We start from the raw sequence: 72089 nt of genomic DNA on the forward strand, positions 1-72089 counted from the left end.
TACTGGGAACTGGGAGTCCCACGTCCCAATCATTAGTATGAGACCCAGGCTCTCAGTGAGAGCCTGGTCTCTGTGCTGGGAGTGTGCTATGCGGCATGCTCCCAGACAGGGGCGGACTGACAACTCATGGGGCCCCCAGGCAATAGGGGATCATGGGGCCCCTGTGTCCTTGCCCACACTCCAAAAAGCATATAAAAAAGGTACCAGGGGCATTTCATGGGGCCTCCTACTGACCCGGGCCCTTGGGCAGTACCCGAGTGCTCAAATGGTCAGTCCACCCCTGCTCCCAGCACAAACACAGAAGCACATATATCCTGGGCCCAGGTTTAAATCCCACTTCCTGGACACCACATATATGTATTACTGATTTGTTGTGGGGTTAAAAAAATGAAGTGATTGTGTTGTATATTATAACATAAAGGGTGTTTGTGGGGTTCCCACCCCCCCACTCTCTGCTCATAGGAATTGATTGACAACAGCAGGAGTCAATTGCTCCCACTGCTTCCTCTGCGAGCAGACAGAGAGAGGAGAGAGCCACTGCAGATGGGCACAGTACTGGACCAAACAGGTAAGTATAAGGGGGGTGAAGGGCAATATAAACACTGGGACATTTTTTACCTTAAGGCAGGGAATGTATTAAAGTAAAAAAGGTCCAGGCTTTAGAACCACTTTAATACTTTCAAATATTTTTCACTTTCTAAAATAAATAGAAGTGAGTCATTCAAAATTTGCTTTAATCCTGTCCCAGAATTCAAGCCGAAGTTTAGATTTAGTGATCAAATTTACCTGTAATGAAGTATGTCCCATGATGTGCAGCCAGCCGGATCCTGGAGGAATCTTCTCTGCAGGATGTCCCATCCTCTTCCTGCTGCTGAACTTCTGTCACTGCATGTCTTAATAGCTCTGAGTCTCCTGTAAAACTGCAATAGACAAGCTCCTGATGAGAACATGCTCCTTCTACCCTCCTCCATTGGTAAAAGTTGTTTCATAGTGTGCACTGTTCGGAACCCCATCTCTGAGTTAGGAAGTATGAAATTAGTCACAAGATTCTCTCCTCCATTCACAGATAATATTACAGAGAGTGTACACTATGAAAGAGCTTTTCTCAGTGGAAGAGGAGGGTGCCAGTCCACATCAGGGACTTGTCCACAGAGAACCTGAAACTATTAATGCCCGCAGTGTGAGAAGTTTAGCAGCAGGAAAAGAATGGGCATCCATGCTCAGATGATTTCTCCAGAAACCAGCTGCCTGCACAACATGAGACAAACTTCATTACAGGTAAGTTAGGTCACTAAAGCTATAGAAAAGATTTTTTTTAGCTAAACTTCAGTTTTAATGTGACATCTTAAGGGGTTTTGGTGGTGGCTGCTAAGACTCATATATTTTCTGTACTTGGAAATGTGGCTAGATAAAGTTGGAAAATAAAAATAGAGAAAAAAATCAAGGGGGTGGCTAATGGGGTATGCAACAGGATGAGACAGAAGTGGTGGTTAGGTTATAGAATAACTACAGGTGGTGGATCTATAGACTGGGGGTCTCCAAACTATGGCCCTCCAGCTGTTGAAATACTACAAGTCCCATCATGCATCTGCCTCTGGGAGTCTTGCCTGTGGCTGTCAGAGTTTTGCAAGGCCTCATGGGACTTGCAGTTCCTCAACACCTGGAGGGCCATAGTTTGGAGAACCCTGCTATAGACCATGGAGTTTTTGTTTTTTAACTAGTTAACGACCGCAGATAGCCAAATGATGGCTGCACTGTGGCCATCCAGTTCTGGGAGGACGTCATATGACGTCTTCCCAGAACGTGATCTCTGTGATTGCTGTGTCCCACGGACACAGCTGATCACGTGATGTGGTAAAAGGCCAATCACAGCGGGCCTTTTGATGCGTGATCAGCCAAGTCCCATGACACACTGATCACAGGGAAATGCAATTACCGGTTCTCGGCTGCACTTTTCTCAGAGCATGAGGAAAGTACTGCCAAGAAACGGCAGTTGTCAGAGCAGGGATCGGCATCGATCATCAGGGCACTGATGATCAGTGTCCTGATGATCGGTGCCCAGCAGTGCCACCCACCAGTTCTGCCCACCTGTGCCCAGCAGTGCCACCCACCTGTGCAACCCACCTGCGCCCATCACCCAGCAGTGCCACCCATCAGTGCCCATCAGTGCAGCCAGTCTGTGCCGCCAGTCAGTGCCCAGCAGTGCCACCAGTCAGTGCCCAGCAGTGCTGCCTGTCAGTGCTGCCTATCAGTGCCAACTATCAGTACCCAGCATCAGTGCCGCCTATCAGTGCAACCTATCAGTGCCACCTATCCATGCCACCTCATTAGTGCTGCCTATCAGTGCCGACTATCAGTATCCATCATCAGTGCTGCCTATCAGTGCTGCCTATCAGTGCCACCTATCCATGCCACCTCATTAGTGCTGCCTATCAGTGCCACCTATCAGTGCCCTTCAGTGCTGCCTATCAGTGCCTATCAGTGCAATTTTATAATAGAAACAAAGAAACTTTTTTTTTTCAAATTTTTTGCTCTTTTTTTTGTTTATAGCGCAAAAAGTAAAACACCCAGTGTCAAGTAAATACCACCAAAAGAAAGTTCTATTTGTGAGAAAAAAGGCTAAAAATTTCATATGGGTACAATGTTGCATGACTGCGGAATTGTCAATTAAAGTGCGACAGGGCTGTAAGCTGAAAATTGGTCTGGTAAGGAAGGGGGTATAAGTGCCCGGTAGGCAAGTGGTTTTAAAGCAGCATGGCAACAATGACAGTGATGGTTTTCTATCTTTTCTGTGACATCATAGACATACAGTAGAAAGTCTTAGCTTATACAGGTTTCATACATTTTGATGGTTGTCAACTTCTAAAGTCCATTGGAAAATGTGCTGGAGAGTGGGCAGCTGAACACCTTTATTGAAATCTTGGCTTATTCAGGCCACTGGTTTATCTGCAATATTTCATTTGGTCATCGGTTATGTTTCCAGAGACCATGGAGCAGTCATAATAAGCTGTGATCACCCTTTACAACTATTGTAAAGAACCGACATTCTTTTAGGTAGGTATGCACCGATCCCGAGTATTTTCATGACTACTCGTACTTGTTAGCTGCTGACCAATCAGATGCCATCTAGCCCGGAAAGAAAGCAGCAAGAATTTTAAATCCCCGCCACTTTCACTGCTGTCCTACCACTGACATTCAGCATGGGATGCCTGCAGGATAGTTTCCCACACCACTCCTGTGTGAACTCGGGCTATGACAAACCTGGATTCACACTGGAGCAGTGGGGAAACTGCATGCAATTTGGACAGGAATCATATTCCTGTTCAAATCGCATGCTATTCTTTGTGTGCAATTTGCATCCATTAATGCAAATCGCACTGCAAAGTATCGGTACTCGTTATCAGCAAGTACTTGACCGAAAATATCAGTACTCGTAATCGCCCATAAAAAATCGGTATTGGTAGTGCACCTGCAATCTGTTGATCATGGGTGCAATGCTTTACAGGCTGCAGAGTAAAAAAAAATAATAAGAAAATAATAAATGCACATTTTTTTTGCCTGCAAAAAAAGATGTGCCTTTATTATATTTTTTTTTTACAAAAGGTGAACTTATCCATTCAGATAAAAAGTTAGTTTTTTTATGACAAAAGTTTTCTTTGATTATATTGATTTTGTTTTTTTATGCAATCCATAAATAGAAAAAAAAGTAACAAAACTAAAAAAATGCACTTTTTCTGTTTTGTAGAAACAAATTATTGTTACTGTAGATAAAAATTATAAATTTGATTCTATAGTTGTTCCTATTCAAAAATGATATTAAAATGATGATTCAAGTACAAAGCAATAAAGTTATTTACAAATCACATAATGGCTTTTTTAAAAATAAATTGTGCCCCAAATAAAAGAAAGAACTCTAAATATGAACAGGTAAGAAAAAAAAACAAGAAAATCATCAGGAAAATAATAAATAAGGAGAAACAATATAAATTAGGCCTGATTAGGGTAAACAAAGGGGTAATAAGATGGTTAAATAGGAGCAAGTTTTATTTTAAATAATTTTTTTAAATTTGTCAAGCTGCTATAACTGACATCATAAGCAGATTGAAGCCTACCTTTTTGATCTGCAGATGAATGAAACAAAACAGATACAACTATAACAATGTTACTTTGTATCTCTCTATCTTGCATCTGAACAATGTTATTGGGGTTGATTTACTAAAGATAAATAGACTTTGCACTTTGTAAGCGAGTTGCACTTTGCAAGGGAATGTTTCCCTTTCAACTATAAAAAATATATAGTAAACTCAAAGTTAGTTATAAATTTAGGCCAAAATGTATTCTGCTCCATGTTTTTGGTAAAAAAAATCCCAATAAGTGTATATTGATTGCTTTGTGTGAAAGTTATAGTGTCTACAAACTATGGTATAGATACTGCAATTTACGCCATTTTTTTGTTATACAGCGCTGCGCTAGTTTAATGGACAATTGCGCGGTCATGCAATATGGTACATAAATGAAATTTACATCCATTTTTTTCCCACAAATTGAGCTTTCTTTCGGAGGCATTTGATTGCCTGTGCGGTTTTTATTTTAGCGCTATAAAAAAAGGCTGACAATTTTGAGGAAAAAAAACAATATTTTGGACTTTTTGCTATAAAACATGTCCAGTAAAAAAAATTTAAAAATCAAATTTAGTCATAAATTTCTGCCAAAATGCATTCTGCGACATGTCTTTGCTACAAAAAACCCCAATACGTGTAAATTAATTGGTTTACGTGAAAGTTATAGCGTTTACAAATGGCGGGAAAAATACTGGGATTTTTAATTTTTTTTATACTAATAATGGCGGCGATCAGCGACTTATGGCGGCGATCAGTGACTTATGGCGGCGATCGGCGACTTATTGCGGGACTGCGGCGGACATTCCGACACTGGGGGGGAACTGACTTGGGGTCACTGACATCCCCAGTGACACCAATACAGTGGTCAGTGCAAAAAAAACCACTGACATTGTACTAATGGCACTGGAGAGGAGGGGTTAACTTTATTATTCAGTGAAAGGGTTAACTGTGTGAGGGGAGTGTTTTACTAAGGGGCGGGGGTGTGTACTGCAGGGAACACCGCTGATTGGGAGAGATAAACTCTTCTCTCCTGATCAGCCTGTCAGGAGCTGTCAGGGAACTGACAGAAAGCACAGCTACTGCAGCCCTGCTCTCTGTCAGTGATTGCCGCTAATCGTCGGGACACAGCCGGTAACGATAGGCTGTGAGCCAGCGACTGACATCCAAGGCCGTGATCGGCGGGACAGGTAGGGCGGCGGTGGGCCTCGCGCGCGCCCCCTACCTGTTTTGAAAACACATGTTTTAAAACGTGGTTTTGCCCAGCCGTGCCGCCCTGCCGCCGTATTTCTACAGTGGCTGGGCGGCATGTGGTTAAATCATGTGCAAACAAAATTGCGTCTTTTTTATTCACATGATTGGATACCCTTTGCAAAGTGAAATTTCACAACTTTCACTAAGCTCAGAGGCAAATTCCCATATGAAGTATTATTCCCTATGGAAAGTGAACAGCCTACTTGCCTTTAGTAAATCAACCCCTTTGTATCAGACAGTCTGTTTTTTAACAGAAGCAGCCTCCTCAGTTTCTGTATTTGTAGGGCAAGTCCTAGCTGGCACATTGACAGCCAGGAATCAGCAATTCTTGTGGGAGGGAGTGAAATGGGGAAGCAAGACAAAGTGTACCACACATGCCCTGTGTACTTAAACTATGTTTTTTGGTGGGTAGGCAGGTGCGCAGTGCCCACAACTGGTTAAAATCCATATAAAGCCCTTTTTTAGTTTTGGATAGGGTGGCAAGTGGTTAGAACACCTGTTAGGTGTTTATTGCTGTTTATATCCAAGCTAGGGATATTTATCTTGTTTAGTTGCTCTAGTGGCCATTGCCACCAGAACTGAAGGTGAGTGAAAATCCAAAATTTTTAGTTGTCACCAGAACAGGAGTAGAAGGGAAATCTTTCTAGGGGATCCTTTTCCATTGACATCTGTGATTCTCACTCATTCCCTGCTCTGTTTGTAGAACAAGAAGTGCAAGGGAAAGCTTCCTAATGGTAAAGAGATGGCAAAAGACATTCCCTACTATGTCTAAAATGAAACTTTGAATCTGATTGGTGGCTGTGGAACAAAAGCTTCAGTTCTTGGTAGAAATATGCTGATGGAATTGTAGGCAGTAGTTCAGATAGGAATAAAACTCCTCTAGGTGTACAGTTTGTCATCTCAGCATGATGCTGTAATCAAGCTGGTGAATGTTGCCCAAAGCTTGTTCTGACAGGTGAGTTTCACCACAAAGAAGATACACTTATTTACATTATATAATAGTTTTACATTTCAACAGAGAAAAATGAACATATGGCTAAATAGCTTTTTTTTATGTCTGCCTGGAGACCCCCTGTTGGCTTGGCATCCATAGATAATTATGCCTCAGGCTGGCCACAACAACGATGGTTGTATCTATCTGCTCATAACTATGCAGAGCCTACAGTTTGGTATATGTTGGCAGTGAATTGAATCTTATGCTATAATTATTTTTTTAAGAATAGCTGTATATAATATGGGCTTGATATACTAAAGGAATAGAGATATTTACCTTATAAAGTGTAAGGTGAAACTGTGGCTACTTCAATCATCCATTAATGTGATCGCAAACGCTGTTTTTTGTGTTTTCCTTTCTCATGATTGGCTATTCAAAATGAACACAAATTTACTAAGCTAAGGGAAATAAACATTTTGCAAAATGAGCATTCCGTTTGTTAAGTGAACATTTACTACTCCTTCCAATGTCTAAATGATGACAACATATTTCAAAGTTTGTAGAATTATGTATGTAACCCACAATAACAATAGTACATCATTTATTTTATACAGTACATTTTTGACATACGTTTATTATAATGATATGTGTCAATAATTATCCATTGCAGTTAGTTACATTTTTATCTAGACCATGAGGTTGTGACCCTGGCATTTTGTAAAAGTTAAAATTACATGACACATAAATCAGTGCTGTCCAGCAGCAGCTGGATTTGGGTAAAAAAAAAAAGTTAAAGCATCTGGAAGTTCAGGAAAGATAGAAGAATCTGCATGGAGCTCAACTATTCACTAATTTCTGTCATCAGGGGAACAGAAAGCTGACTCTTGTTACTGGCTCTCTGCTTGCTTTTTCAGTTTTCCAGTTTTTTTATTTGAACAGTATGAGTTTTTTTTTTTTGAACAAATGTCAGAAGGAGAGATGTGGGTTATTTTAATTGGTAAATAGAGTAGTAGAGAAGTACACAACTACAAAAGATGAATGGATATAAAATACCTGAAATAAATAATAAATAAACTGCCTGGCATGGCTATCACTAGCGCCTATGGCAAGTGCCCTGAATCTCCTGTCTTTGCCATGGATCAACACCTCTACTCACCACAGTGACGTAAAAAGACAGTCCATGACAGGCAGCAACATGAGGAGTGGTACCAAGCCTGATGCAGTCTGACACCACTAAGAGGGAGGTAAGTAACCACTGAACATTAAATATTTGATTTACCTTACTCCCACTGACCACCAACAAACATGGAAACTAACAAATACCTTTAGGGGTACCAAGGGCCTTGACCACTAACTACCAGGATCACTCACTGCTGACCACCAGCTAGCAGGGGCACTCATTGCTGACCACCAACTACTAGGGGCACTTGCCACTGACGAACAACTAGCAGCAACTCACCTTTCACTGATCATTAACAAATGCCTTGGTACTAACCACCAGTCAGTGAGAGAACTCATTGCGACTGGCAACAAATAGGGGCACTCACCACTGACCACCAACTACAGGGGTACTCACTAATGACCACCAATGATTGGGGCACTCATCACTGTTCATCAATGAACAGGGACACACTATTAATCCAATGATTGTGGACACTTACCACTGAGCGCCAATAAATGTGGCATTCACCACTGACCAGCAAAAAGCTGGAGAATTTGGAACTAACCACCATTTTTTAAGGTTGCACGTGGTGTTGAAAACTGTCATAAAGGGGCACTTCACCACCTCTGTTTTTTAAGAGTCCACTTAACAGCCAGCAATGATATGGGTACTGCACCACACACCATCAACAGAAATAGGCACTTATCACTGACTACCATTATAAGGGAATGTGACAGACTGATTAGCACCTCAACTGGGTGCCTCCACCAAACAGTGCCTCCTGCCCTCCAAACCCTTCCAGGAGACCGATAGCTAATATATACCCCCTTTACCCCAAGCATCATACACAGCCAAGGTGTTGAAGTAAAAACAAAAGGAATAGCTTTATTGAACATAAATACAGGTTTTTTGACACTTAAAAATAGGGGCAGTCAACATATGAACAATGAAAGCAAATATTACACATAGGGGTAAACATCCCACAATGGTTGGGTAACAAGGTAAAGCTGATACAAGCCTAATCTCATCCTGCAGGAATCTCCAGGAGGATTAGCAAACAGACAGAAACAATAGGTTACTCAAACAACAATGGGAATTCACACCTAGGAGGCATGGAATGGGGAACACACACAAGGGGTTTAAGACACTTCACACCTAGACAGGACAGGCAAACACAGGTACACATTTGTAGCACTACCCTTTTGAGTGCTGCTGAATTTGTTTTAGGTCCCCCTAAGCTCTGCATGGCCAGGAAACATGCATTTATCACACTTGCACATTTAAAGTCAGCAAACAGTCCTTGAGCTGGTTATCATTAAGGGGTTAAAGACTTGGAATGGGTCTAGGGGTATATGGGATGCCCAAAGAACTGCAAACTTGAGGAAAAACTTCTTAGCAATAATACTGTACAAAAATGTGGATCAAAAATAGCAACTGTCTCTGTTAAGGAGCACTTGAGTCTCCTTGGTGTACCAAGACGCAAGATGAATCCTCCTTTTTACCCAGCTGCACTGAGGGTATCCTTGGGTGAGGGATTCTAAAATCTAGCAATTACGTAGTCCCGGATTAAAACTTGTTGGGTCTTGTACCTGACTGCCCTCTCCCCTTATCTGGCCCAGGGGGTGTAGGAATACTCACACTGTCCTGTCCTGTCAGCGTGGTAGGTTGCTAACTGCTTTCAGACCTTTTGCTGGGATGGCTCCTTAACTGCTGCTCGGGATGCCCTCACTAGGAGCTTTTGGGCAGTGGAGATCCTCCTTTCCAGAAGCCTGCCTGTAGGTAGGCTACCCCCCTGGGGTCCCCTCCCAGGCTCTGCACTCTAGCATTTCTCTCAATCCATCTTCCACCCGACTCCCTTGCTGCTCAGGCTCTGCAAAATTTAGGGTTGTTCTTGGGCACTGTAATGCAATGCTGGATGTAATAACTAAATGCAAGTCATATGCACACAATAGTCACTAACAGGTATGTTTAACCAGCATTTACACCATTAATTATTCTAAGCATGTGAAAGACCCTCTACCATATGAACACTTGCCCTGGCACATCATAGCATTTATTCGGCACTCCAAGAAATAACAGAATCCAACTGCAATATTCTTGCACTGTCAAAACCTCCACTTTTATTATCACACGACACACAGTAGGATATATCTTATAGTCATCACAATCTGCATAATAACACACACACCAATAAAAATGTAAGCATTACAGCATGAAATAGACACATCTTTTGACAGCGTCACAGCATAGAATTAATACATTACCAAAGCTATGGGAAGATGGCAAAGAACAGACCCCATCAGAACCATAATGCACAGGGGGTCGAGGAAAAGCTGTAAACGTGACCAATCGATGAGCCCATATAGCCTTGGCAAGAGTCCCAATGTCAGACGGTCCTTGTCTGCATAGGAAGGCTGCTTCTAATTGATCCCACTTAAGCTCCTTGTTTTTAAACGCTTTTTCTGGCAGCTTTCCCAAGGTGGGTGGGCACCACACCCACTCAAGGAGGAGCTAGCAGAAAGATTCCCTGAAGATAACAGAGTCACGCCCAGCCACTACACTGAACAAACAACGTTATCTAAGAATATCACACTTTTGCTTCAAATCAGCTTCTTATCTACCCTAAACTTAAAGATTTCTTCTTATCTACCCTAAACTTAAAGATTTATAACTTCGCAAGCAAGTAGACATCGTTAATTGCAGAAACAAGTAATTATATAATTTATGCAGTTTAATGTAACATTTTCAGATGTCATAAATACGTTTAATCCCACAAACAAGTTCTTATCTACTTTAAGCAGTCTAATATCTTGTGACTCTGTTCCTTAGGTCTAGAGAAATGACATCAATGTCTCATGCTCCTGGCAACTGGGCAACAATGCTTTATTATAAAAATTACCTAAGAAACAAAGAGTCCAAGGCCAACACATTTCATAGGCATTACAGCCACCATGCCTGGCCTCCTGCATTGGGATTGGCCAAGGTCCTCCAAACATGCAGATCTGGGCCTCCTCCACTCCTCCACCCCTCTTCCAGAAAGTTCTCTAATTTTCATGAAGGGTGGAAGGGCTCCAGAAGCCCTGACCTGTAGAGCCTCCCAGCCTGTCCTGAGGTGAACTCACTACCGCACTCCCAGGCTGACTCATCCCAGGCTGCTACACAGCTTCTAACTACAAAAAAATAAACCTAGCTACCATGAGGGCACTACACATTTTAACAGTGAATGCATAACACCTTAATTAACAGATTACACACAACAGCAGGAAACCCCAGCATCAGGTTGTTTTGAGTCGATCATAATCTTCCGCTTTGAGTTTATGAGGGGGTTTAAGTAGTCAACGCTGGTTTGGGCTGTTGATTCTATACCCCAACAAAATACAGAGGCCCCAAATCTGTATTTGGCCCTCTAGTTCTCAAAGTCTGTATGTTTCGGGAGACATGGACTTGAATCCAAACCTCCTCAAATGCCAGGTCCCATAGTCAGTAGACAACAGGCAACCTTCAGTTCCCTCCAAAAGCCCCTGTCCTGGTTGGGCTTGTCACAGGGAGTATTTGCCACTGACCACCAATGTAAGGAGAACGTCACTACTTGCAACCACTGTGCATAGTGCATATCTTGGATATAATCCTGACTGCTACCCTTTGTAAGTTTTGCTGTGCATGACATGGTCCTGACTGCTGCACTATAAGATTTATTTTATGCTACGTATTTTTGATCTAAGTGTTCACTGTCTCAATAGTAGTTAGGTTCCAATATGCACTGCAGAACTCACTACTAGTGTGTCCCACGGGTTATCTCCAAATTCTAACAATGTCCTTGTAGTTTTGCGAAACCAACACATACAGTGTAGTTCTCATTTGGGAGGTCTTGGATAGAAACATGGCTAATGATCTAACCAAGGTCATACTGTAAATGTGATATGTACCATACTATGTATCCTGAGCATGCAGAGGTATCATGGTGGACAATGAGAAGCAAATAGAATTGTTAAACTTTACAGCTATGTATATCTTCATTTAATACAGTAAGTAATATTTTTAATTGTGATGACAAGCTTTCTATATTGCTATGAACAATTATTACAGAAAATACAAGTTGTATTTTAAGCTTTCTATTTTGTTCACCCATTTGGTGCTCTTGTGTGCTTGCATAGAATGTATCTATTTATATGAAGAACAGATAAGGCCAGTCGATTTATTGGGATGTAATTTGACAGAGTGACCTGAATTAAGAAAATTCAATTTTATATACTAACAAATCATCCTTTCCTATTATGTATGCTGTATAAAACAGCTTGATTTTAAAATCTTTAAAGAAAGATGCATTTGAACACAGTCGGGAACACACATTATGGAGATATCAGCTCTGTTATTTTTTTATAAACTGATTTATGATGTGATATCCAAACAACGCTGTGAATTCACTGGGTCAGCAAACCACAGACTGTAAAAATGATGATCTACAATTATCTGCCCACATCACTGTAACTCAGTACACCAAAGTGTGTATCTGAATTAATGACTTGACAAAAACCTTTAGAAAATGAGTTTCCTGGAAAAAGAAGAAAGTTCTAATGAATGACCTATCAAGATTTCATTTCCTTAACTTGCTAGTGATAGCGAGCCACTGCTAAGGTCTTTTAAACTGCTTCAAAAAAGTCACTGAACTGTCACAAAGTTAGTATTGTGGGATCAGAATTATGTAAGTCATAAAAAATATATTAACAATGTTTTTTTTGCAAATTGATATTGTCAGTAAAAGGGATGTTCTTCCTCTACTGGTAATGCTGACTACTCCCTTCCTATTTATTATCATTACTGCTAACATGCTGCAATGTGCTTCCTCTCTTTAGCTGAGCAGATATTTGCTTTTTTTCTGCATAAGTTGTAGGAAATCCTGTGATATATAATTTTTGGTCATTAAAGAACGTTTATAATGACATTTTGAAAAAAGCTGGTTCTTGCTGGAATAGATTAACAATGACAGGTTTGTGTGTGTGTATGTACTGTATGTGCTTTTCTAATATGGTCAGGCACTGAGAGGAATTGGCCAGAGAATTAAAACAGAATTGGTGTTTTATTTATGTCTGGCATATCATTATTTCAGTGGGGCAAAAGTAGAAAAAAAAGTAGGTGCTCAAAAAAAAAGGAATTTAATAAGCAATTTTTGAAGTTGTTAAAGTTTTTATTAGTTTTTTCTTTGTACTTTTCTTTGTATCACAAATAAACAATAGAAAAATAAGGGATTTCAACTGCACCATGGGCTAGCTAAAGTGACAGCATAGCCTTAGTTAAGAAATGTCAGACTGAAGAAGAATAGCTAATATTATTCACATACAATACTTCATGCTTTATTTACATGACCAAAAGAAATATTTTTTTAATATTTATTTTTGTTGTTAATTCTGACCATGACAGAAAAATGGTAACTTAGTTACAGAGTATTACACATTCCAGCCCAAATCCATTCCCTGCCTAACACCTGACTATGCTCAAAATACCAACATACAGAATCCCATGGGTCCGCAGGCTGCATGTCTTAGCACAACAATAACACATAAAAATCAGACACAGCAAACATTTTTGGAAGAAACAATGGCCATTGCACCTTTATTGGTTTTGACTTAAACAAATAACCACTAAAATTTGGATTTAATCAAATATCTGCAATCCATTAAACTGCTCAGTCATAGGACTTAATCATAATTTAAACTGAATAAATAAAGTCTCCCCTTGATCCAAGGATGACAGACCGCACAAGGTGCCGACGACAGGGTGGGAAGGTAGGGAGCTCAAAGTCCAGTGTCCAGCGAACTGAAAAGTGTCCAGCAGAACATCCGCCTTATATACTGGTCCAAATGAGATGCAGAACTTTCCAAAACATCACCTGCTGTCAATCAATCCTTTAGATTTTGCCTGAACAGGTATGCTCAAAATTTAAAGAGACAGTACACCAAAACTATGCATTATACTTGAGGTATATAATGGTCCTAAATGAATTTTCCCTTTTTGGAATTTTTTTTCTAATTGTCTCTGGTTACACGTCTATGTGCTGCCTGTAAACATGTGATATGCATGTTTTTACGTCCGAAGGACTCCTCTTCTACAGAGCTGCTCTTCCCTTCTTGCCCAGCCTAGAAAACGAATTCCTGAAGCTTAATACAAAGCAAAAATGTTGCTAAAATGTCTGTAACATGCCTATAAAAAGTCTTAAAAAATGCTTAAAAATCATCAAGAATATGCTTCACTCAGATGTGAATGCAGGCTAGGAGTAAAAAGAAAAACAATGCAGTATTGTATCAGTATGGTCCACTGTCAATTGTTTTACCATGAAATGACATTTATGCATGCTGTGACCTGACATGGTAGCCTCTGTTGACATAGCATTGTTTTACATGAAGATTAATTATATCTGCAGCTATCCAGCAAGACCTAAATGTTTACATTCCAATTCTGATGCAGTGCAGCTGATAATGTGTGTCATAAAATAACTGTGATTCATGAAGTATCTAGCCTCTGATTAGTATGGGAATTGTGCACAGTTTGTGACTGACCTCAAATGGTGATATGACATGATTACTGCACAGTCCGGGAAATGGGGCTTCATTAATCCTGGTCACTGACATAACGCGTGATATCTGTCTTCACAACATGCAGCTTACTTTCTAGGAAGCAGCAGTTAAAGAAATTGAAGAATGGGTCTATTTGTTGTGTGACTAGTTATAATATTCAAACTGCACACTTGTACTCTATTAAAGCCTACACTGCCAGCCGGATTAGCAAAAATATGGTGTGAGGTGAAGCGAAACAAAACTGGCATAATTTACCTATGTGTAGAAAGCCTGTTTACTACTAATAAACAACACATGCAGTACATTTTGAAAACAGAGCTTCTTCTTCACATGATTGGATCTAGATATGTTATATGTTACAGCTAAAGAGAAGCCAGGGAAATCATCTACTTCCATGGCCAGGCACAAGTAAATAGGGAAAATGTTTTTGTAAGAAGAGGACATGTGTTCTTGGGGGTAACCTGAGTGATTGGGAGGGGGTGGGCGAACAAGGACATGTGTGCTGGAAGTAGTGGGTGTTGGTAAAGATGACATATATGAAGGAGGAGTGGGAACAGGAGTTGGTAAGGAGAACATGTGTGCTGAAAGCAGGAGTTGGTAAGGAGAACATGCGTGCTGGGAGAAGGAGTTGATAAGGAGGATAGGTATGCTGGGAGTAGGAGTTGGTAAGGAGAACATGCATGCTGGGAGAAGGAGTTGATAAGGAGGATAGGTATGCTGGGAGTAGGAGTTGGTAAGGAGAACATGCGTGCTGGGAGGAGTTGATAAGGAGGATAGGTATGCTGGGAGTAGGAGTTGGTAAGGAGAACATGCATGCTGGGAGAAGGAGTTGATAAGGAGGATAGGTATGCTGGGAGTAGGAGTTGGTAAGGAGAACATGCGTGCTGGGAGAAGGAGTTGATAAGGAGGATAGGTATGCTGGGAGTAGGAGTTGGTAAGGAGAACATGCATGCTGGGAGAAGGAGTTGATAAGGAGGATAGGTATGCTGGGAGTAGGAGTTGGTAAGGAGAACATGCGTGCTGGGAGGAGTTGATAAGGAGGATAGGTATGCTGGGAGTAGGAGTTGGTAAGGAGAACATGCATGCTGGGAGAAGGAGTTGATAAGGAGGATAGGTATGCTGGGAGTAGGAGTTGGTAAGGAGAACATGCATGCTGGGAGAAGGAGTTGATAAGGAGGATAGGTATGCTGGGAGTAGGAGTTGGTAAGGGGGGACATGTGTGCTGGGAGTAGGAGCTGGAGAGGGTAAAATCTGTGCTGGGAGCAGGTGTTGGTATGGAGGACATGTATGCTGAAAGTAGGAGTTAGTAAGGATGACATGTGTGCTGGGAGTAGGAGTTGGTAAGGAGGGCATGTGTGCTGAGAGTAGGAGTTGGAAGGAGAACATTTATGCTGGGAGCAGGTGTTGGTAAGTAGGACATGTATGCTGAAAGTAAGAGTTGGTGAGGACAATATGTGTGCTGGGAGTAGGAGTTAGAAAGGAGAACATTTGTGCTGGGAGCAGGTGTTGGTAAGGAGGACATGTATGCTCAAAGTAGGAGTTGGTATGGAGGACATGTGTGTTGGGAGTAGGAGTTGGTAAGGAGGACATGTGTGCTGGGAGTAGGTATTGGTATGGAGGACATGTGTGCTGGGAGTAGGTGTTGGTATGGAGGACATGTGTGCTGGGAGTAGGAGTTGGTAAGGAGGACATGTGTGCTGAGAGTAGGAGTTGGTAAGGAGGACATGTGTGCTGAGAGTAGGCGTTGGTAAGGAGGACATGTGTGCTGGGAGTAGTTGTTGGTATGGAGGACATGTGTGCTGGGAGTAGTTGTTGGTAAGGAGGACATTTGTGCTAGGGAAGAAATATATTTGCTGGTGTTTCAATGTTCCTGGAATACTTTTCTAACCCTGAAAGTCCAGTGATGTATCTTTTTTGGAGTCTGGTGCATCTGCCTATATTGTCTGACAATCATTTATGGCAGCCATCTATTAGAGTTTAGGTAGGGTCTTGAAACTGATTTCTGTAAATCTTTAGTGGGTTTTATGCATCTTTATCTTAATCTTATCCTTTTCTTTGTTTTTTCTACAGAAGGAAAAGATGTCATGAGAGAAAATTTCCTTCTGAAAATACTAATTGCCTGGCTGTCATGTATGCTGATACATGATTTGATTTTCCAAAATATAAATAGGCAACTCACTTTGCAAGCAGAGTTTCACTTTGCAATGGAATTTCACTTTGCAAAGAACACCCAATTAAGTAAAAAGAAGGTCAAAAGCAACATTTTTGATTGCACATAATTGGATGGCAGTAGAGCTTCACCCCATTCACTAGCTTTCTGGGGAAAATTCCCTTGCAAGGTGCAACTTCCCCTGCAAAGTGAACAGCCTATTTACTTTGTCCTGTAAAAGATTTAAGAAGGAAGTTATAGGCAGCCAATAGCTAGTTCATTGAGAAGGTCAGTAAATGCAGCCCCATCCAAAATTCCCATGACACGTTTGTTTCATTTTGGTGTGGTGTCTATTGACTGACGTATTAGCACGTTGAAGTGCATCCTGGACACTACAGATCAGGAAAGCAGTCTTTCCTCATTTTTCGGGTATCATTTCCTTAGTGTTCTATAGAATCAAAAATAAGGAAAGGTTGTAAAGTCTGGTTCAAATTTCACAGAAGAATTTAACTGCAGATATTAGGATTGATTTACTAAAACTGGGGAGTGCAAAATTTGATTCATAGACCCTGGGCTTGCAAATTATAATGCCTATATTTAACCACTTGCCTACTGGGCAGTTTCACCCCCTTCCTGCCCATGCCAATTTTCAGCTGTCAGTGCTGTTACACTTTGAATGGCAATTGCGTGGTCATGCAACACTATACCCATATTAAATATTCATAATTTTTTTTAGACAGACAGAGCTTTCTTTTGGTGGTATTTAATCACCACTGGGGTTTTTATTTTTTGGAAACATTCTGGAAAAAAAAGTTTCTGTTATAAAATTTTGTAATTTTTCTCCTTCACTGATGTGTGCTGATGAGGCTGCACTGATAGGTGGCACTGATAGGCGGCACTGATAGACAGAACTGATAGATGGCACTGATAGGCAGCACTAATGGGTACTGACAGGCATTATTGATGGGCACTGAAAGGCAGCACTGATGAGCGGCACTGATAGGTGGTACTAATAGGCACTGATAGGCGGCACTGATGGGCACTGATAGGCAGCAATGACTGGCACTGATAGGTGGCACTGATAGGCATCAATGATGGGCACTGATAGGCGGCAATGACTGGCACGGCTAGGTGGGTATTGATAGACTGCACTGATGAGGAGGCACTGTTAGGTGGCACTGATGGACATTGACAGACATCACTAATGGGCACTGAGAGGAAACTCTGATGGGCACTGATATGTGGCACTGATTGGCACTGATATGTGGCATTGATGTGTACTGATCAGAGCAATGATGGACATTGAAAGGCAGCATTGATGGGGCTGCACTGATAATCAGGGCATTGATGATCAGTGACCTATGATCAGTGTATATGTCCTCTCTGAGGAATGCCACTTACTGGCTCTCCTTTCCTCACGCACAGTCAGCGTGATGAGAGGACTGCCAATAACCAACATTTCCTACTTACATGTTATCAGCTGTGATTGGACACAACTGATCACATGGTAGAGCCTACATCATCAGCTTTTTACTGCAATCAGTGATTCACTGTATCCATGCGCAGCTAGAGTGGGAGGATGTCATATGATGTCCTCCCAGAACAAGAGAGCTCCCGCCTGTCCGTCATTTCCTTATAAGGTAGTTAAAAAACAACTTATGCCATGGAAACTGTCCCACCAAAACCAAGTGGAGGACCAAAAGTAACAACCAGTGTTGGCATAGGCTCTCTGCAGCTAATCCTTTCCATTTTACTGAACACATTTTGCTATGCTGTGTTCCTCTATGACATCAGCCATCTTGGTAGGAGAACAGAGGTTTTCTTCCTTATATCAGGCACTCCTTCCTTTTTACTGGTGATCCGGTGACTTGTGAAAGGTGAACTGGTGACTGCTGGTGGTGGGGGGTTATTACCAGGCAAAAGGAGAGGTGGAGGTGCCACAGATATACTTACAGCAGCAACATAGGAGGGCAGAAGTATCAGTGGAAAGCAGGAGAGGACAGGAAGCAAAGATCTATATAACATGAATGAAGTGGGAGAAGGGAGATCCTTAAATTGCAGGACCTCAGTACAGCTTATTCTACAGCAGGCCCTGTGAAGACCAATGGTGTGGCATTGCCAACTGTCACTACAGTTCCCAGGAAGAAACACCAAATATCTTCAGAATAGCAGTCAGAGGCAGAAGTGGGCGGAATATGACTTTATACTGCAGATATGCAACTATGAGACTAGAGGTACAATAGTGCATAGGCAATGGTACATGCAGGAAGTGCACCACTATTTTTTGTGAAGAATGCAAGGCAAAAATTAGATTTGTTTAGGGCAGTGGTCTCCAAACTTCAGCCGGATGTGGCCCTTTGCTTCATTTTATCCAGCCCTTCGGGCATAGTTTCTTGCACTGACACCAACAATGGGGCACTATTCCTCCCACTGAAACCAATGATGGGGCACTACTCCTCCCACTGAGACCAATGATGGGGCACTATTCCTACTGCGGATACCAATGATAGGGCATATATATAAGGGGAGTTTTCACAGCATTAGGAGTAGGCTCTGATGAAGATGTGGTCGCTCCTCAAAATGCGTCAGTTCCAAGTGTCCTCTTCACATGTGGGACTCTTGTACCTTTTCAGGCCATGGGCCATTGTTGGTCATGATATGCCTGTTTACATTTGCCTTTTGTGAGTAAACATCTACTATTTTTTACGATTAAAGTTTTTATTGAGGTAATGCGCAAGGTTTGTGCACCCATTTCTTTTCTTATTTTCTAGTACCAATAATGGGGCACCATTCCTACCACTGATACCAATAATGGGGCACTACTCCTACTGCTGATACCAATGATGGGGAACTATTCCTACCACTGATACCAATGATGGGGCACTATTCCTCTTACTGACACCAATGATTGGGCACTATTCCTCTTACTGACACCAATGATGGGGCACTTTTCCTACCACTGATACCAATGATGGGGCACTATTCCTCCCACTGATAAAAATAGTGTGACACTATTCCTCCCACCCAGTCATGGGGCTTTTTTTACTGCCACTGACACCAGGACTTTTTCTACTCCCGCTAGCCACAGTCAGGCCCCCTAAAGATTGAAGGAAAGTAAACTGGTCCTTTGTTTAGAAAGTTTGGAGACCCCTGGTTTAGGGCATTGCTTAGCCAAAATTAACCTAGTTAGATATTTCTTATAAGAAAGCATTTGTTTTTACTTTGTTGAGCATAGGTCTGTTTTAAGAAGGTCAAAAAAGTGTAACAAATGGATACCTTGAACACCAAACAGCATCCTAATGCAAACAACAGATTTACCGAGAATAAAATGTTCCAGTCTTGAAATAAAGTATGGGTTATGAAATAACAGGGCAAGTGCTTATGTCAAGAAACAGAAAACATACAATAATGCTGCACAAATCCTCCCACACTTTTGGGATAAGAGACCATTCTTTCGTAGCCATGTGCACATATATAAGCCCAGCTATAAACCCTGCTGACAAATATCTCCATTCTGTTTTGATTAATAGGTTGTCGACAGACAAGAAGTTTATATTAGCGCAGGTGTTGTCTAGAAAGGACAGCCCTTCAGGTTATGGGATAAAAATGCACAAATAAAAGCCAGATGGAAATGTAACAATCTGTTCCTGATTCTGCACACACAGACTTTTCTAAATTGATACTTGCAGAGCTTCTCAGGGGCTGACAATTCAAGAAAAAAAAAAAAAAACTAACATTAAGCTAAGTAAGTGCCAGATTGCACAGGATGGTTTGACACACAATCACCAATGTTAAGGTGAATGTTCTTTGTTCAGTTCCAATATCACCAAACAGAAGCATATAAGACTATCTTTGTATATTTTTATTTTGTTTTTAATGTAAAAATCACTTAAAATGTATTTACATAGAAGAATGTTACTTTGTTACAACAACATAAACTAAAAGCAACACAGCCAGTATATATTATGACAATCATTTGCAGTATGTTGTCTGTATGATAAAACTCAACTCTGGAAAGCCTAAAAATACAGGAAACTTACTAAACTGCTGATTTTGTCTAAGGGAGAGTTTTTGCACTTGAAACTACCTGATTCTCTGCTCCCCCAGGAGATGTCACTCCCCCATGCTCCAACAGTGACTGTCCCTTGGTGTCTATGTCTATGGAGCTTGCATTTTTTTGTTTTTTTATAGAGGCAGGAGCTTAGACTGCTTGAAGATCAGTGATGATTCAGACATGTGCAGTGTAAAATGAGGTTTCACAGCTAATTGATATAGTCGTTGTTCAGCGATTCAGGTCAGGTTTAGATCAGGTTCAGGTCAGGATTTTATCCTGTTCACAACTATTTATTATTTATTTATTTATCGAGTTTATATAGCGCCAAAGGGTTTGCTCAGCGCTGTACAATAGAGGGGGGACAATACATGAAACAGTACAGTAACATCAAACAGCACACAAGGGGTAAGAGGGCCCTACTCTTTTGAGCTTACAATCTAGGAGGGAGGGGGTAGAGGTACAGGAGGAAATGGCTGTGGGGGATGGAGTGGTAGGAGGAGGGAAGGGCAGCGGCTGTTAGGTGAGGGTGGGGTAGGCTTCCCTGAAGAGGTGGGTTTTCAGGGAGCGCCTGAAGGTGAGGAGGGAAGGTGACAGTCTGATGGATTGGGGTAGTGAGTTCCAGAGGATGGGGGAGGACCTGGAGAAGTCTTGCAGTCGTGCGTGGGAGGAGGAGACCAGGGAGCAAGATAGAAGGAGGTCCTGTGAAGAGCGAAGGGTACGGGTAGGGTGGTACTTGGGAATCAGGTCGGTGAGGTAGTTAGGGGCAGTGTTGTGAATGGCTTTATAGGTCAGAGTGAGCAGTTTGAATTTAATGCGTTGGGCAATGGGGAGCCAGTGGAGGGAGAGGCAGAGGGGGGTGGCAGAGGTGGAGCGGCTGGTGAGGTGGATGAGTCTGGCAGCTGAGTTCAGGATGGTCTGAAGCGGGGAGAGTTTGCACTGGGGTAGGCCGATGAGGAGGGAGTTGCAGTAGTCAAGGCGTGAGATAATCAGGGAGTGAACGAGTAGTTTAGTGGTGTCTGGGGTAAGGAAGGAGCGTATTTTGGCGATGTTGCGAAGGTGGAGCCTGCATGTATTTGTGAGTGATTTGACATGAGGTTGGAAGGAAAGGTTTGAGTCCAGAATGACGCCAAGGACCTTGGCTTGCTGGGCGGGATTGATGGTGGTGTTGTTGGTAGTGATGGAAAGGATGGGGGGGGGGGCACGGGAAGGGGGAAAGACGAGAAGCTCGGTTTTGGAGAGGTTGAGTTTGAGGAAATGGAGCGACATCCAGTCAGAGATGTCGTTTAGGAGGTGAGTGATGCGGGTGGAGAATGTGGGGGTGAGGTGAGGGGTGGATAGGTAGATTTGAGTATCATCAGCATAGAGGTGGTAGTTGAAGCCGTGGGAGTGTATGAGTTTGCCAAGGGAGGAGGTGTAGATGGAGAAGAGAAGGGGTCCAAGGACAGAGCCCTGGGGGACCCCAACAGAGAGGGGGAGGGAAGAGGAGGTGGCTCCGTTGTAGGAAACGCTGAAGGAGCGTTGGGATAGATAGGACGAGAACCAAGAGAGAGCGGTGTCTCTGATGCCAAGGGAGAGTAGTTTATTAAGGAGGAGGGGGTGGTCGACTGTGTCAAAAGCCGCAGAGAGGTCTAGGAGGAGGAGGACAGAGTAGTCGCCTTTGGCTTTGGCGGTTAGTAGATCGTTGGTGATTTTGAGGAGGGCAGTTTCGGTGGAGTGTAGGGGACGGAAGCCGGACTGTAGTGGGTCAAGGAGGTTGTTGTCAGTTAGGTGGGCGCTTAGGCGATCGTAGACCAAGCGCTCAAGGGGCTTGGACACGAGTGGCAGCAGGGAAATTGGTCTGAGGTTGTTGAGGTCAGTGGGGTCCAGGGAGGGCTTTTTGAGTATGGGGGTGATGTGCGCATGTTTTAGGGGGGAGGGGAAGACGCCAGTAGCGAGGGAGAGATTGAAGATTTGGGTAAGGGAGCGGATGAGGGAAGAGGGGGGTGACCGGAGGAGTTGAGAGGGGATAGGGTCCAGGGGGCAGGTAGTGAGGCGGGCTTCTGAGAAGACTCTGGTGACTTCCTCAGTGGTAGTAGGGCTGAAGGAGTGCAGTGATGGGGGGGTTACGGTAGGCAGGGCCTTGGGTGTGGTGGGGGGCAGTGCCGTTGCAAGGTCAGAGGAGGGGAGAGATGAGAGGGTGATGGAAGGGGAGAGGCTAGATGGGGAGGTAGACTGCAAGTTGACTATGTCCTTGCGGATTGCGTCAATCTTGCTATGGAGATGAGTGGCAATCTCGTGGGCGGTAAGTGAGGTACTGAGTGGAGGAGGGGGGGGAGAGAGCAGGGAGTTGAAGGTGGAGAAGAGTCGGCGAGGGCAGTTTGAGAGGGTGTTGATCAGGTCAACGAAGTAGGCCTGCTTGGCGGCGTGGAGGGAGGAGGTGTAGGTGAGGAAGGCAGATTTGCATGAGAATGCATGAGGGGACCTGGTTTTGCGCCATAGTCTCTCCAGCGCACGACTGCGACGTTTGAGGCATTTAGTGTGGTCGTTCTGCCATGGTTGGAGCGGTCTGGGTTTGATGTTGCGTGTGGTTAGGGGTGCCAGAGAGTCTAGGGTGGCTGATAGTGAGTCGTTGTACGCGGTGGTGGCTAGGTCAGGACATGACAGTGGAAGGATGCTGTCGTGCAAGCGGTTGGCAGCCGAGTGGAGGGGGGCCGGGTGCAGGTTGCGGGGGTTGCGGCTGGTGATGGTTTGGCGCACTGGGGGGGGGGAGTTAGGGGAAGGGGAGATGGAGAACGTGAGGAGGTGGTGGTCGGAGAGAGGGAAGGGGGTGTTAGTGAAGTGGTTAAGGGTACAGAGGTGGGAGAAGACGAGGTCCAGGGTGTTCCCATTGATGTGGGTGGAGGATTGAGTGTGTTGTGTGAGCGCGAAGGAGGTGGTTAGGTGGAGGAGTTGAGAGGTAGCTGGGGTGTGGTCGTTGATGGGGATGTTGAAGTCCCCGAGGATGATGGTCGGTAGCTCAGAGGAGAGGAAGAAGGGAAGCCAGGCGGCGAAGTCATCCAGGAAGCGGGCTATGGATCCGGGGGGGCCTGTAGATCACTGCGATCCTTAAGGGGGTGGGTGAGAAGAGCCGGATGCAGTGAGCCTCGAAGGAGGAGAAGGTTAGGGAGGGGGGGTTAGGGAGGACCTGGAAGGTGCTCAGCGGTGATAGGAGCAGGCCGACACCACCACCTGATGATATGTGCGGTTTAGAAATGGTTCCCATTGAAGTCAGTAGCCTGTAATCCGCCCCTGAGCTGGACGGCAGTGCTTAGAAATCAGACTTGACTCTTTTTCATTCTGTACTGAATCTGCACTGCCAGTGCACCGGACATATGTGAACAGGCACCATAGGAAGCAATGTTGTTTCACATGTCATGCGGATTGGATGTGGTTCAAACTTCATCTAAACTGTATATATGTGAACCAGCACTTAGGGAGAAGATGTTGAAGAGACTGGTCTAGTAGCAAGGAGGATCAGGTAAATAGATCCTCTTTTCTATGTTTCCTAGCATTAAAGGAGCAAATAACCCTTGAAGTGTGGGCACAACCCCAATTCAGGGGATGATTTCTACGTTTCCTGGAGTTGAGCTTTAAGCCAGAACTTGGGGAGATATTAGAACATATTGCTTTAAATTGGAAAATGTCAAAAAAAGGTTTAGGAAGTGCACAGCAACAATATACAGTGAAGGAAATAAGTATTTGATCTCCTGCTGATTTTAAATGTTTGCCTACTCACAAAGAAATGATCAGTCTAAAAATCATATGGTAGGTGTATTGTAACACTGAGAGACAGAATAACAACAAAAAAATTCAAAAGAAATGCATGTCTAACAAATTATGAACTGATTTGCATGCTCATGAGGGAAATAAGTATTTGATCCCCTATCATTCAGCAGGATTTCTAGCTACCAGGTGTCTTTCATACAGGTAACAAGTTGAGATTAGAAGCAGTCTCTTAAAGGGAGTGCTGCTAATCTCATTTTGTTACCTGTATAAAAGACACCTGTCCACAGGAGCAATCAAACAATCAGATTGCAAACTCTCCATCATGGCAAAGACCAAAGAGCTGTCCAATGATGCCAGGGACAAGATTGTAGACCTACACAAGGCTGGATTGGGCTATAAAACTATCGCCAAGCAGCTTGGTTCGAAGGTGACAACAAAATAAATCAAGAAAAAGGTGCAGCGCATAAAATTGAACAATATCGTATCTATAAAATAATGATCCTTATTAGCAACTAAAATTACTTAAAGTGCAATAGAATAAACCAAAGCACAAATATAAGTCCCATTAATTGCTCTATGATGCCATAAAGCAATTAATGGGACTTATATTTGTTCTTTGGTTTATTCTATTGCACTTTAAATAAGTTTAGTTGCTAATAAGAATCATTATTTTATAGATACGATCTTGTTCAATTTTATGTGCTGCACCTTTTTCTTGATTTATTTGGTTTTATTGAGAGAATTTATAGTTCCTTTTTTCTCAGTGCAATCAGCTGCTGTTTTGTTAGCGCTCACTGATTTTCTCTGTCTAGAAGGTGACAACAGTTGGTGCAATCATTCGCAAATGGAAGAAACACAAAACAACTGTCAGTCGCCCTAGGTCTGGTGCACCATGCAAGATCTCACCTCGTGGAGTGTCAATGATCATGAGAACAGTGAGGAATCATCCCAGAACTACACGTGAGGATCTTGTCAATGATCTCCAGGCAGCTGGGACCACATTCACCAAGAAAACAATTGGTAACGCACTACGCCGACAAGGATTGAAATCATTCAGTGTCCACAAGGTCCCTCTGCTCAAGAAAGCACATATCCAGGCCTGTCTGATGTTTGCCACTGAGCATCTGAATGATGCAGAGGAGGACTGGTTGAAAGTGTTGTGGTCAGATGAGACCAAAATTGAGTTCTTTGGCATCAACTCCCTGTGTTTGGAGGAGGAGGAATGCTGCCTATGACCCCAAGAACACCATCCCAACTGTCAAACATGGTGGTGGAAACATTCTGCTTTGAGGGTGAATTTCTTCAAAGGGGTCAGGACAACTGCACCGCATCAAAGGGATGATTGATGGGGCAATGTACCGTCAAATCTTGGGTGAGAACCTTCTTCCCTCAGCCAGGGCATTAAAAATGGGTCGTGAATGGTTGTTCTATAATGACAATGACCCAAAACACACTGCCGAGGCAACAAAGGAGTGGCTCAAGAAGAAGCACATTAAGATCCTGGAGTGGCCTAGCCAGTCTCCAGACCTTAATCGGATTGAAAATCTGTGGAGGGAGCTGAAAGTTCGAGTTGCCAAACATCAGCCACCAAACCTTAATGACTTGGAGAGGATCTGCCAAGAGGAGTGGGCCAAAATCCCTCCTGAGATGTGTGCAAACCTGGTGGCCAACTACAGGAAACGTCTGACCTCTGTGATTGCCAACAAGGGATTTGCTACCAAGTACTAAGTCATGTTTTGTGAAGTGGATCAAATACTTATTTCCCTCCATAAACATGCAAATCAGTGCATAATTTGTTAGACCCCAAAGTGTAGAAAATTTGCAGCAGCCAGGGAACAGCAAAGCAGCTGCTGGAATGTTAAGTATGTATGGGTTATTTTGAAAAACTTGTGAGCCATTACTTACATTTGACAAGGTGCGTCAGCACAAAAACACTTACTGAATGTGTATAAATAAAATTTCAAACAATAGTGCCGCTAAGGGATTATGTCCAGAGCTTAGTGAAGCTCTGCTGACTCCCGTCATCCAATCGTATGCAGGCAAAAATGCTGTCTTTTTATTTTCTTTATATGTCATTGGGTATTCTTGGCAAAGTGACATTTCACCACATTCACTAAGCTTTGGGGAAATTTCTGTTGGAAAGTGCAACTTCCCTTGCAAAGAGAACAGCCTATTTGTCTTTAGTAAATCAACCCCATAGTCTCTGCTTTTACAGGCTACAATTTATTTACAAGTGACCCTGTAGTGAGAGGATCACTTTAACCACTCGCTGACCCACTCACAGTAAATATACTGTGAGCAGGCGGCAGCTATAGGCTTAGCAATGTACTGGTATGCTGCTGAACACATGCACACTGGATACCTCACTGGAGTGTGCAGCAGCATGATCCCATGACCAATGACTACATATCCAATGGACACAGCGAGTTATGGCGCTCATGGCCAATCATAGCATGGATCACATGATTAAAATGTAAACAAAATATTCATGAATATCTTCAATTCATGGTTGCTTGCTAACTGTTATAAAGCTGTGATTGGCTCACAGCTATCACATGATACCTGGCACCCTGTACCATGTGATTAGCTGTGACCAATCACAGCATGTCAACAGTAAGCAAGCTGTCATGAATGAAAAACCAGTTAACTATTGCTTTTAACAGTGACCATCACCATTCTAAGCAATAAGAGTATAAAAAAAAATCCCTGATGACTATGATGACACTGAACTACTCTGATGACAGTATGTAAAAAAAAGAAAGTAAAAAAATTAAAACAATGTTAAAAAAGAAAAACGTTTAGAAAACTGACCAAAATTGCGGTAAAAAATCATAAACTGAGGCATTATTTCCAATGGATTTTAATTCGTAATATCAGTCGTGACACTGACCCTAGACAAATGCAAAACTAGTGAAAAACAGTCAGAAAAGATGAGTAGGGAAAAAAATGTCATGTCAGTGGCCTCCACCTGTAAAACCATTAATGCTTTGGGGGTCGTCTCATTGTTACCCATCTAGTGCACCTGTTGTAAATTCCATTAACACCAAAGCAGCTGAAACAGATTAACTACCCCCTCTGTTACTTAACTGACCAGATCAATATCCCAGGAGTTTAATTAACTTGATGCTATACTCTGATTAATAAGTGTTCCTTTAATTTTTATGAGCAGTGTACAGTGGTACTTCGGTTTACGAACGCCTCAGTTAGAGATGAGCGAAGAAATGAAAAATTCAATTCGACTGATTCGGCGAATTCGTGGACAATATTCGATTCGAGTCGAATAAATTCGCTGTGAATTTAACTTAAAAAAGGGTGTTTCTAGGCTTCAGAGAGACTTAATATTAGTGCAGAACACTGTACCTTTAATTTAAATGCCCTTGGAGTCTGCTGGGGAAGAGAAATAATACTGTCAGTCAGTATGACATGCAGATGAGTGCCGTCGATCTTAGAATCACCGCACACTTCACTCATTTGGGCAGTCACGGGGCCAAAACCAGAGTGTGGAGCCACAGTGTGGCGGTGGAGGCAGCAGCAATGGGAGGCCATACAGCACCCTATGACAAAAATGGAAACCACCAGCAGTGTGAGGAGACCTGAAAGTGGCACATGGCAGAGTGTGGCGATAGAGACAGCAGCAATGGGAGGCCGTACAGGGACCCATGACACACTCTGGACCTGGCAGCAGCATGAGGAGGCGGTACAGGGGCCCATGACAGATTACGGGCCTGGCAGCAGCATGAGGAGTCGGTACGGGGGCCCATGGCAGATTACGGGCCTGGCAGCAGCAATGGGAGGCCGTACAGGGACCCATGACACACTCTGGACCTGGCAGCAGCATGGGGAGGCGGTACAGGGGCCCATGACAGATTACGGGCCTGGCAGCAGCATGAGGAGTCGGTACGGGGGCCCATGACACACTCTGGACCTGGCAGCAGCATGAGGAGGCGGTACAGGGGCGCATGACAGATTACGAGCCTGGCAGCAGCAACTTGGACAGGAGGACGTTCAGCTTCTGCACCGTCGGGTGCGTGCTCGCAAACTGTTGTCTCTTGGAAACGGATTCCAAGAAAGACTGCTGACGGAATCCGTAAAGAGGAGTAGCAGGAGAAGGAGCATCTGAACGAGCGGAATATGCCAACAAGCAACAACAGGGGCCCATGACAGATTACGGGCCTGGCAGCAGCATGAGGAGTCGGTACGGGGGCCCATGGCAGATTAGGGGCCTGGCAGCAGCTATGGGAGGCCCGTAATCTGCCAGCACCCTATGACAAAAAATGGAACCCACCAGCAGTGTGAGGAGACCTGAAAGTGGCACATGGCAGAGTGTGGCGATGGAGACAGCAGCAATGGGAGGCCGTACAGGGACCCATGAGAGACTCTGGACCTGGCAGCAGCATGAGGAGGCGGTATAGGGGCCCATGGCAGATTAGGGGCCTGGCAGCAGCTATGGGAGGCCCGTAATCTGCCAGCACCCTATGACAAAAAATGGAACCCACCAGCAGTGTGAGGAGACCTGAAAGTGGCACATGGCAGAGTGTGGCGATGGAGACAGCAGCAATGGGAGGCCGTACAGGGACCCATGAGAGACTCTGGACTTGGCAGCAGCATGAGGAGGCGGTATAGGGGCCCATGGCAGATTAGGGGCCTGGCAGCAGCTATGGGAGGCCCGTAATCTGCCAGCACCCTATGACAAAAAATGGAACACACCAGCAGTGTGAGGAGACCTGAAAGTGGCACATGTTTGGGGCATGATTCATGGCGGATTTAGTCAGTTGTGTCAGGAACTGGTGGTTTGAAATCCAGACTAATCCACGCCTGATTCATTTTCACAAACGTGAGTCTCTCCACACTTTGGGTGGACAGTCGTGTCCTCCGCGGAGTTGCAATACCTCCTGTCGCACTAAACACGCGCTCCGATGCCACGCTACTGGCCGGGCATGACAGCCTTTCAAGGGCAAATTCAGCTAGTTGGGGCCAAAGGTCAAGTTTCGTTGCCCAGTAGTCAAGGGGATTGTCTACCTCGGTTGGCAGGGTGCTGTCCAAGTAGGCCTAAGCCTGTTGTTTGAGGTCCTGCTCCAGGTCCACCTGATGCTGCTGCTGCTGCGGCTGGTTAGTAGTTTCCTCACTGCACTGGTGAAGAAAGCTACTCGTCATCGACTGCAGACTGAGGCAGCCGCTGCTGGTGGAGCTGCCACTGCTCCTACCACCCCACCCCTCCCCTGCTGCCATGGCAGCGGAACGCGAGCGCACAGGGCCCACAGTGTCTGAGGATGGACGTTGGCGCAGACAGGCAGAGACCAGCTGACTACATAGGTGGTTTTTATAGTACGTTATTTTGGCCTCCCTCTCAGCAGGTGTGAAAAAGGCCACCATTTTTGAACGGTAGCGAGGGTCCAACAAGGTGGACAGCCAAAAGTCATCCCTCTGTCTGATGGTTATTATTCGGCTGTCGCTACGCAAGCAAGCGAGCATGCTATGGGCCATTTGTGCCAAGGAATGCGAGGGACTCCCTGCCTCCATCTCCACAGCATACTGCCACGGTGCGTCTGGGTCCTCTGTCTCCTCTTCCTCCTCCTCTACCAGATGCTCCTGCTCCTCCACTCCTGTCCGCTGAGTGGAAAAACCACCCATTTCACTCAATAATTCCTGAGCACCAATGTCCTCCTCTACCTCCTCCTCTTTTTCCTGTCCTGCCCCCACAGGGGTCATGTGGCGTTGAGATCTGTGCGCCACGTCTACCGCACCCTGACCAGCCATTGTTAACAGCATTTGTTCCAGGACGTGCAACAGAGGAATGACGTCGTTCATCCCATAGTCCTGCCGACTCACGAATAGCGTGGCCTCCTCAAAGGGCCTGAGCAAGCGCAGGTGTCACGCATGAGCTGCCAATGGCTGACATCTAAGTTAAACAGGGAGTACCTTTATCCGCTTTTAACATCAGGAAATCTGTGATGGCCTTTTGCTGTTCGTAAAGGCGGTCTAACATATGTAGGGTTGAATTCCACCTTGTTGCAACGTCACAGCATGAGGAGTCGGTATAGGGGCCCATGGCAGATTAGGGGCCTGGCAGCAGCTATGGGAGGCCCGTAATCTGCCAGCACCCTATGTCAAAAAATTCAACACACCAGCAGTGTGAGGAGACCTGAAAGTGGCACATGGCAGAGTGTGGCGATGGAGACAGCAGCAATGGGAGGCCGTACAGGGACCCAAGACAGACTCTGGACTTGGCAGCAGCATGAGGAGGCGGTATATAGGGGCCCATGGCAGATTAGGGGCCTGGCAGCAGCTATAGGAGGCCCGTAATCTGCCAGCACCCTATGTCAAAAAATTCAACACACCAGCAGTGTGAGGAGAATTGAAAGTGGCACATGGCAGAGTGTGGCGATGGAGACAGCAGCAATGGGAGGCCGTACAGGGACCCATGACAGACTCTGGACTTGGCAGCAGCATGAGGAGGCGGTATATAGGGGCCTATGGCAGATTAGGGGCCTGGCAGCAGCTATAGGAGGCCCGTAATCTGCCAGCACCCTATGTCAAAAAATTCAACACACCAGCAGTGTGTGAGGAGACCTGAAAGTGGCACATGGCAGAGTGTGGCGATGGAGACAGCAGCAATGGGAGGCCGTACAGGGACCCATGACAGACTCTGGACTTGGCAGCAGCATGAGGAGGCGGTATATAGGGGCCTATGGCAGATTAGGGGCCTGGCAGCAGCTATAGGAGGCCCGTAATCTGCCAGCACCCTATGTCAAAAAATTCAACACACCAGCAGTGTGAGAAGACCTGAAAGTGGCACATGGCAGAGTGTGGCGATGGAGACAGCAGCAATGGGAGGCCGTACAGGGACCCATGACAGACTCTGGACTTGGCAGCAGCATGAGGAGGCGGTATATAGAGGCCTATGGCAGATTAGGGGCCTGGCAGCAGCTATAGGAGGCCCGTAATCTGCCAGCACCCTATGTCAAAAAATTCAACACACCAGCAGTGTGTGAGGAGACCTGAAAGTGGCACATGGCAGAGTGTGGCGATGGAGACAGCAGCAATGGGAGGCCGTACAGGGACCCATGACAGACTCTGGACTTGGCAGCAGCATGAGGAGGCGGTATACAGGGGCCCATGGCAGATTAAGGGCCTGGCAGCAGCTATAGGAGGCCCGTAATCTGCCAGCACCCTATGTCAAAAAATTCAACACACCAGCAGTGTGAGGAGACCTGAAAGTGGCACATGGCAGAGTGTGGCGATGGAGACAGCAGCAATGGGAGGCCGTACAGGGACCCATGAGAGACTCTGGACCTGGCAGCAGCATGAAGAGGCGGTATATAGGGGCCTATGGCAGATTAGGGGCCTGGCAGCAGCTATAGGAGGCCCGTAATCTGCCAGCACCCTATGTCAAAAAATTCAACACACCAGCAGTGTGAGGAGACCTGAAAGTGGCACATGGCAGAGTGTGGCGATGGAGACAGCAGCAATGGGAGGCCGTACAGGGACCCATGACAGACTCTGGACTTGGCAGCAGCATGAGGAGGCGGTATATAGGGGCCTATGGCAGATTAGGGGCCTGGCAGCAGCTATAGGAGGCCCGTAATCTGCCAGCACCCTATGTCAAAAAATTCAACACACCAGCAGTGTGAGGAGACCTGAAAGTGGCACATGGCAGAGTGTGGCGATGGAGACAGCAGCAATGGGAGGCCGTACAGGGACCCATGAGAGACTCTGGACCTGGCAGCAGCATGAGGAGGCGGTATATAGGGGCCTATGGCAGATTAGGGGCCTGGCAGCAGCTATAGGAGGCCCGTAATCTGCCAGCACCCTATGTCAAAAAATTCAACACACCAGCAGTGTGAGGAGACCTGAAAGTGGCACATGGCAGAGTGTGGCGATGGAGACAGCAGCAATGGGAGGCCGTACAGGGACCCATGACAGACTCTGGACTTGGCAGCAGCATGAGGAGGCGGTATATAGGGGCCTATGGCAGATTAGGGGCCTGGCAGCAGCTATAGGAGGCCCGTAATCTGCCAGCACCCTATGTCAAAAAATTCAACACATCAGCAGTGTGAGGAGACCTGAAAGTGGCACATGGCAGAGTGTGGCGATGGAGACAGCAGCAATGGGAGGCCGTACAGGGACCCATGACAGACTCTGGACTTGGCAGCAGCATGAGGAGGCGGTATATAGAGGCCTATGGCAGATTAGGGGCCTGGCAGCAGCTATAGGAGGCCCGTAATCTGCCAGCACCCTATGTAAAAAAATTCAACACACCAGCAGTGTGTGAGGAGACCTGAAAGTGGCACATGGCAGAGTGTGGCGATGGAGACAGCAGCAATGGGAGGCCGTACAGGGACCCATGACAGACTCTGGACTTGGCAGCAGCATGAGGAGGCGGTATATAGGGGCCCATGGCAGATTAGGGGCCTGGCAGCAGCTATAGGAGGCCCGTAATCTGCCAGCACCCTATGTCAAAAAATTCACCACACCAGCAGTGTGAGGAGACCTGAAAGTGGCACATGGCAGAGTGTGGCGATGGAGACAGCAGCAATGGGAGGCCGTACAGGGACCCATGAGAGACTCTGGACCTGGCAGCAGCATGAGGAGGCGGTATATAGGGGCCTATGGCAGATTAGGGGCCTGGCAGCAGCTATAGGAGGCCCGTAATCTGCCAGCACCCTATGTCAAAAAATTCAACACACCAGCAGTGTGAGGAGACCTGAAAGTGGCACATGGCAGAGTGTGGCGATGGAGACAGCAGCAATGGGAGGCCGTACAGGGACCCATGACAGACTCTGGACTTGGCAGCAGCATGAGGAGGCGGTATATAGAGGCCTATGGCAGATTAGGGGCCTGGCAGCAGCTATAGGATGCCCGTAATCTGCCAGCACCCTATGTCAAAAAATTCAACACACCAGCAGTGTGTGAGGAGACCTGAAAGTGGCACATGGCAGAGTGTGGCGATGGAGACAGCAGCAATGGGAGGCCGTACAGGGACCCATGACAGACTCTGGACTTGGCAGCAGCATGAGGAGGCGGTATATAGGGGCCCATGGCAGATTAGGGGCCTGGCAGCAGCTATAGGAGGCCCGTAATCTGCCAGTACCCTATGTCAAAAAATTCAACACACCAGCAGTGTGAGGAGACCTGAAAGTGGCACATGGCAGAGTGTGGCGATGGAGACAGCAGCAATGGGAGGCCGTACAGGGACCCATGAGAGACTCTGGACCTGGCAGCAGCATGAGGAGGCGGTATATAGGGGCCTATGGCAGATTAGGGGCCTGGCAGCAGCTATAGGAGGCCCGTAATCTGCCAGCACCCTATGTCAAAAAATTCAACACACCAGCAGTGTGAGGAGACCTGAAAGTGGCACATGGCAGAGTGTGGCGATGGAGACAGCAGCAATGGGAGGCCGTACAGGGACCCATGACAGACTCTGGACTTGGCAGCAGCATGAGGAGGCGGTATATAGGGGCCTATGGCAGATTAGGGGCCTGGCAGCAGCTATAGGAGGCCCGTAATCTGCCAGCACCCTATGTCAAAAAATTCAACACACCAGCAGTGTGAGGAGACCTGAAAGTGGCACATGGCAGAGTGTGGCGATGGAGACAGCAGCATTGGGAGGCCGTACAGGGACCCGTGAGAGACTCTGGACCTGGCAGCAGCATGAGGAGGCGGTATATAGGGGCCTATGGCAGATTAGGGGCCTGGCAGCAGCTATAGGAGGCCCGTAATCTGCCAGCACCCTATGTCAAAAAATTCAACACACCAGCAGTGTGAGGAGACCTGAAAGTGGCACATGGCAGAGTGTGGCGATGGAGACAGCAGCAATGGGAGGCCGTACAGGGACCCATGACAGACTCTGGACTTGGCAGCAGCATGAGGAGGCGGTATATAGGGGCCTATGGCAGATTAGGGGCCTGGCAGCAGCTATAGGAGGCCCGTAATCTGCCAGCACCCTATGTCAAAAAATTCAACACACCAGCAGTGTGAGGAGACCTGAAGTGGCACATGGCAGAGTGTGGCGATGGAGACAGCAGCAATGGGAGGCCGTACAGGGACCCATGAGAGACTCTGGACCTGGCAGCAGCATGAGGAGGCAGTATATAGGGGCCTATGGCAGATTAGGGGCCTGGCAGCAGCTATAGGAGGCCCGTAATCTGCCAGCACCCTATGTCAAAAAATTCAACACACCAGCAGTGTGAGGAGACCTGAAAGTGGCACATGGCAGAGTGTGGCGATGGAGACAGCAGCAATGGGAGGCCGTACAGGGACCCATGACAGACTCTGGACTTGGCAGCAGCATGAGGAGGCGGTATATAGGGGCCCATGGCAGATTAGGAGCCTGGCAGCAGCTATAGGAGGCCCGTAATCTGCCAGCACCCTATGTCAAAATATTCAACACACCAGCAGTGTGAGGAGACCTGAAAGTGGCACATGGCAGAGTGTGGCGATGGAGACAGCAGCAATGGGAGGCCGTACAGGGACCCATGAGAGACTCTGGACCTGGCAGCAGCATGAGGAGGCGGTATATAGGGGCCCATGGCAGATTAGGGGCCTGGCAGCAGCTATAGGAGGCCCGTAATCTGCCAGCACCCTATGTCAAAAAATTCTACACACCAGCAGTGTGAGGAGACCTGAAAGTGGCACATGGCAGAGTGTGGCGATGGAGACAGCAGCAATGGGAGGCCGTACAGGGACCCATGAGAGACTCTGGACCTGGCAGCAGCATGAGGAGGCGGTATATAGGGGCCTATGGCAGATTAGGGGCCTGGCAGCAGCTATAGGAGGCCCGTAATCTGCCAGCACCCTATGTCAAAAAATTCAACACACCAGCAGTGTGAGGAGACCTGAAAGTGGCACATGGCAGAGTGTGGCGATGGAGACAGCAGCAATGGGAGGCCGTACAGGGACCCATGACAGACTCTGGACTTGGCAGCAGCATGAGGAGGCGGTATATAGGGGCCTATGGCAGATTAGGGGCCTGGCAGCAGCTATAGGAGGCCCGTAATCTGCCAGCACCCTATGTCAAAAAATTCAACACACCAGCAGTGTGAGGAGACCTGAAAGTGGCACATGGCAGAGTGTGGCGATGGAGACAGCAGCAATGGGAGGCCATACAGGGACCCATGACAGACTCTGGACTTGGCAGCAGCATGAGGAGGCGGTATATAGAGGCCTATGGCAGATTAGGGGCCTGGCAGCAGCTATAGGAGGCCCGTAATCTGCCAGCACCCTATGTCAAAAAATTCACCACACCAGCAGTGTGAGGAGACCTGAAAGTGGCACATGGCAGAGTGTGGCGATGGAGACAGCAGCAATGGGAGGCCGTACAGGGACCCATGAGAGACTCTGGACCTGGCAGCAGCATGAGGAGGCGGTATATAGGGGCCTATGGCAGATTAGGGGCCTGGCAGCAGCTATAGGTGGCCCGTAATCTGCCAGCACCCTATGTCAAAAAATTCAACACACCAGCAGTGTGAGGAGACCTGAAAGTGGCACATGGCAGAGTGTGGCGATGGAGACAGCAGCAATGGGAGGCCGTACAGGGACCCATGACAGACTCGGGACTTGGCAGCAGCATGAGGAGGCGGTATATAGAGGCCTATGGCAGATTAGGGGCCTGGCAGCAGCTATAGGATGCCCGTAATCTGCCAGCACCCTATGTCAAAAAATTCAACACACCAGCAGTGTGTGAGGAGACCTGAAAGTGGCACATGGCAGAGTGTGGCGATGGAGACAGCAGCAATGGGAGGCCGTACAGGGACCCATGACAGACTCTGGACTTGGCAGCAGCATGAGGAGGCGGTATATAGGGGCCCATGGCAGATTAGGGGCCTGGCAGCAGCTATAGGAGGCCCGTAATCTGCCAGTACCCTATGTCAAAAAATTCTACACACCAGCAGTGTGAGGAGACCTGAAAGTGGCACATGGCAGAGTGTGGCGATGGAGACAGCAGCAATGGGAGGCCGTACAGGGACCCATGAGAGACTCTGGACCTGGCAGCAGCATGAGGAGGCGGTATATAGGGGCCTATGGCAGATTAGGGGCCTGGCAGCAGCTATAGGAGGCCCGTAATCTGCCAGCACCCTATGTCAAAAAATTCAACACACCAGCAGTGTGAGGAGACCTGAAAGTGGCACATGGCAGAGTGTGGCGATGGAGACAGCAGCAATGGGAGGCCGTACAGGGACCCATGACAGACTCTGGACTTGGCAGCAGCATGAGGAGGCGGTATATAGGGGCCTATGGCAGATTAGGGGCCTGGCAGCAGCTATAGGAGGCCCGTAATCTGCCAGCACCCTATGTCAAAAAATTCAACACACCAGCAGTGTGAGGAGACCTGAAAGTGGCACATGGCAGAGTGTGGCGAAGGAGACAGCAGCAATGGGAGGCCGTACAGGGACCCATGACAGACTCTGGACTTGGCAGCAGCATGAGGAGGCGGTATATAGAGGCCTATGGCAGATTAGGGGCCTGGCAGCAGCTATAGGAGGCCCGTAATCTGCCAGCACCCTATGTCAAAAAATTCAACACACCAGCAGTGTGTGAGGAGACCTGAAAGTGGCACATGGCAGAGTGTGGCGATGGAGACAGCAGCAATGGGAGGCCGTACAGGGACCCATGAGAGACTCTGGACCTGGCAGCAGCATGAGGAGGCGGTATATAGGGGCCTATGGCAGATTAGGGGCCTGGCAGCAGCTATAGGAGGCCCGTAATCTGCCAGCACCCTATGTCAAAAAATTCAACACACCAGCAGTGTGAGGAGACCTGAAAGTGGCACATGGCAGAGTGTGGCGATGGAGACAGCAGCAATGGGAGACCGTACAGGGACCCATGACAGACTCGGGACTTGGCAGCAGCATGAGGAGGCGGTATATAGAGGCCTATGGCAGATTAGGGGCCTGGCAGCAGCTATAGGATGCCCGTAATCTGCCAGCACCCTATGTCAAAAAATTCAACACACCAGCAGTGTGTGAGGAGACCTGAAAGTGGCACATGGCAGAGTGTGGCGATGGAGACAGCAGCAATGGGAGGCCGTACAGGGACCCATGACAGACTCTGGACTTGGCAGCAGCATGAGGAGGCGGTATATAGGGGCCCATGGCAGATTAGGGGCCTGGCAGCAGCTATAGGAGGCCCGTAATCTGCCAGTACCCTATGTCAAAAAATTCAACACACCAGCAGTGTGAGGAGACCTGAAAGTGGCACATGGCAGAGTGTGGCGATGGAGACAGCAGCAATGGGAGGCCGTACAGGGACCCATGAGAGACTCTGGACCTGGCAGCAGCATGAGGAGGCGGTATATAGGGGCCTATGGCAGATTAGGGGCCTGGCAGCAGCTATAGGAGGCCCGTAATCTGCCAGCACCCTATGTCAAAAAATTCAACACACCAGCAGTGTGAGGAGACCTGAAAGTGGCACATGGCAGAGTGTGGCGATGGAGACAGCAGCAATGGGAGGCCGTACAGGGACCCATGACAGACTCTGGACTTGGCAGCAGCATGAAGAGGCGGTATATAGGGGCCTATGGCAGATTAGGGGCCTGGCAGCAGCTATAGGAGGCCCGTAATCTGCCAGCACCCTATGTCAAAAAATTCAACACACCAGCAGTGTGTGAGGAGACCTGAAAGTGGCACATGGCAGAGTGTGGCGATGGAGACAGCAGCAATGGGAGGCCGTACAGGGACCCATGAGAGACTCTGGACCTGGCAGCAGCATGAGGAGGCGGTATATAGGGGCCTATGGCAGATTAGGGGCCTGGCAGCAGCTATAGGAGGCCCGTAATCTGCCAGCACCCTATGTCAAAAAATTCAACACACCAGCAGTGTGAGGAGACCTGAAAGTGGCACATGGCAGAGTGTGGCGATGGAGACAGCAGCAATGGGAGGCCGTACAGGGACCCATGACAGACTCGGGACTTGGCAGCAGCATGAGGAGGCGGTATATAGAGGCCTATGGCAGATTAGGGGCCTGGCAGCAGCTATAGGATGCCCGTAATCTGCCAGCACCCTATGTCAAAAAATTCAACACACCAGCAGTGTGTGAGGAGACCTGAAAGTGGCACATGGCAGAGTGTGGCGATGGAGACAGCAGCAATGGGAGGCCGTACAGGGACCCATGACAGACTCTGGACTTGGCAGCAGCATGAGGAGGCGGTATATAGGGGCCCATGGCAGATTAGGGGCCTGGCAGCAGCTATAGGAGGCCCGTAATCTGCCAGTACCCTATGTCAAAAAATTCAACACACCAGCAGTGTGAGGAGACCTGAAAGTGGCACATGGCAGAGTGTGGCGATGGAGACAGCAGCAATGGGAGGCCGTACAGGGACCCATGAGAGACTCTGGACCTGGCAGCAGCATGAGGAGGCGGTATATAGGGGCCTATGGCAGATTAGGGGCCTGGCAGCAGCTATAGGAGGCCCGTAATCTGCCAGCACCCTATGTCAAAAAATTCAACACACCAGCAGTGTGAGGAGACCTGAAAGTGGCACATGGCAGAGTGTGGCGATGGAGACAGCAGCAATGGGAGGCCGTACAGGGACCCATGACAGACTCTGGACTTGGCAGCAGCATGAAGAGGTGGTATATAGGGGCCTATGGCAGATTAGGGGCCTGGCAGCAGCTATAGGAGGCCCGTAATCTGCCAGCACCCTATGTCAAAAAATTCAACACACCAGCAGTGTGAGGAGACCTGAAAGTGGCACATGGCAGAGTGTGGCGATGGAGACAGCAGCATTGGGAGGCCGTACAGGGACCCATGAGAGACTCTGGACCTGGCAGCAGCATGAGGAGGCGGTATATAGGGGCCTATGGCAGATTAGGGGCCTGGCAGCAGCTATAGGAGGCCCGTAATCTGCCAGCACCCTATGTCAAAAAATTCAACACACCAGCAGTGTGTGAGGAGACCTGAAAGTGGCACATGGCAGAGTGTGGCGATGGAGACAGCAGCAATGGGAGGCCGTACAGGGACCCATGACAGACTCTGGACTTGGCAGCAGCATGAGGAGGCGGTATATAGGGGCCCATGGCAGATTAGGAGCCTGGCAGCAGCTATAGGAGGCCCGTAATCTGCCAGCACCCTATGTCAAAATATTCAACACACCAGCAGTGTGAGGAGACCTGAAAGTGGCACATGGCAGAGTGTGGCGATGGAGACAGCAGCAATGGGAGGCCGTACAGGGACCCATGAGAGACTCTGGACCTGGCAGCAGCATGAGGAGGCGGTATATAGGGGCCCATGGCAGATTAGGGGCCTGGCAGCAGCTATAGGAGGCCCGTAATCTGCCAGCACCCTATGTCAAAAAATTCTACACACCAGCAGTGTGAGGAGACCTGAAAGTGGCACATGGCAGAGTGTGGCGATGGAGACAGCAGCAATGGGAGGCCGTACAGGGACCCATGAGAGACTCTGGACCTGGCAGCAGCATGAGGAGGCGGTATATAGGGGCCTATGGCAGATTAGGGGCCTGGCAGCAGCTATAGGAGGCCCATAATCTGCCAGCACCCTATGTCAAAAAATTCAACACACCAGCAGTGTGAGGAGACCTGAAAGTGGCACATGGCAGAGTGTGGCGATGGAGACAGCAGCAATGGGAGGCCGTACAGGGACCCATGACAGACTCTGGACTTGGCAGCAGCATGAGGAGGCGGTATATAGGGGCCTATGGCGGATTAGGGGCCTGGCAGCAGCTATAGGAGGCCCGTAATCTGCCAGCACCCTATGTCAAAAAATTCAACACACCAGCAGTGTGAGGAGACCTGAAAGTGGCACATGGCAGAGTGTGGCGAAGGAGACAGCAGCAATGGGAGGCCGTACAGGGACCCATGACAGACTCTGGACTTGGCAGCAGCATGAGGAGGCGGTATATAGAGGCCTATGGCAGATTAGGGGCCTGGCAGCAGCTATAGGAGGCCCGTAATCTGCCAGCACCCTATGTCAAAAAATTCAACACACCAGCAGTGTGTGAGGAGACCTGAAAGTGGCACATGGCAGAGTGTGGCGATGGAGACAGCAGCAATGGGAGGCCGTACAGGGACCCATGAGAGACTCTGGACCTGGCAGCAGCATGAGGAGGCGGTATATAGGGGCCTATGGCAGATTAGGGGCCTGGCAGCAGCTATAGGAGGCCCGTAATCTGCCAGCACCCTATGTCAAAAAATTCAACACACCAGCAGTGTGAGGAGACCTGAAAGTGGCACATGGCAGAGTGTGGCGATGGAGACAGCAGCAATGGGAGGCCGTACAGGGACCCATGACAGACTCGGGACTTGGCAGCAGCATGAGGAGGCGGTATATAGAGGCCTATGGCAGATTAGGGGCCTGGCAGCAGCTATAGGATGCCCGTAATCTGCCAGCACCCTATGTCAAAAAATTCAACACACCAGCAGTGTGTGAGGAGACCTGAAAGTGGCACATGGCAGAGTGTGGCGATGGAGACAGCAGCAATGGGAGGCCGTACAGGGACCCATGACAGACTCTGGACTTGGCAGCAGCATGAGGAGGCGGTATATAGGGGCCCATGGCAGATTAGGGGCCTGGCAGCAGCTATAGGAGGCCCGTAATCTGCCAGTACCCTATGTCAAAAAATTCAACACACCAGCAGTGTGAGGAGACCTGAAAGTGGCACATGGCAGAGTGTGGCGATGGAGACAGCAGCAATGGGAGGCCGTACAGGGACCCATGAGAGACTCTGGACCTGGCAGCAGCATGAGGAGGCGGTATATAGGGGCCTATGGCAGATTAGGGGCCTGGCAGCAGCTATAGGAGGCCCGTAATCTGCCAGCACCCTATGTCAAAAAATTCAACACACCAGCAGTGTGAGGAGACCTGAAAGTGGCACATGGCAGAGTGTGGCGATGGAGACAGCAGCAATGGGAGGCCGTACAGGGACCCATGACAGACTCTGGACTTGGCAGCAGCATGAAGAGGCGGTATATAGGGGCCTATGGCAGATTAGGGGCCTGGCAGCAGCTATAGGAGGCCCGTAATCTGCCAGCACCCTATGTCAAAAAATTCAACACACCAGCAGTGTGAGGAGACCTGAAAGTGGCACATGGCAGAGTGTGGCGATGGAGACAGCAGCATTGGGAGGCCGTACAGGGACCCATGAGAGACTCTGGACCTGGCAGCAGCATGAGGAGGCGGTATATAGGGGCCTATGGCAGATTAGGGGCCTGGCAGCAGCTATAGGAGGCCCGTAATCTGCCAGCACCCTATGTCAAAAAATTCTACACACCAGCAGTGTGAGGAGACCTGAAAGTGGCACATGGCAGAGTGTGGCGATGGAGACAGCAGCAATGGGAGGCCGTACAGGGACCCATGAGAGACTCTGGACCTGGCAGCAGCATGAGGAGGCGGTATATAGGGGCCTATGGCAGATTAGGGGCCTGGCAGCAGCTATAGGAGGCCCATAATCTGCCAGCACCCTATGTCAAAAAATTCAACACACCAGCAGTGTGAGGAGACCTGAAAGTGGCACATGGCAGAGTGTGGCGATGGAGACAGCAGCAATGGGAGGCCGTACAGGGACCCATGAGAGACTCTGGACCTGGCAGCAGCATGAGGAGGCGGTATATAGGGGCCTATGGCAGATTAGGGGCCTGGCAGCAGCTATAGGAGGCCCATAATCTGCCAGCACCCTATGTCAAAAAATTCAACACACCAGCAGTGTGAGGAGACCTGAAAGTGGCACATGGCAGAGTGTGGCGATGGAGACAGCAGCAATGGGAGGCCGTACAGGGACCCATGAGAGACTCTGGACCTGGCAGCAGCATGAGGAGGCGGTATATAGGGGCCTATGGCAGATTAGGGGCCTGGCAGCAGCTATAGGAGGCCCGTAATCTGCCAGCACCCTATGTCAAAAAATTCAACACACCAGCAGTGTGAGGAGACCTGAAAGTGGCACATGGCAGAGTGTGGCGATGGAGACAGCAGCAATGGGAGGCCGTACAGGGACCCATGACAGACTCTGGACTTGGCAGCAGCATGAAGAGGCGGTATATAGGGGCCTATGGCAGATTAGGGGCCTGGCAGCAGCTATAGGAGGCCCGTAATCTGCCAGCACCCTATGTCAAAAAATTCAACACACCAGCAGTGTGAGGAGACCTGAAAGTGGCACATGGCAGAGTGTGGCGATGGAGACAGCAGCATTGGGAGGCCGTACAGGGACCCATGAGAGACTCTGGACCTGGCAGCAGCATGAGGAGGCGGTATATAGGGGCCTATGGCAGATTAGGGGCCTGGCAGCAGCTATAGGAGGCCCGTAATCTGCCAGCACCCTATGTCAAAAAATTCTACACACCAGCAGTGTGAGGAGACCTGAAAGTGGCACATGGCAGAGTGTGGCGATGGAGACAGCAGCAATGGGAGGCCGTACAGGGACCCATGAGAGACTCTGGACCTGGCAGCAGCATGAGGAGGCGGTATATAGGGGCCTATGGCAGATTAGGGGCCTGGCAGCAGCTATAGGAGGCCCATAATCTGCCAGCACCCTATGTCAAAAAATTCAACACACCAGCAGTGTGAGGAGACCTGAAAGTGGCACATGGCAGAGTGTGGCGATGGAGACAGCAGCAATGGGAGGCCGTACAGGGACCCATGACAGACTCTGGACTTGGCAGCAGCATGAGGAGGCGGTATATAGGGGCCTATGGCGGATTAGGGGCCTGGCAGCAGCTATAGGAGGCCCGTAATCTGCCAGCACCCTATGTCAAAAAATTCAACACACCAGCAGTGTGAGGAGACCTGAAAGTGGCACATGGCAGAGTGTGGCGAAGGAGACAGCAGCAATGGGAGGCCGTACAGGGACCCATGACAGACTCTGGACTTGGCAGCAGCATGAGGAGGCGGTATATAGAGGCCTATGGCAGATTAGGGGCCTGGCAGCAGCTATAGGAGGCCCGTAATCTGCCAGCACCCTATGTCAAAAAATTCAACACACCAGCAGTGTGTGAGGAGACCTGAAAGTGGCACATGGCAGAGTGTGGCGATGGAGACAGCAGCAATGGGAGGCCGTACAGGGACCCATGAGAGACTCTGGACCTGGCAGCAGCATGAGGAGGCGGTATATAGGGGCCTATGGCAGATTAGGGGCCTGGCAGCAGCTATAGGAGGCCCGTAATCTGCCAGCACCCTATGTCAAAAAATTCAACACACCAGCAGTGTGAGGAGACCTGAAAGTGGCACATGGCAGAGTGTGGCGATGGAGACAGCAGCAATGGGAGGCCGTACAGGGACCCATGACAGACTCGGGACTTGGCAGCAGCATGAGGAGGCGGTATATAGAGGCCTATGGCAGATTAGGGGCCTGGCAGCAGCTATAGGATGCCCGTAATCTGCCAGCACCCTATGTCAAAAAATTCAACACACCAGCAGTGTGTGAGGAGACCTGAAAGTGGCACATGGCAGAGTGTGGCGATGGAGACAGCAGCAATGGGAGGCCGTACAGGGACCCATGACAGACTCTGGACTTGGCAGCAGCATGAGGAGGCGGTATATAGGGGCCCATGGCAGATTAGGGGCCTGGCAGCAGCTATAGGAGGCCCGTAATCTGCCAGTACCCTATGTCAAAAAATTCAACACACCAGCAGTGTGAGGAGACCTGAAAGTGGCACATGGCAGAGTGTGGCGATGGAGACAGCAGCAATGGGAGGCCGTACAGGGACCCATGAGAGACTCTGGACCTGGCAGCAGCATGAGGAGGCGGTATATAGGGGCCTATGGCAGATTAGGGGCCTGGCAGCAGCTATAGGAGGCCCGTAATCTGCCAGCACCCTATGTCAAAAAATTCAACACACCAGCAGTGTGAGGAGACCTGAAAGTGGCACATGGCAGAGTGTGGCGATGGAGACAGCAGCAATGGGAGGCCGTACAGGGACCCATGACAGACTCTGGACTTGGCAGCAGCATGAAGAGGCGGTATATAGGGGCCTATGGCAGATTAGGGGCCTGGCAGCAGCTATAGGAGGCCCGTAATCTGCCAGCACCCTATGTCAAAAAATTCAACACACCAGCAGTGTGAGGAGACCTGAAAGTGGCACATGGCAGAGTGTGGCGATGGAGACAGCAGCATTGGGAGGCCGTACAGGGACCCATGAGAGACTCTGGACCTGGCAGCAGCATGAGGAGGCGGTATATAGGGGCCTATGGCAGATTAGGGGCCTGGCAGCAGCTATAGGAGGCCCGTAATCTGCCAGCACCCTATGTCAAAAAATTCAACACACCAGCAGTGTGTGAGGAGACCTGAAAGTGGCACATGGCAGAGTGTGGCGATGGAGACAGCAGCAATGGGAGGCCGTACAGGGACCCATGACAGACTCTGGACTTGGCAGCAGCATGAGGAGGCGGTATATAGGGGCCCATGGCAGATTAGGGGCCTGGCAGCAGCTATAGGAGGCCCGTAATCTGCCAGTACCCTATGTCAAAAAATTCAACACACCAGCAGTGTGAGGAGACCTGAAAGTGGCACATGGCAGAGTGTGGCGATGGAGACAGCAGCAATGGGAGGCCGTACAGGGACCCATGAGAGACTCTGGACCTGGCAGCAGCATGAGGAGGCGGTATATAGGGGCCTATGGCAGATTAGGGGCCTGGCAGCAGCTATAGGAGGCCCGTAATCTGCCAGCACCCTATGTCAAAAAATTCAACACACCAGCAGTGTGAGGAGACCTGAAAGTGGCACATGGCAGAGTGTGGCGATGGAGACAGCAGCAATGGGAGGCCGTACAGGGACCCATGAGAGACTCTGGACCTGGCAGCAGCATGAGGAGGCGGTATATAGGGGCCCATGGCAGATTAGGGGCCTGGCAGCAGCTATAGGAGGCCCGTAATCTGCCAGCACCCTATGTCAAAAAATTCTACACACCAGCAGTGTGAGGAGACCTGAAAGTGGCACATGGCAGAGTGTGGCGATGGAGACAGCAGCAATGGGAGGCCGTACAGGGACCCATGAGACACTCTGGACCTGGCAGCAGCATGAGGAGGCGGTATATAGGGGCCTATGGCAGATTAGGGGCCTGGCAGCAGCTATAGGAGGCCCGTAATCTGCCAGCACCCTATGTCAAAAAATTCAACACACCAGCAGTGTGTGAGGAGACCTGAAAGTGGCACATGGCAGAGTGTGGCGATGGAGACAGCAGCAATGGGAGGCCGTACAGGGACCCATGAGAGACTCTGGACTTGGCAGCAGCATGAGGAGGCGGTATATAGGGGCCCATGGCAGATTAGGGGCCTGGCAGCAGCTATGGGAGGCCCGTAATCTGCCAGCACCCTATGTCAAAAAATTCAACACACCAGCAGTGTGAGGAGACCTGAAAGTGGCACATGGCATGAGAGACTGTGGACCTGGCAGCAGCATGAGGAGGCGGTATAGGGGCCCATGGCAGATTAGGGGCCTGGCAGCAGCTATAGGAGGCCCGTAATCTCCCAGCACCCTATGTCAAAAAATTCAACACACCAGCAGTGTGTGAGGAGACCTGAAAGTGGCACATGGCAGAGTGTGGCGATGGAGACAGCAGCAATGGGAGGCTGTACAGAGACCCATGACAGACTCTGGACCTGGCAGCAGCTTGAGGAGGCGGTATATAGGGGCCCATGGCAGATTAGGGTCCTGGCAGCAGCTATGGGAGGCCCGTAATCTGCCAGCACCCTATGTCAAAAAATTCAACACACCAGCAGTGTGAGGAGACCTGAAAGTGGCACATGGCATGAGAGACTGTGGACCTGGCAGCAGCATGATGAGGCGGTATAGGGGCCCATGGCAGATTAGGGGCCTGGCAGCAGCTATGGGAGGCCCGTAATCTGCCAGCACCCTATGTCAAAAAATTCAACACACCAGCAGTGTGTGAGGAGACCTAAAAGTGGCACATGGCAGAGTGTGGCGATGGAGACAGCAGCAATGGGAGGCCGTACAGGGACCCATGACAGACTCTGGACCTGGCAGCAGCATGAGGAGCTGGTATATAGGGGCCCATGGCAGATTAGGGGCCTGGCAGCAGCTATGGGAGGCCCATAATCTGCCAGCACCCTATGTCAAAAAATTCAACACACCAGCAGTGTGAGGAGACCTGAAATTGGCACATGGCATGAGAGACTGTGGACCTGGCAGCAGCATGAGGAGGCGGTATAGGGGCCCATGGCAGATTAGGGGCCTGGCAGCAGCTATGGGAGGCCCGTAATCTGCCAGCACCCTATGTCAAAAAATTCAACACACCAGCAGTGTGTGAGGAGACCTGAAAGTGGCACATGGCAGAGTGTGGCGATGGAGACAGCAGCAATGGGAGGCCGTACAGGGACCCATGAGAGACTCTGGACCTGGCAGCAGCATGAGGAGGCGGTATATAGGGGCCTATGGCAGATTAGGGGCCTGGCAGCAGCTATAGGAGGCCCGTAATCTGCCAGCACCCTATGTGAAAAAATTCAACACACCAGCAGTGTGTGAGGAGACCTGAAAGTGGCACATGGCAGAGTGTGGCGATGGAGACAGCAGCAATGGGAGGCCGTACAGGGACCCATGACAGACTCGGGACCTGGCAGCAGCTTGAGGAGGCGGTATATAGGGGCCCATGGCAGATTAGGGTCCTGGCAGCAGCTATGGGAGGCCCGTAATCTGCCAGCACCCTATGTCAAAAAATTCAACACACCAGCAGTGTGAGGAGACCTGAAAGTGGCACATGGCATGAGAGACTGTGGACCTGGCAGCAGCATGATGAGGCGGTATAGGGGCCCATGGCAGATTAGGGGCCTGGCAGCAGCTATGGGAGGCCCGTAATCTGCCAGCACCCTATGTCAAAAAATTCAACACACCAGCAGTGTGTGAGGAGACCTGAAAGTGGCACATGGCAGAGTGTGACGATGGAGACAGCAGCAATGGGAGGCCGTACAGGGACCCATGAGAGACTCTGGACCTGGCAGCAGCATGAGGAGCTGGTATATAGGGGCCCATGGCAGATTAGGGGCCTGGCTGCAGCTATGGGAGGCCCATAATCTGCCAGCACCCTATGTCAAAAAATTCAACACACCAGCAGTGTGAGGAGACCTGAAATTGGCACATGGCATGAGAGACTGTGGACCTGGCAGCAGCATGAGGAGGCGGTATAGGGGCCCATGGCAGATTAGGGGCCTGGCAGCAGCTATGGGAGGCCCGTAATCTGCCAGCACCCTATGTCAAAAAATTCAACACACCAGCAGTGTGTGAGGAGACCTGAAAGTGGCACATGGCAGAGTGTGGCGATGGAGACAGCAGCAATGGGAGGCCGTACAGGGACCCATGAGAGACTCTGGACTTGGCAGCAGCATGAGGAGGCGGTATATAGGGGCCCATGGCAGATTAGGGGCCTGGCAGCAGCTATGGGAGGCCCGTAATCTGCCAGCACCCTATGTCAAAAAATTCAACACACCAGCAGTGTGAGGAGACCTGAAAGTGGCACATGGCATGAGAGACTGTGGACCTGGCAGCAGCATGAGGAGGCGGTATAGGGGCCCATGGCAGATTAGGGGCCTGGCAGCAGCTATGGGAGGCCCGTAATCTGCCAGCACCCTATGTCAAAAAATTCAACACACCAGCAGTGTGTGAGGAGACCTGAAAGTGGCACATGGCAGAGTGTGGCGATGGAGACAGCAGCAATGGGAGGCCGTACAGGGACCCATGACAGACTCTGGACCTGGCAGCAGCATGAGGAGGCGGTATATAGGGGCCCATGGTAGATTAGGGGCCTGGCAGCAGCTATGGGAGGCCCGTAATCTGCCAGCACCCTATGTCAAAAAATTCAACACACCAGCAGTGTGAGGAGACCTGAAAGTGGCACATGGCATGAGAGACTGTGGACCTGACAGCAGCATGAGGAGGCGGTATAGGGGCCCATGGCAGATTAGGGGCCTGGCAGCAGCTATGGGAGGCCCGTAATCTGCCAGCACCCTATGTCAAAAAATTCAACACACCAGCAGTGTGTGAGGAGACCTGAAAGTGGCACATGGCAGAGTGTGGCGATGGAGACAGCAGCAATGGGAGGCCGTACAGGGACCCATGACAGACTCTGGACCTGGCAGCAGCATGAGGAGGCGGTATATAGGGGCCCATGGTAGATTAGGGGCCTGGCAGCAGCTATGGGAGGCCCGTAATCTGCCAGCACCCTATGTCAAAAAATTCAACACACCCGCAGTGTGAGGAGACCTGAAAGTGGCACATGGCATGAGAGACTGTGGACCTGGCAGCAGCATGAGGAGGCGGTATAGGGGCCCATGGCAGATTAGGGGCCTGGCAGCAGCTATGGGAGGCCCGTAATCTGCCAGCACCCTATGTCAAAAAATTCAACACACCAGCAGTGTGTGAGGAGACCTGAAAGTGGCACATGGCAGAGTGTGGCGATGGAGACAGCAGCAATGGGAGGCCGTACAGGGACCCATGACAGACTCTGGACTTGGCAGCAGCATGAGGAGCCGGTATATAGGCGCCCATGGCAGATTAGGGGCCTGGCAGCAGCTATGGGAGGCCCATAATCTGCCAGCACCCTATGTCAAAAAATTCAACACACCAGCAGTGTGAGGAGACCTGAAAGTGGCACATGGCATGAGAGACTGTGGACCTGGCAGCAGCATGAGGAGGCGGTATAGGGGCCCATGGCAGATTAGGGGCCTGGCAGCAGCTATGGGAGGCCCGTAATCTGCCAGCACCCTATGTCAAAAAATTCAACACACCAGCAGTGTGTGAGGAGACCTGAAAGTGGCACATGGCAGAATGTGGCGATGGAGACAGCAGCAATAGGAGGCCGTACAGGGACCCATGAGAGACTCTGGACTTGGCAGCAGCATGAGGAGGCGGTATATAGGGGCCCATGGCAGATTAGGGGCCTGGCAGCAGCTATGGGAGGCCCGTAATCTGCCTGCACCCTATGTCAAAAAATTCAACACACCAGCAGTGTGAGGAGACCTGAAAGTGGCACATGGCATGAGAGACTGTGGACCTGGCAGCAGCATGAGGAGGCGGTATAGGGGCCCATGGCAGATTAGGGGCCTGGCAGCAGCTATGGGAGGCCCGTAATCTGCCAGCACCCTATGTCAAAAAATTCAACACACCAGCAGTGTGTGAGGAGACCTGAAAGTGGCACATGGCAGAGTGTGGCGATGGAGACAGCAGCAATGGGAGGCCGTACAGGGACCCATGACAGACTCTGGACCTGGCAGCAGCATGAGGAGGCGGTATATAGGGGCCCATGGCAGATTAGGGGCCTGGCAGCAGCTACGGGAGGCCCGTAATCTGCCAGCACCCTATGTCAAAAAATTCAACACACCAGCAGTGTGTGAGGAGACCTGAAAGTGGCACATGGCATGAGAGACTGTGGACCTGGCAGCAGCATGAGGAGGCGGTATAGGGGCCCATGGCAGATTAGGGGCCTGGCAGCAGCTATGGGAGGCCCGTAATCTGCCAGCACCCTATGTCAAAAAATTCAACACACCAGCAGTGTGTGAGGAGACCTGAAAGTGGCACATGGCAGAGTGTGGCGATGGAGACAGCAGCAATGGGAGGCCGTACAGGGACCCATGACAGACTCTGGACTTGGCAGCAGCATGAGGAGCCGGTATATAGGGGCCCATGGCAGATTAGGGGCCTGGCAGCAGCTATGGGAGGCCCATAATCTGCCAGCACCCTATGTCAAAAAATTCAACACACCAGCAGTGTGAGGAGACCTGAAAGTGGCACATGGCATGAGAGACTGTGGACCTGGCAGCAGCATGAGGAGGCGGTATAGGGGCCCATGGCAGATTAGGGGCCTGGCAGCAGCTATGGGAGGCCCGTAATCTGCCAGCACCCTATGTCAAAAAATTCAACACACCAGCAGTGTGTGAGGAGACCTGAAAGTGGCACATGGCAGAATGTGGCGATGGAGACAGCAGCAATAGGAGGCCGTACAGGGACCCATGAGAGACTCTGGACTTGGCAGCAGCATGAGGAGGCGGTATATAGGGGCCCATGGCAGATTAGGGGCCTGGCAGCAGCTATGGGAGGCCCGTAATCTGCCTGCACCCTATGTCAAAAAATTCAACACACCAGCAGTGTGAGGAGACCTGAAAGTGGCACATGGCATGAGAGACTGTGGACCTGGCAGCAGCATGAGGAGGCGGTATAGGGGCCCATGGCAGATTAGGGGCCTGGCAGCAGCTATGGGAGGCCCGTAATCTGCCAGCACCCTATGTCAAAAAATTCAACACACCAGCAGTGTGTGAGGAGACCTGAAAGTGGCACATGGCAGAGTGTGGCGATGGAGACAGCAGCAATGGGAGGCCGTACAGGGACCCATGACAGACTCTGGACCTGGCAGCAGCATGAGGAGGCGGTATATAGGGGCCCATGGCAGATTAGGGGCCTGGCAGCAGCTACGGGAGGCCCGTAATCTGCCAGCACCCTATGTCAAAAAATTCAACACACCAGCAGTGTGAGGAGACCTGAAAGTGGCACATGGCATGAGAGACTGTGGACCTGGCAGCAGCATGAGGAGGCGGTATAGGGGCCCATGGCAGATTAGGGGCCTGGCAGCAGCTATGGGAGGCCCGTAATCTGCCAGCACCCTATGTCAAAAAATTCAACACACCAGCAGTGTGTGAGGAGACCTGAAAGTGGCACATGGCAGAGTGTGGCGATGGAGACAACCCACCGACTGTTTTGCTCGCTGCCAAGCTGCCACCCTCTTCTCCTGATGATGCGGAAGCAATAGCCTGATGACGACGAGGCTGCCAAGTGCGATCAGCCTCATCATCATCAATTAGGGTCTCCGCCTCACTACTTGCCCCCTCGGCTGCGTGTGGGTCAGGAGACAGACCTGTCTCTACACCGGCTACCGAGCCACTCTCCTCGCCACTACTTCTTTGCCTGGCTGCTGAAGAGGCGGATGTCTCCCCCCGTTCCTGACCGCCCTCTGTTAGCTCTTCCTCACTGTGCTGGATGACACCGGGAGCACTAGCCTCTGGCTGCGAATAGTGCTGCCTCTACCCCTTCCTCTGCTGCCACGTCTGCTCGCTCCTAAAACATTGCCTCCTCTGCCACTCCTCTGAATGTTGTCTGACATACTCTTTAATTAAACGATTCTGTGTCCCTGAGTAACAATTCTGTGGCCCTAAGTAACGGTTCTGTGGCCCTCAGTAACAGTTCTGTGTCCCTGAGTAACAATTCTGTGTCTGTGCGAGTAACAATTCTGTGGCCCTAAGTAACAGTTCTGTGGCCCTCAGTAACAATTCTGTGGCCCTAAGTAACGGTTCTGTGGCCCTCAGTAACAATTCTGTGTCCCTGTGTAACAATTCTGTGTCTGTGCGAGTAACAATTCTGTGGCCCTAAGTAACAGTTCTGTGGCCCTCAGTAACAGTTCTGTGTCCCTGAGTAACAATTCTGTGTCTGTGCGAGTAACAATTCTGTGGCCCTAAGTAACAGTTCTGTGGCCCTCAGTAACAATTCTGTGGCCCTAAGTAACGGTTCTGTGGCCCTCAGTAACAATTCTGTGTCCCTGTGTAACAATTCTGTGTCTGTCCGAGTAACAATTCTGTGGCCCTAAGTAACAGTTCTGTGGCCCTCAGTAACAGTTCTGTGTCCCTGAGTAACAATTCTGTGTCTGTGCGAGTAACAATTCTGTGGCCCTAAGTAACAGTTCTGTGGCCCTCAGTAACAATTCTGTGGCCCTAAGTAACGGTTCTGTGGCCCTCAGTAACAATTCTGTGTCCCTGTGTAACAATTCTGTGTCTGTGCGAGTAACAATTCTGTGGCCCTAAGTAACAGTTCTGTGGCCCTCAGTAACAGTTCTGTGTCCCTGAGTAACAATTCTGTGTCTGTGCGAGTAACAATTCTGTGGCCCTAAGTAACAGTTCTGTGGCTCTCAGTAACAATTCTGTGTCCCTGAGTAACAATTCTGTGGCCCTAAGTAACGGTTCTGTGGCCCTCAGTAACAATTCTGTGTCCCTGAGTAACAATTCTGTGTCTGTGCGAGTAACAATTCTGTGGCCCTAAGTAACGGTTCTGTGGCCCTCAGTAACAATTCTGTGTCCCTGAGTAACAATTCTGTGTCTGTGCGAGTAACAATTCTGTGGCCCTAAGTAACAGTTCTGTGGCCCTCAGTAACAATTCTGTGTCTGTCCCTGAGTAACAATTCTGTGGCCCTAACTAAAGTTTCTGTGGCCCTAAGTAACAATTCTCTGGCACTCAGTAACAATTCTGTCTGTCCCTGAGTAACAATTCTGTGGCCCTAATAACGTTTCTGTGGCCCTAAGTAACAGTTCTGTGGCCCTCAGTAACAATTCTGTGTCTGTCCCTGAGTAACAATTCTGTGGCCCTAACTAAAGTTTCTGTGGCCCTAAGTAACAATTCTCTGGCACTCAGTAACAATTCTGTCTGTCCCTGAGTAACAATTCTGTGGCCCTAATAACGTTTCTGTGGCCCTAAGTAACAATTCTCTGGCACTCAGTAACAATTCTGTCTGTCCCTGAGTAAGAATTCTGTGGCCCTAACTAGCGTTTCTTTGTCCCTAAGTAACGATTCTGTGGCCCTCACTAACAATTCTGTGTCCCTGAGTAATGGTTCTCTGTCCCTAAGTAACGTTTCTCTGTCCCCAAGTATCGTTTCTGTGGCCCTAACTCTGTCCCTAATACAGAGCGGTCTGCCTCTGTTCAATGACTGCAGGCAAATGAAGAATTCCAAAATGGCCGCTATTTATAGCTCGACCATTACACAGTGCTGGCTGGCTGGCTGCTGATTGGCTGATGCGATCACATGTCATTGAGGAATGCATTATGGGTCAGCGCGCCTTGTCTGCGCGCCTTCCCAGACATCCCCGCTCCGTCGCCGCACATGTCCGCCGCCATTTTCGGAAAAATTTCGATTCGCGCGTCCGAAGTAGGCTATTTTTCGGATTCGGCGCGAATCGAATTTTTTCCGATATTCGACTCGAATTCCACTTCGGCTACTTCGATTCGCTCATCTCTAGCCTCAGTTATCGAAAGTTTTGGTTTACGAATTAAAATCCATTGAAAATAATGCCTCAGTTTATGATTTTTTTACCGCAATGCGAAGCATGCTGTAGTCGGTGTTGCGCCTGGGAGGTTTATAGCACCGTGCATGTTGGAGTCTGTGGAAAGGTAGAGAGGTGAACTTTGTCGTTTGCATGCCTTTAACTGTGTGTGGTTTCTATGCCAGCTCATGTGCTGTGCATGCCTGCTACTGTGTGTTTTGCATTGTGTGGTGGTTTCCATGCCAGCTCATATGGACAGATTTTTGGGGTTTTCATTAACTTATGTGGATAGACTTGGGGCTCTTGGACTGGAGCTTTGAGACCTCGCCAAAGAGTATGAAAGGAGTGCATCCACAATCGGTACCATCCTAAAGATGAAAGAGAAGATAACTGGGAGAGATGCAGCCAAGGCAGTCACCAGGGTCTCCAAGCAACAGCCACCTGTTCTGGAGGAGGTCAAAAAGTTGCTCCTGCTCTGGATTGAAGAGAAGCAGCGTGCAAGGGACACAATGACTGAGGCGATCATCTGCGAAAAAGCCAAGGCCTTGCACACTGACCTCCTACACCAGGGGTAGACAACCTGCGGCTCTCTAGCTGTTGCGGAACTACATTTCCCATGAGGCATTACAAAACTGACAGTTATACAGCTATGACTTGCGGAGGCATGATGGAACTTGTAGTCCTGCAACAGCTGGAGAGCCTCAGGTTGCCTACCCCTGTCCTAGACCAACAGCCAGCCAATGCAGAAGGCTTCAAGGTGAGCAGGGGGTGGTTCAAAAGGTTCAAGACCACATCTAGCATCCACAGCGTGGTCAGGCATGGAGAGGCCATAAGTTCCGATGTTGCTGCAGCTGAGGAATTTGCTACTGAGTTCCTGGATGTCATGGTTTCAGAGGGCTACCCTCTTCAGCAAATCTTCAACTGGAAGAGGATGACAAAGCGTACCTTCATCATGGAAGAGGAGACCTCATTGCCTGGCCACAAGCCAATGAAGGACCAGCTCACCCTCCTGTTCTGCACCAATGCCAGTGGGTAGCTTAAGATCAAGCCCCTGCTCATCTACCACTCAGAGAAACCATGGGCCTTCAAGAAACACAAGGTGAAGAAGGAGCAGTTGAGTGTTTTGTGGCAGCCCAACCCAAAGGCTTGGGTCACACGCCTCTTGTTTGTGCAGTGGGTCAATCTGGTTTTTGGTCCTGCTGTCAAGCAGTACCTTGTGGACAATAACCTGCCGCTCAAGGCCATGCTGCTCATGGACAATGCTCCTGCTCATCCTCCAGGCCTCGAGGAAGACTTGCTGGAGGACTTTAACTTCATCACAGTCGTGTTCATTCCACCTAACACCTCCCCACTACTCCAGCCAATGGACCAGCAGGTCATCTCCAATTTTAAACAGCTCTACACAAGGGAGATGACAGATCGATCAAGCCTCACCATCCATGAATTTTGGAGAGACCATTTTGACATCATGAGCTGTCTGCAGATTATTACCATTGCTTGGGCCGGGGTCAGCTAGAGAATCCTAAATTCTGCTTGATGCAACCTGTGGCCAGATTGTGTTGTGACACCTGACTCCAATGCTTCTGCACCTGCAACAGAGTCAACAGTGTTGGAGGAGATTGTTTCCTTGGGGAGGACCATGGGGCTGGAGGTGACTGAGGAGAATGTCTGCGAGCTGGTGGAGGGACACAACCGTGAGCTAACCACTGAAGACCTGGTGGAACTGCAGAAGGAGGTGATGGAGGAGTGGATCTCATTTGAGGAGGAGGAAACAAGTGAGTAACAGCTCTCTTCCAGGGAACTCAAGGAGGCATGCCAAATGTGGGTAAACCTACAGACTTTTGTACAGCAGCACCACCCAGATAAGGCTCCAGCCCAGAGACTTGTGAACAGTTTTGACACCGACATCATGTCCCCCTTTCCGAGGGATACTTAAAAGGTGTCGGAGGCAGCAGACAATGGAAAGGTTCCTACTAAAACAGCCTAGACATGAAGAAGAACCTGCTTATGTTAGTGCTGCCCAGTTGCCCTGCTCCTCCTCCTCTTCCAAAAAGTGTTGAAATTGTTTTGAAAAGTTTGCCATATTTTTAAAAGTTGATGTGTGATGCTTTAAAAGTTGAATGTTTGAAATGTTATTGCTTGATTAATCCTGTCCCTGTACAGTATTTCTGCCTTTAAAGTGCACTTTATAAAGAGTTTTGAACAGATAAAATACTTTTTTTTTTTTTTTTACTTTTTTTCTGACCTCGAACTGATTAATTGGTTTTCAATGCATTCCTATGGGAAACTGGGTTTTGGTTTACAAATTTTTCGCTATTGTATTTCTTTTTATGGGTTATTGTATTTCTTTTATATAGATTATTTTTATATAGCTCTTTATATCTAACTCCTTATTTTGTTTACAAGCACCCCCTCTCTTCTTTTTTCTTTCATCAAAAAATGTAGTTGTTCTATTTTAGATAATCTTTCCCATAAAATCCCTTTCACGAAATCCGCTAGCATGATTTAAATTGTGATCAACCTACCTATATGTGGCCCTCCAAAATGTGTGGCACCCTGGGTGGGGCTTTGCCCCTTAATTTTGCTCCCCTGCTTGGGATTCTGGCTGTTGTTTCCCCATTTTGTACATATTTAGGTAATTGTAAACACCATGTGATACACATACGTATAGGTATTACTTTATGTTATGTATTTCAGGAATATGTTGTAATTTTATGTCTGTATTTCTACACCAAGAGAGGTTCATCAATTCCACCTATAGTTCCTGATAAAGTGGATACATTTCAGGAAACGTATTGAACTTTTGGAAAACAATATCTGAACATGCTTGTTTACACATATGTAATTTCCAATCTAAATTAATTGAATGACAAGAAAATGTGTAACCAAAATATGTTTTCATTGAACTTGTAACTGATAAATTGCTGTTAGAAGAGCTTTTGTACAAATAAACTTTATATATTTTAAATATAATTTTTGTTGTGCCTTAAAAGTCCCATCATGTCAAATTTTTTATAATCTTTAAAGTAGCGCAGTGCTGATTAGCAAAAAAAATGCCCTAGTCACGAAGGGGGTAAAATCTTCCAGATCTTATCTGGTTAAAAATATAATGTATATTAAAAAGGTAATATTTTAAAGAATAGAAAAGTGTGGCAGATGAATAGAGTGAATATTACACCATCTGGCCTGAACTGAAAATATCATTTGTATTTGTTCTCCAGAGTCATACCATTTCAAGCTTATCTACTTTTAAAATGCGTTAATGTATGATTCCATGCTAAGTGATTTTCCAGTGTTCTTTGTAAATAGTTACATATAATTTCTTCATTGTTTAACGATGTTTGACTTCTCCTCCTTCATTCACTGCCAAATTGCTATGTTTCACTTACACCACGTCATTTTTCTAGTATCTTTTTGTGAGGGCTGTCAGTTTACACTGGTTGGCATGACAGCAAGGCCTGATATATTTTTGATTGGGAACTTAAAATGCTACAATGCTACCTGAAACTTCAGTGACTATTATAAAAATTAAAGTGGACCTTTAACTCCTTTTGCTAAAATTCACACCAACATGCATTCCTGGATTCCGATGTGAAATCATCTAATACAGCTTTCCTAAAAAGTTTTTTTTTTTCTTTACTTACCTATTTTAGATTCCATTGCTTTGCTTCCCTGAAGGCAGTGGTGATGTAGATGCACAGGTGCCTCCTTGGAAGGCAACATCACTATTGTCTTCAGAGAAATCTTGTACCTAAACTGTGAGATCATGCAAGATCTTCCAGTATGGTCATAGTGTGCATGCTTGAGATGAAATCCATGATGTCATGAGTCTCATGTCATATATACACCTTATAAAATGACACTCATTTGCTGGTAAAAAAAAACTTATCCCTGAGATTAAAAATAAAAAAAGTAACAGAAGTATGTAATGTCGTATGGTGCATGTACAAGATGAGGAACATGACATCAAGCTCGTCTTCTTATGCATGTGCAGTATGAAGTAATAATTAAAAACTGAGATGTGGGAATGGAGGGCCCATCAGCACGGAGGTGAATAAAAATGTTAAAGATGAAGAAAAAGTCACACGAACATTGGTAAGTATATTTGTTTATTTCCCCTTTACATTTATTAGCAGTTTTAAAGAGTTGTTGGTGGTGTTGGGGGGCGAAAGCCTTCCTTAACTGCTTCCACACCATCCTATAGCAGAAATATTGCTACAGGGAAGCACGGGTGCACAAAATCACGTGTATATATGTGATTTTGCAGATCTGGGTAGGGGGTGAGCGCGCCCTACCCACACCACCATTTGCAGCCTCGGCTGTCAATTACCGGGTCCTGATCGGTGATTCCCCGCCAGAACCCGGCGATCTCCGAGTATTATCGACAGGGGAGAGACCTGTGTATAAACATAGCATAGCAGACCCATACAAAGCAGTGTGCTTACAGTGTAAAGCACACATATAGCACACAGTAAAACATCCCACAGCACAGTTAACCCTTTGATTGCCCCACATGCTAACCCCTTCCGGCCCAGTGCAGTACAGTTTCAGTGCTTTTTATTAGCACTGATCACTGTATTGGTGTCACTGGGTATGTCAGTAACACCAAGTCAGTCCCCCCCCCCCCAGTGTCAGAATGCCCGCCGCAGTCCTGCAGTCCCACTATAAGTCACTAGTAAAAAAAAATAAAATAAATTCTAGTATATATACTATATACGCTTGTAAACGCTATAACTTTCACGTAAACTAATTAATTTACACAACACACTGCTCTCTACATGGGGCAGTGATGTGGCTGTGTTTTCAAATACATTTAGGCATGTTTATATGTATTCAGGTGTGTCAAGCATTTGAGTGTTCGTTCATTTCAATGGTCAGAATATTAATTTATTCTGGCCATTGAAATGAGTCAATGCTCAAGCTCTAAATGCGCTTAGCATTTAGACAAACTTAAAGTGGAGTTCCAGCTGCAAATAAAAAATAAATAAAAGTCAGCAGCTACAAAGTGGAACTGCAGCTTAAAGTGGAACTTGCCCTTTTGGGTGGAACTCCGCTTTAAATGCGTTTACATACATTTTGATGCATTGGGCATTTTTTCTGCCCAAATACTCCTCTCCTGAATAAACAAAAAAATAACCTGACAATTTTGAAAAAAAAACCCTACATTTTTTTACTTTTTGCTATAAAATATATCCAGTAAAAAATCAAATTTCTTCATAAATTTGGGCCAAAATGTATTCTGCTACATCCCAATACATGTAAATGAATTGGTTTACATGAAAGTTATAGCATCTACAAATGGCGGTATATATACTGGAATTTTTTGTTTTAATACTGGTAATGGTGGCAATCAGCGACTTATAGTGGGACTGCAGGACTTCTAACACTGGGTGAGAACTGACATCCCCAGTGACACTTATACCGCGATCAGTGCTAATAAAAAGCATTGACACTGTACTAATGACACTGGGCAGGAAGGGGTTAACATCTGGGGTGATCAAAGGGTTAACTGTGTGCTGTGGGCTGTTTTACATAATGTGCTGTGTGTGTTTTACTAGGGAAACATTATGCTTTGTATTTCTCTGCTGTGCAGAGAAATACAAAGCAGTATGTCCTTGCTGGCAAGAGAGAGACCTGTGTTGTTTACACACAGGTCTCTCCCCTCCCAGTGTTACTCGTCGAGTGCCAGTGGGGAATCTTTGGCCGGGACCCCTGTGCTTGACATCCGTAGCTGCTACTGGCGGCATGGGTAGGCAGTGCGAGTGTGCCCTCCTCCTCCTCCTTGGAAATGCAAATCAGGTATATATACGTGATTTTGCACAGCTCTGCCGCCCTGTAGCAGTAAGTCTACTATAGGGCGGTGGGCAAGCGGTTAACCTTAACTTTGGGCTTGTTGCTGCAAGACTTGTCATCCTCTTGAGATCAGTTGTATATTGTGTTTAATGAATATCCATATCCAGTCTTTCCCATTCATATCTTCCCCACGGTGTACAACCTGTACTACTTACCTGTACTTCTCCCTCTTTTTTTTATAATACTCTATGATTATTTTTTAGGACTTTTCTGTGATATATTGTAATAACTGCATGTTTTCATAACTACTTGCAGACCGCCCACCGCCTTTTTACTGACTGAAGCAGAGTGGCCCACTGGATCATGTACATGTACGTTATCCAGCATCTCCAGATAGGGGGCCCCGTCGCCTGGTCTGTGCTGTCATTCACTGTAACACAAGTTGGTTAGCAGGTCCCATCCAATATTTATGACCAGGACCTGGTGATCGTCTTAGCGAATTACAGTACAGAGTTCTGCGTTTACTAACAGCACAGGGCTCTGTACATGGAGCACCGATGTGGCTGTGTTTTCAGGGAGAAAACACAGCCACATCTATTAGTAAAAGCAACACACGTTACACATTGTTAGGCACATGATTAACCCTTTGATTGCCCCTAGATGTTAAACCTTCTCAGTCATTAGTACAGTGACAGTGTATAGTATTATCACTATATAAGTGTCACTGTCAATGTCATTGAATCAGTTCCCACCTGTCAATGTCAGAATGCCTGCTGTACTATTGCAGTCATGCTATAAATCGCTGATCACTGCCATTACTAGTATAAAACAGAAATTCCAGTATATATATATCATAATTTGTAGAGGCTATAATTTTTATATAATAACAAGTAAAAAGCAGCGCAATAAAAAACAAATATTATATATAGCATAAAAATTACAAATAAAGTGATATTATGCTGAACAGTAATTAAATGTGAAACAAATATATCATTTACACAAATACTTAAAAATAAGTCCACCAAAACAAAATAAAAATTGTGATGAAGTACTAAAGTCCTTTAAATCCTCCAAAATCACCACTTGATCAAACGGCAATAATTTATGAAATAAAGTGCATACATAATTTCACTCAAATGTCACCACGTGCTTCAGAGGAAAAAAAAACTCCCCCAATTCAGTGGCACTCACCAAATATCGTGACCCATTCAAACTTGATAAGCAATCGCGCTTGTGGTGAGTGTTAAATGTAACAGAGATCATCAATCAGCAAGCCCTTCATCAATATAGACTGATTAAGTGGCGGGACATCCTCCAGATTAATAAACTCCGTTTCAGAGGAAAGACATGAAAAAAACTCATAGTGTAATTTCGCTAAAAACCATTTACTGACTAGATAGTAATACACTCACATAAAAAATATGAAAGCATGCCAAACATCCACAGTGACACCATGGGGTATCGGTATATCACATAGAGAGAGCGTCTCACCTATCCTCCTCACTGCTCGCAAGCGATACATCACTTCGGGAGATGTGAGGTAGATGCCTCATTACACAAAACATCATGCGACCCGCACTGACGCGTTTCGTCACCTGACTTTATCAAAAGGGTTGGCCCCACAGCACGACAAGGTTATTTAAATAGTACTCCTTTAATCATCATGAGTACCATTACTTCCGGTGCATACCGAAAGTGTAATGCTCACGAGCCCCATCTTGTGGCTATAATTTTTATGCAAACCAATTAATATACACTTATAGGGATTTTTTTTTACCAAACATGTAGCACAATATGTTTTGGCCTAAATTTATGAAGAAATTGTATTTTTAAAATTTTTTTTATTGGATATGTTTTATATGAAAAAGTAAAAAATATTGTTTTTTTTAATTTGCTGCCTTTTTTGTTACTATAGAGCAAAAAAATAAAAAACCCAGTGATCAAATATGACCGAAAGAAAGCTCTATTTATGTGAAAAAATGATATAAATTTCTTTTGTGTACAGTGTTGCATGATTTCACAATTGTCAGTTAAAGTACCGCAGCACCATATAGCAAAAAATGGCCTGGGGTATGAAGGGAGTAAATCTTCTGGAGGGTAAATGGTTAATATGCCGGCGCCTGGACCGATTAAAGAATCGGCTCGAATGAGGACATCGCTGGATCCATGGGCAGATAAGTGTCCTTATATTAAAAGTCAGCAGCTGCAGTATCTGTAGCTTCTGAATTTGATTTTTTGGGGGGAGATTGGAACTCCACTTTAAGCCAGCAGCTATTTGGTCATCTGCCAGTTTAATTTGCTTTGCAAAAACAGATTTTTACAACCAGCAGTTCCTTGTTGGGGAGGTAACAAACAGCTCTGTATATATGAATGTTGAGATACAATACAGAGAAACTAAATTACACTGAACAGTCATGCTTTTATTATGTGAAAATCGTCTGAAAATAGTTAATGCATGTTTGCAATAAATAATGGGCAGTAATTAAAAAGGAATATAATTCAATGGTGGTTATATTAATAAAGATGGAAACAACTGCATTTTTCTTTCTTGACCTTTTCATTTGATAACAGCAGCAATTTCCATACGCTCTTAAAATCCATATAGTGTATTCAGGGCCACAATTAGAAATCGTGGAGCTCTATATAGCCTGCCTAACAGACCCCCCCATATAAAAAGGATTATAAATACTTTCTTGTGCAAATGTAAGCAAGTGCTTTCACGTATTGTGGTGTGAATAAAATGTACTTTCTTTTGTTGTTGTATGCACTGCTATATCAAGGGCATATGTAATATGTTTCTGAAAACCTTGCTGATAATATGTGAATGTCTATTTCACTGTTCTCTAAACTAGTGTTTCTCAATCTTTTTTCAGTCAAGACACCCTTTAAAATTATAGACAGTCCCAAGGCACCCTTTAAAATTATGGACAGTCTTGAGGCCCCCCATTTCAACATGTAAAAAACATCCAGATATGTAAGACACCCATTGTTAGAGGTAATTCATATTTTCAAAGCAAATACACTTTTGCACACTGGTACTCAGTAGTATTCCAGTGTTTCTCTTCTATCTCAGTTTTTCTCCATTGCTGAGCTAATGTGACCCCCAACACTGATGGAGAGGGGCAGGGGAGTGTCAAATGAGAATGCCATGCAGACAACTGATATCCTTAGAAACTGATGTTAGAAGATCGTAATGGTGCACAATGAAAACCTCTGGCTTTGTGTAACTAAAAGGCAGGCTTGTTCCACTCGCTGGCTTGTATAAAAGTTTCGGGAAATTTTTAGACATTTTGTCAAGGCACCCCTGAAGAAACCTCAAGGCACCCCAGGGTGCCTGGGCACCTTGGTTGAAAATACATGGGGAGGCTATCTGGGTCTTTGGTTGGGCCTTCCACATGGGAACAGACAGGAAGGGATGCTGCAGCATGTAGTTCTACTCTGAACATGTGGCTTCTTTCTTGGGGTGCTGAAATTGGGACATGGACCTTGACAAGGGATTCTTCCTTGCTGAAAGGTATGAACAGTGGCAAAGCTAGACATTCTTTCATCCAGGGCAAAGACTCCGTTCAGTGCCCCCCTCCCCCCTTCCCGAAAAGTAGTGCGTCAGTAGGGCAGTGGATGGTGTCAGTAGTTTTTTATTTTTATAATTAAATTTTTTTTTTTTTACAATTGTATTATTTTTTGCAATGATATTTTTATTTATTTCTTTTTACAATTTTTTTTAGGAGCCCTGTTGGGAGCTATAATGAAATATCAGGGGTCTAAAAAAAACCCTGATGTCTCTTTTTTAAGATAGAGAAAGGGACTGAGGACAGCGATTCGCCAGTGCATTACTCTGCAGCCCACAGTGAATAACTGGGAAGAGCTCTGTGCTGAGCAGCTTTATGTTCATTCACAAACTGAAGCATAGTAAACTAAGTTTACTATGCTTCAGTTATGAATGAACACAGTGAGTGATAATTACATATCACTCACTGTTTTCATTAAGAAAAGGAAGAAGCCAGTAAATGGCATATTTACTGGCCTCTTTCCCCGATCTTCATCCTGAAACATCCCTTACAACAGCTGGTGGGAGAGGATCTGAGCTGACAGTGCTGCAAGGAGTGGACAAGGGAGCATACAGGGGGGCCTGGCAGCAGATGGAAGGAGAACCTGGAGAGTTGGGACTGCAGACGGGGCATTTAGTGGAACCGATAGGCTGTATTTGTCTCCTGCAGCAGCTGATTGCCCTTGGGAGGGAGAGGAGGAGAAGTGGGCTTTCAGCTGCTGCAGTGGGAAAGAAGGAGATCCAGAAGTGCTGCATGGGGGGGGGGGCTAAAAGAGCACTCAGAGGGCCAGGCAGCAGAAGGAAGAAGAACTTGGAGAGGAGGATTGCATTTAGTGGAACTGATGGACTGTATTTTCCTCTTGCAGCAGCTGAATGCCAGTGGGAGGGAGAGGAGGAAAAGCAGGTTTTCAGTTGCTGCAGGAGGAAAATGCAGTCCTTCGGTTTAACCACCTCTCCTCTCTATGTTCCAACAGATTGCCAACCACCAGAATGTACTGTAGATGTGGCCATACCATTCCAGCTCTCTCTGTCTTCTGGCCTGCTAGATGCTGACAACCCTCGTTGGCACCAATGTGGGGCCTGGGTGCCTTCCCCCCTAATTTCGGCCCTGGGTATGAACTGGGCAGCTTGAGCTACAATGGAATACAACTGTATGTAGAGAAGCCTGTGAGAGACTGTGTCATGTTAATTATGTACCTGCAAGAAGTACAAGTAACTGTTCTCAGAGTTAAAACAGCTCTGAAGTTTCTACCAAAGAGGTGCATGTATAGTGTATAAAATAACAGGGCTTGTACAAAGAAGAGGATCAAGAGGAGGGAGGCCATGAAAGGGGTAGTCATGCAGAAGGAATTGGGGGGAGATTTGGCTATTGCTTTTGCCATGCTTAACCAGTGAAATGGAGAAGCATGCTATAGCAGTCAGCCAGCCAGCCAAAAGGATGTAGGTAACTTGGCATGGTAGATAGTATACCTTGGTAGTGAGGGGGTTGGTGAGTTTGACTATCCCATACTCTGGACCAACATCACAGCACAGAGGTCATGAGAAGAGAGAGAGAAGTGTATCCTAGCAAAGTGTTAAAGCTTGATTCACAAGCAGAGGTCTACACAGAAGGCTCGCATTGTCACTGGGAGTGAGGTGACAATGATGGCTGAGCAGGAGTGGGACACAGGGTCCCCTCAAAAATGCTGCATTTGTGAGGAGAGGAGAAGGTATACAGTTACACAGGAAGACAGTGAAATGCTTGGTGTTCAAAGAGTTAACTGTGCAAGGTGTTATGGCTCCCTTCTAAGTGGGATGCACCACCTAATGTTTCCACATGACAGCGGCCCCCAAGCCTATAGTCCCAAGCATTCCCCAGACTTCATCAATTTAGCGGTAATGACCTAGGCATGGAGGGTTACTCTGCCCACTCCTGAAAATGCATAAATGAATAAAGACTCACTTCTCTGTCCCTAGCCCCTGATGCTAAACTGCTGATGAACTGATGGGTCCCTGGGAACTTTCAATCTATCTATGGGAGCCACTGCCTGTGCATGCCCCTAAAGGTATTTAAAGGGTCCCTTCTCTGCCCCCAAGCCCCTGCTGAGCAGTGTATTCACACCTTAGTAGAAGAAAATGGCCTAACAGAACTAAACTAGCCAGCTAGTGTGCCTTTCAGATTTTTGTAGTGTTTTTTAAGAGGTCTGCCCCTACCACCAAAATGAAATCACCTCTCCCCTGAAAATATCAAACTGGTAGTTACAGGGGGCTGATAAGTTGACCCTCCTTATCCTGTTTTTTGAGCCCCTTTACCTGACCTGTTACTATGAGTAATGTGTAACCACTTGCCCTCCGAAAGGTTTTACCCCCTTTATGACGAGGCCATTTTTTGCTGTTTGGCACTGCACTACGTTAACTGACAATTGCATGGTCATGCACCGCTGTACCCAAATTAAATTTATATAATTTTATATATTTTATTCACACAAATAGAGTTTTCTTTTAGTAGTATTTGATCACCACCATACATAGAATGCATGAAGGTAAAAAACCTTTACAAATATTTTAACATCTAGGAGCAGTCAAGGGGTTAACTGTGTGCCTAACAATGTGTAATGTGTTTACTGTGTACTGCTTTTACTAAACAATCTTGTTTTTTCTTCCCAGCTTTGCAGGGGAAAAAAACCAGTGAGATCATGTACAGTATACAGTGCCCAGTGTTCTGTGATTCGCTGAGCTGATCAGCAGGTCCCAGCTATCAATCATTGGCTGGGATCCGTTGATCAGCTTGTGCTGTGCATAGCTGGGGCAGCAGGCATGTGACCCCAACCCAGGAGAACAGGTCATGTAGTAGCTATTTACTGCCGCCGTAGATGAGTAGTAAATGGGGCAGTCTGCAAATGGTTCAAACAGAGTAAAAATAAAAAAAAAATTATTTTGATTTTTCACAGCAGTCTGTTTAAAATAAAAGCAATGGTTTGGTGTTTCATTTTTTATTTTTTTCAATCCCAACTGAAGTCTCAGGGTAAATGCTACAAATTAAATCAGGATGCAGTAGCAGTAAATGTTGTATGTTGTTTTTTTTTTTGTTTAGTTTTGTTTTGCTCTGTGTGAGCGGTCTGACATGCAAACCTACAGAGCTTCCTGAGGAGAGTACATGCAACTACAAGAGCATTATTTTTTATGCATTCATAACTGCACTGCATTGATGTTTTTATATCTGCCTGAAGTTAAACTTTAAGGTAGTATTTTGCTGCTTATATACTTGTAGCTAGGAATACTTTTTTCAATACTGAAACAGTTGGCTGTATAATTTGCAAATGCATTTTCTGTACATTTTTTCCTTTGGCTTTTGCATTGACTTCTAATTCTGCTTTGTGCTGTCCTACTTTTATTGAATAAGAGTGCAAGTGTTCATTCATGCTTTGGTGTCCTGGTGCGCAGTGGTACTTCATACCATGCTACCACGTTTTAAAATGTGTTGCATTAAAGCAGCTCATTCAAATGAATACCGGCAGAGAAGAATCAAGAAGGTGCAGGGAAGGGCAACCAAACTGATAAGAGCTATGAAGAAAGATTAGCTGAATTGAATTTATTTTCTCTTGTGAACAGTCAATGAAGGGAGGATATGATCAACATGTATAAATACATAGGTGGTCCATATAGTGAACTTAGTGTAAAATTAATAACTTTTAAATCATTACATAGGACAAGGTGGCAATCTTTACATCTGGAGGAAAGGAGAATAAACTTCCACATACAATAAAGCTTCTTCACAGTAAGAACTGTAATAATGTGGAGTAGACTCCCTCAAGAAATAGTTCTGGTCAGCTCAGTGTGTAGGTGTGAGCCAGGCTCACTGCTGACATGGGAAGAGAACTTGCATGGAGACTGGCTGATGCGGCACAGTATATCAATATTTTAATGTTGCGAGAGAATGGCCACGCCGGACTGGAGTACTTACAATGAGCCAGGTAAAAAGTAACAGTGCACCCTGTAGACATCTGACAGCATCTAACAGAGGAGGTGACTAGAAGGCAGATCAACAATGGGGCCTTTTTTTCAGGAAGGCTACTGCTCGAGACAAAGCAGCACTCCCTCCTACACAGGAACCTGACCCTATGCTAATCCAACTGGTCTGGACTAGACAGTGGGGGATCTGTCCCTGACCTACCCACTACGCAGAATGCGTACCAACCCGAAGAGGACAGTACATTTTATAAGCACTGTCCACATCAAAGATGGCTATCGGATCCACAATGGTTGCAGCATCCAATCAGACAGCTGCTCCCTTGATGACACCTACAGAGGCCTCAGGGGAACTTGGTTTCCTCCTTGTCCTCCATCCAGCCCGCACGGTGGCCACTGAACAGTGCCACCCTTACAGGGAGGATATACTACTTCTACCTACAAGTAGACTTTTTTTAAAAGAACTGGATGCATTCCTAAATGCACAAAATATAACTGCTTAGAATGATTAATATTGCCTGGTATTTCCAGGTATGAGGAACATGTGACTCACTCGCCATTTTTTCACGTGACAGTACTGATGCTTTTGGATTGGCCAAGTGCTGTTACATGGGGATAGAAAGAGAGTCCTTAGCCTTATGTAAACTCAGACTAGAATTGATTGACTTGGAGCTTACTTGGTGTTCCTTCTCCTTACTCCTGGCAGCTAATGCAGTGCTGATGGAGTTGGGGAGTAAGGTAAGTATTTAGATGCTGGAGGAGTGTGGTTTTAAGTGAACTTGTTGCTTTGCTCTGTGTGGGCAGACCACAGGTTTAGGGCGAATGCCAAATTACACAGTAATTTGTCTCTAACAAATGAACACAGTGAATCTGGTATTAAGTTTTTATTATGCATGTTTCTAATTCGGTGCTCTATTAAATGGGGTGGGGACTGTCATATGAAACAACTTGTGCTACGAAGGTAAAATACAATACCATAGGGTCCAGCACTTATTTGTTTCTGATGTAATTCTTTTTAAGCACAGTCAACTAAACCTGGCCACAAAACTTGCAGTCTTATTGCACAATCTCTTTTAGATTTAGGAAGAGCTGTAGTTCAAGGTTTATCTAAAAAAAATCCATTCCATATACTGTATATTCAGTCAGGTGAGTGCTAGTACTTTATAGCTGTCGGTAAATCCAAAGCAGATTATATAATCAGGTAGTAACATGTGCACGATCGAAAATGTTAAAACACTCTCCATTTTGAAAACTTATTTTGGAATCTAATATTTTATGCAGTTAATATTGAGTATAGTAAAATATGTTTGTTTGTGGAATAAGCCACTAAGCTGAAATTAAATTCAGACTGCATAATTTGTCAATATGTAATCCTCCCTGATGTAAGTGATTCAGCAAATGTCTAGGTATATTCAACGCTGCATTTGCAACGCTGAACAATTCTTCTTAAACAAGATTTTTAAATTACAGCAGAGAATAAATGCCAGAGATTCTGGAACTGGAAAGAAGTATGAGGCAGTACACATTCATGAACCTCTATGAATGGTTTTTATTTTCCACTGTAATTAAATATCTTTCCAAGCTTAGTCCTTGCATATGGGAACTTTGTATACTTATACCTTCATTTATTTGGGATCTTGGGTGGCATGTGTGGCTGTCAGCTACATATGATGTGCTCTGCATTTAAAAATACTATATATTTATACTGTGTATATATATATATATATATATATATATATATATATATACTATCCCTCATGGAAGAAAAATATATTTGAAACATATTATAAAAATATTCTCCCCAATTATATTGATATATATTTGAAATGCTACAATTTTGGCCTAATTAAATATATTTCAAAATATAGACAATATAAGTATATCATGAAAAAGTAAAAGTTCTAAGGCAAAGGTTTCTGGATAAAGGCTATAAGGCTGAAACCCTAGATCAGGAAATTGATAGGGTAGCTGTTATGATCCGCCAGGCGGAGCCTTCCGGCTGCCAACTGATAGACCAACCCAGAGCGTGGGGTCTAAGCCCGGGCTGTGCCTTCACCAGGGCCCCTGATGGTGGGGATGGACTTGAAACAGTCCCGGGCCAGGTCACGACCTCTGGGCGGGCCCACCAGCGGCTGGGAAGGCCTCCGGGGATGCGTGTAGGTACCGGGAGAGCCAGATATGAGGCGGATGACGGCCCCAGAAGGGTGGCACGGATAGTGGTTCCGTGGGGGGTAAGCGGGGTACCAAATCAGCGGGCAAGGAGTAGTCAGGTCACATGCAGGGTCAGCCAGGTAAATCAGTCCGTAGAATAGTCAGGATATCCGAGTCAAAACGCAGGAGCAGGCAGAGTAGTCAGGACAAGCCGGGTCAAACACAGGGGCAGGCAGCGTAGTCAGGGTTGAAAACAGGGTCACAGAACAGGAGCAGGTATCCAGGATCACATAAGACCTTGCGGCAATGGGTGACAGTGCAGGGCATCTTTAAATAGTGCGCCCTGCACTGTCATTGGCTGGCTGGGACGCGCCCCCGGCTGTCATTGGACGCCTGAGGCGCGCCCTCGACTCTCTACTGCGCATGCGCGGCGTCCTGTCAGCCGCGGCTCGCCGCCAGTGCGCATGCGCGGGGGGATGGCGCCGTGATGCAGGATTCCGGCGCCGTGATCCCTGACACTGCCCCCCCCCAATGGGCACCCTCCGGGAGCCCCACTGATCTCTCCACCGCGGGTGTCCACGAAAAAATTCCCGGATGAGCCGGGGAGCGTGAATGTTCTGGGCGGGTTCCCATGAGTTCTCCTCAGGGCCATAACCCTTCCATTTTATCAGGAACTGGGTCTGGTTCCCCCTCCGTCGGCAACTGAGGATAGTCTCCACTTCGTATTCCTCCTGGTCATCTACGGAGATTGCCTCGGGAGGTCTGGACTCACGGTCCGGGAAAGGATCCGGTCTGGATGGCTTCAGGAGAGACACATGGAACACAGGATGTACCCTGAAGGTCTGCGGAAGCTCAAGCTCGTAGGCCACCTTGTTGACTACACGCTTTACCGGAAATGGGCCAATGTACTTGGGTCCCAGCTTCCTCGAAGGATGCAGCATCTTCAAGTTGGTCGTTGACAGCCATACCCGATCCCCTGGTTGAAGCAGTAATTCTCCTCTTCTTTTCCTGTCGAATGCCCTCTTGCTGTCCCCTTGAGCTTTGGCGATGGCTTCCTGAATTGTCTTGTTATTGACAGAGAAGAAGTTTAAGACGTCCTGAGATGCCGGTACCGGGTTTTCAGGCATCAGGTCAGGGAGAAATGTGGGATGATACCCGTAATTGGCGAAGAACGGGGATTGCCCCGTTGCAGAGTGACTCGAGTTGTTGTACGCGAATTCTGCGGACGGCAACAACGTCAACCAGTCATCCTGAAGGTAGGACGTGTAACATCGCAGGTATTGTTCCAGCGTTTGGTTGGTCCTCTCGGTTTGGCCGTTGGTCTGCGGGTGGTAGGCGGATGAAAGCGACAGCTTGATCCTAGTGCTTTACACAAGGAGTTCCAGAACCTGGAGGTGAATTGGACTCCCCGATCTGACACTATATCTTCGGGGACCCCATGAAGCCTGACTACTTCCTTAATGAAGATCCGTGCCGTTTCAGGTGCCGATGGGGTTTTCTCCAGGGGTATAAAATGTGCCATCTTTGAGAAGCGGTCCACGACCACCATTATTGCTGTGTAGCCTTGGGATGGTGGGAGTTCGACCACAAAGTCCATGGCAATCATTTGCCAGGCCCGCTTGGGTATTGGTAATGGACGTAACAATCCCCATGCCCGGCTCCTGGAGGGCTTGTTCCTTTGACAGGTGGAGCAGGTCTGGACGTAACGCTCGCAGTCCTTATTCATGTTCGGCCACCAGAACGAGCGCCGTAGTAGTTCCAGAGTTTTCGCAACCCCGAAGTGACCTGCCATTCGATGGTCGTGGCAGTGCCCTAGGACCAGGGTTCGCACCTCTTCTGGGACCATGATCCGGTCTTCCTTCCAAAACAGCCCGCCGTGGTTCAGGAGGGGTGACCCCGACGGAACTGGTAGTCCTGTAGAAGCGTCGAGGAGTCTGGAACGAAGTTCTGTTTGTAGAGCAAGGAAACTTCCGGACGGTAAGATGGTGTCAGGTGCCACTGTGTCATCGGGGTCCTCAAACATGCGGGACAGAGCGTCTGGTTTTGTGTTCTTAGTACCGGGTCGGTACGTAATATGGAGAGTGAATCGCGAGAAGAAAAGAGCCCATCTTGCCTGGCGAGGTCTCAGTCGTTTCGCTGTTCTTAAATATTCCAGGTTCTTGTGATCAGTGAAGACTAGGATTGGGTGTGTGGCTCCTTCCAGTAAGTACCTCCATTCTTCTAGAGCGGATTTGATGGCCAGGAGCTCCCGATCTCCAATGTCATAGTTACGTTCAGCCGGCGTCAACTTCCTGGAGAAGAACGCCACGGGGTGCAGTAGTTCCTTGGTTCCATTTCTTTGGGACAGAACCGCTCCTACCGCGTTCTCAGAGGCATCCACTTCCAAGACATATGGGAGGGAAGTATCCGGATGGCAGAGGATGGGCGCAGACGTGAATAATTTTTTGAGCTTCTCGAATGCCGTCTGGGCTTCGGAAGTCCACTTAAAACGGACCCCTTGTTTCGTCAGTTGCGTGATCGGGGAGACCAGACCGGAGAAGTTCCTAACAAACTTTCTATAAATATTGGAAAAGCCGATGAAACGCTGTACCCCCTTTTTGTCGGCGGGTATTGGCCAATCTAAGATCGCCGTGACTTTCTGGGGATCCATCGCGACCCCCGCGGAAGAGAGAACCAGTCCCAAGAACGTGATTTCACGCTGTTCGAAACAGCACTTTTCTGCCTTGGCGTATAGCCCGTGTTGACGCAACCGTTCTAATACCCGTACTACGTGACCTCGATGAACCTCCAGTGAAGGGGAGAAAATTAGGATGTCATCCAAATAAACTACTACAAAGACATCGAGGAAATCACGAAAAACATCGTTGATGAAATGCTGGAAGGTTGCCGGTGCATTACAGAGCCCGAATGGCATCACTAGATATTCGTAGTGACCGAATCTCGTACGGAAGGCAGTCTTCCACTCATCCCCCTCCCTGATACGGACAAGGTTATAGGCCCCCCGCAGGTCTAGTTTAGTGAATATCATTGCCGATTTCAATCTCTGGAGGAGCTCGGGGACTAACGGTAAGGGATAACGGTTCTTTACCGTTATCTTGTTTAGATCACGGTAGTCTATGCAGGGCCGTAACGATTTGTCCTTCTTCTCTACGAAGAACAGCCCGGCCCCGGCTGGGGATGTGGAAGGACGAATAAACCCCTTCCGCAGGTTCTCGTCAATATATTCCCTCAGTACACCCGATTCCGTTTCTGACAAGGGAAAGATCCGGCCGAACGAGATCTCAGATCCGGGTAGGAGGTCTATAGGACAATCGTAAGAACGGTGTGGGGGAAGAACGTCAGCCCCCCGCTTACTGAAAACGTCCAAGAAGTCATGGTAGGCCGGGGGAATGGTCTGGGATAGATTGGCATCACCGTCCAAGCACAGGAGGACCCGGGGACCCACGGATCCCGTGACCTGGCAGTGATTCAAACAGAAGGGTGACCTAAATTGAATCGTTCCCCTTTCCCAGTCAATCTGGGGGTTATGGGCCCGCAGCCAAGGGAGCCCCAGAATGACTGGAAATAGGGGTGATGCGATGGCATCCAAACGGAGGAACTCCTGGTGATGGTCTGCTATTGTGGTAAAAATGGGTGGTGTCTCCTGGTCCACCACCCCTGATTTTATACTGGAGCCGTCTGCCAAGAAGA

The sequence above is a fragment of the Staurois parvus genome, unplaced genomic scaffold (assembly GCF_062004578.1).
Source record: "Staurois parvus isolate SC_StPar_1 unplaced genomic scaffold, SC_StPar_1.0 ptg000372l, whole genome shotgun sequence".
Taxonomy (NCBI): domain Eukaryota; kingdom Metazoa; phylum Chordata; class Amphibia; order Anura; family Ranidae; genus Staurois; species Staurois parvus.